Here is a 72089-nt window from a genome sequence, read left to right as displayed (position 1 = left end):
CTCCTCTCTCGGATACTCTGCCCTCCCAAATCTCTACTCCTACCCTTCATTACTCTTTGAAATTTCTATTCTCCTGCTGCCGTCCCAGGCTTGACTCCATCCTGGATAAGCCTGCAGCTTTCCTTTGTGCCTCTCTTGGCATCCTACGAGGGACCCATCGAGGCACTCATCACTGCCTCCTCACGAGCAGCGACCCTGACTGTCCCGTCCTACTCTCTCGCTGACCTTCCATCCAGTGCATCCACTGGGGGCTAACCTTACCAATCTCCTCCCTGTCCAACTCACCCCCCCCGCCCCCAGTGCTGACCCAGTTGACACTGGCAATGGGGCAGCCAGCACCGACCCTCTCCGCATCTCCCTCCGGAATGTCCGTTCACTTGCGACCAAGGCCCTTTCCATTCATGAGCTTATCGTGGATGATGGGATCGATATTATGTCCCTGATGGAAACCTGGTTGAGGGGCGATGATACCTTACCCTTAAACGAAGCCGCCCCGCCTGGCTATACCTTCCACCATTTACCCCGTTCAGACCGCCGTGGTGGCGCTGTGGCTCTTGTCAGCAAATAACACCTTGATCTGTCCCCCTACTCCTCCGCCGTCTTCTCCTCCTTTGAGCATCTCACCCTATTCCATCCCTCTCACCTCTCATTTAAAATCCTTGTTCTCTACCACCCACCCAGGCACCATAAAAATGTTATTATCGATATTTCTTCACTACTTTCCTCCCTCTGCCTCTGCACTGAACGATTTCTCATCCTCGTGATTTCAACCTCCATCTCAATTCATCATTCTCTTTCTCCTTTGTCTTCACTACCCTCCTGTCCTCCTTTAATCTCTGGCTCTATGTGAACACCCTAACACATATTTACGGCCAGCCCCTGGACCTTGCCATCTCTCGTAGCCTCGCCATTCCCATCATGTCAATCGCAGATAAGGCCATCTCTGACCACTTCCTCGCATCGCTTTGCACCCACATCCTCCTTCCACCACTGCCCCCCCACCCCCCGCCCCCCCCCCCCGCCAACCCTACCTCCTTCTGTGTCCGCCCCAAGGAAAAAGCTCTCTCCTGACTCTCTTACCACTGCATTTATCAACTCCCAACTCTCCAACCTTTGGCCCTCCATTCACCATGACATTTCTGCAGCTACCGATCTGCTCACCACACCCTCACCACCACCTTTGATGCCCTAGCCCCTGTTAAAACAATTACTCTCTCTCCCCCAGGCCGTTGCCCACGTTACATCCCTGATCTTCGCTCCCTCAAGTCCAAGGGACGCAGAATTGAATGGATATAGTACACAACCGGTTTAACCATTCACCGGCAGATCTGGCTGGACCACATAGAGAATTATCGGGTCCTGCTCTCGTCTGACAAAATCGCTCAGTATTCCAAAAACATTCTGGAATGTAAAGATAAACCTCGGCTTCTGTTCTCCACTGCTAATCCCCTTTTTAAACACCTCTCCCCAGTCTCCACCCTCAGCTCCGACAATAAGTGTGTGGAGCTCATGGACTTCTAAATAAGGGATGATTTTCTAGACCAATATGTCGAGGAACCAACTAGAGGGCTGGCCATCCTAGACTGAGTTTGTGTAATGAGAGAGGATTAATTAGCAATCTTGTTGTGTGAGGCCCCTTGGGGAAGAGTGACGATAATATGGTAGAATATTTCATTAAGATGGAGAGTGAAACAGTTAATTCAGAGACTAGGGACCTGAACTTAAAGAAAGGTAACTTCAATGGTATGAGATGCGAATTGGCTAGGATAGACTAGCGAATGATACTTAAAGGGTTAACGATAGAGAGGCAATGGCAGACATTTAAAGATCACATGAATGAACTACAACAATTGTACATCGATGTCTGGTGTAAAAATATAACGGGAGGGTGGCTTAACCATGGCTAACAAGGAAAATTAGGGATAATGTTAAATCCAAGGAAGAGGCATATAAATTGGCCAGAAAAGGCAGCAAACCTGAGGACTGGGAGAAATTTAGAATTCAACAGAGGAGGACTAAGGGTTTAATTAGGAGGTGGAAAATAGAGTAAGAGAGTAAGCTTGCAGGGAACATAGAAACTGACTGCAAAAGCTTCTGTAGATATGTGAAGAGAAAAAGATTAGTGCAGACAAATGTAGGCCCCTTGTAGTCAGAATCAGGTGAATTCATAATGCGGAACAAGGAAATGGCAGACCAATTGAACAAATATTTTGATTCTGTCTTCACTAAGGAAGTCACAAATAACCTCCCGAAAATACTAGGGGACCGAGAGACTAGTGAGAAGGAGGAACTGAGGGAACTGAGGGAAATCCTTATTAGTCAGGAAATGGTGTTAGGGAAATTGATGGGATTGAAGGCCGATAAATCCCCAGGACCTGAAAGTCTGCAACCCAGAGTACTTAAGGAAGTGGCCCTAGAAATAGTGGATGCATTGGTGGCTATTTTCCAATATTCTATAGCCTCTGGATCAGTTCCTATGGATTGGAGGGTAGCTAATGTAACCCCACTTTTTAAAAAAGAAGGTAGAGAGAAAACAGGGAATTATCGACCGGTTAACCTGACATCAGTAGTGGGGAAAATGTTGGAATCAATTATTAAAGATGCAATAGCAGCGCATTTGGAAAGCAGTGACAGGATCGATCCAAGTCAGCATGGATTTATGAGAGGGAAATCTTGCTTGACAAATCTTCTAGAATTTTTTGAGTATGTAACTAGTAGAGTGGATAAGGGAGAACCAGTGGATGTGGTGTATTTGGACTTTCAAAAGCCTTTTGACAAGGTCCCACACAAGACATTAGTGGGTAAAATTAAGGCACATGGGATTGGGGATAATGTATTGACATGGATAGAGAACTGGTTGGCAGATAGGAAGCAAAGAGTGGGAATAAACGGGTCCTTTTCAGAATGGCAGGCAGTGACTAGTGGGGTGCCGCAGGGTTCAGTGCTGGGACCCCAGCTATTTACAATATATATGAATGAGTTAGATGAAGGAATTGAATGTAATACCTCCAAGTTTGCAGCTGACACTAAGCTAGGTGGCAGTGTAAGCTATGAGGAGGATGCGAAGAGGCTGCAGCATGACTTGGACAGGTTAGGTGAGTGGGCAAATGCATGGCAGATGCAGTATAATCTGGATAAGTGTGAGGTTATCCACTTTGGTGGCAGAAGCAGGAAGGCAGATTATTATCTGAATGGTGACAGGTTAGTAAAAGGGGAGGTTCAACGAGATCTGCGTTTCATGGTACATCAGTCATTGAAAGTAGATATGCAGGTACAGCAGGCAGTAAAGAAAGCAAAAGGCATGTTGGCCTTCATAGCGAGAGGATTTGAGAATAGGAGCAGGGAGGTCTTGCTGCAGTTGTACAGGGCCTTGGTGACACCACACCTTGTGTATTGTGCGCAGTTTTGGTCTCCTAATCTGAGGAAGGACATTCTTGCTATTGAGGGAGTGCAGCGAAGGTTCATCAGGCTGATTCCCGGGATGGCAGGACTGACATATGAAGAAAGACTGGATTGACTAGGCTTATATTCACTGGAATTTAGAAGAATGAGAGGGGATCTCATAGAAAAATATAAAATTCTGACAGGATTAGATGCAGGAAGAATATTCCCGATGTTGGGGAAGTCCAGAACCAGGGGTCACAGTCTGAGGATAAGTGGTAAGCCATCTAGGACCGAGATGAAGAGAAACGTTTTCACCCAGAGAATTGTGAACCTATGGAATTCTCTACCACAGAAAGTTGTTGAGTCAAGTTTGTTGGATACATTCAAAAGGGAGTTAGATGTGGCCCTTACGGCTAAGGGATCAGGGAGCATGGAGAGAAGGCAGGAGTGGGGTCCTGAAGTTACATGGTCAGCCATGATCATATTGAATGGTGGTGCAGCCTTGAAAGGCTGAATGGCCTGCTCCTGCACCTCTTTTCTATGTTTCTTTCTCTCTAAATTGAGACCATCCATTTGGCCGTCTCTGCCTCTTCCCTTCCTTCCCCTAGCCCACTGGGCCAAACTTACTCTAAGGGTCCCCCCTGCCCTAGCTTTGACCTCACATCTTCCTGCAGTTTCTCTCCGATCTCCCCTCATGATATTTCCGAGCTCATCGTGTTCAGGAGACCCACTTCCTGCTCCCTTGACTCTATTCCCACCAAACTGCTGACCACCCAATTTTCTTTTCTTGCCCCCATGTTAGCTGACATTGTTCGGGGTTCTCTCTCTCAGGTACTGTCCCCCTCTCCCTCAAATGTTATGTCAATATCCCTCTCCTCCAAAAAAACCAACCCTCGACACCTCCATCCTTGCAAACTACCGCCCCATCTCCAACCTCCCTTTCCTCTCCAAAGTCCTTGAATGTGTTTTCACCTCCCAAATCCGTGCCCATCTTTCCCTGCAATTCCATGTTTGAATCTGTCCAATCCAGTTTCCAATCCTGCCACAGTACCGAAACGTCTCTCATCAAAGTCACAAATGATATCCTTTGTGACTGTGACAAAAGAAAACTATGTCTCCTCATCCTTCTTGACTTGTCTGTAGCTTTTAATATGGTTGAGAATTCCTTCCTTCTCCAACGCCTCTCCACCAACATCCAGCTGGGTGGGACTGCACTCATCTGGTTCCATTCTTATCTATCTAATCGTAGCCAGAGAATCAACTGCAACAGCTTCTCTTCCCGCCCCCGCATCGTTACCTCTGGTATCCCCCAAGGATCTGTCCTTGGCCCCCTCCTATTTCTCATCTACATGTTGCCCCTTGCCGATATCATCCGAAAACACAGCGTCAGTTTCCACATGTACGCTGATGACACCCAGCTCTACCTCACTACCACTTCTCTTGACCCCTCCACAATCTCTAAATTGTCAGACTACTTGTTTGACATCCAGTATGCAGAAACTTTCTTCAATTAAATATTGGGAAGACCGAAGCCATTGTTTTCGGTCCCAGCCACAAGCTCTGTTCCCGAGCCACTGACTCCATCCCTCTCCCCAACGTCTGAATGAGGCTGAACCAGACTGTTCGCAACCTGGTGTCATATTTGACCCTGAAATAAGCTGTCGACCACATATCCACAGCATAACTAAGACCGCCTATTTCCACCTCCATAACATCGCCTGTCTCCATCCTTGCCTCAGCTCATCCGCTGCTGAAACCCTTATCTATGCCTTTGATACCTCTAGACTTGACTATTCCAACGCAGTCCTACCTGGTCTCCCACATTCTACCCTACGTAAACTCGAGGTAATTCTAAACTCGGCTGCCCATGTCCTAGCTTGCACCAAGTCCCGCTCACCCATCACCCCTGTGCTCGCTGACCTACATTGCCTCCCGGTTAAGCAACGCCTCGATTTCAAAATTCTCTTCCTTATTTTCAAATCCCTCCACGGCCTCGCTATCCCTATTTCTGTAATCTCCTCCAGCCCCACAAACGCCTGAGATGTCTGCGCTCCCCGAATTCTGCCCTTCTGAGCATCCCTAATTATAATCGCTCAATCTTTGGTGGCTGTGCGTTTTATTGCCTGTGCCCCAAGCTTTGGAACTCCCTGCCTAAAGCTCTCTACCTCTCTACCTGTCTTTCCTCCTTCAAGACACTGCTTAAAACCAATTCTTTAACCAAGCTTTTGCTCACTGCCCTAATTTCTACTTATGCGGCTCGGTGTCAAAGTTTTAATCTCATAATACTCCTGTGAAGCGCCTTGGGATGTGTCACTACCTTGAAAGCGCTATATAAATACAAGTTGTTGTTGTCATTGTTGTCACTGGCCGATGCTCTGAGGGTGCTCAGTGAGGCATGAGCGCGGTGCTGGTATATCACGCTGATGCATCACGCTGACGCGTCACAATGTCCCTCCCTGTCTCTTAAAGCGTAGGGATGCTGCCAGCCTAGGGTGGGCTCCATGGCGCCCACTGGGCCCCCAGGGTGTGTTTCGGCCGAACCAACAGCCCAGCATTGTTGGGCCGATTTCAGAGTCGGCTGACAATTAACACAAGATGCCGGCAACGGCGCTCGGCCCTCCGCCTGTACATGTGGCCGCTGCCTTTCGCAGCTTTGCAACCCTAAAATGAAGTGACTGGAAGAGGAATTAAAATAAGGGGCCGCCCATTTAAACCTGAGATGAGGATTTCTTCTCTCAGAGGGTTGTAAATCTGTGGAATTCGCTGCCTCAGAGAGCTGTGGAAGCTGGGTCATTGAATATATTTAAGACAGAGTTAGTTTTTTGAACGATAAGGGAATAAAGGGGTCATGGGGAGCGGGCGGGGAAGTGGACCTGAGTCCATGATCAGATCAGCGATGATCATATTAAATGGCGGAGCAGGCTCGAGGGGCTGCATGGCCTACTCCCGCTCCTATTTCTTATGTTCTTATGAGTGTCTCGGGGTGGGTTTTCTACATTTAATGTGCTATGTAAAGGCAATCTGTTGTCAGAGCACCGATTAAAATATTTAAATCGATATCAAAAAGGAGTTAGATGAGGTCCTTACTACTAGGGGGATCAAGGGGTATGGCGAGAAAGCAGGAATGGGGTACTGAAGTTGAATGTTCAGCCATGAACTCATTGAATGGCGGTGCAGGCTAGAAGGGCCGAATGGCCTACTCCTGCACCTATTTTCTATGTTTCTATGTTTCTATGTTAACATGACAGACACTGTGTGCTCCCCGATAATGGTGGTGGAGGTTCTTATATTCCAGTGGATTGGCCGTTAAGTTCAATAATCTGTTGACCATGTTGAGTGCTGCTGCACGTTATATAAGGCCGGTTTCAGTGACAAAATGCTGGCCCCCCTCACTTCTGACCATTTGCGGGGTGGAACGCAGCAGCTGCCATTTTGGGCAGTTCGGCAGCGCTGGTATTGCCCGCGCTCGCTGAAAATATGGTAATTCGTTAGATTGTGGCGCCAATCAGCGTGCCACACTGAATTGACCCACGACCTGCTAATTTGGACGTTGCTGCTCCTTTTAACGTCCTTTGCTAATCGGGCGTTCAGCAGCACGACGGGCCTCTCACCAGCGCTTCTTAAAGGGATACACGCAACTTTCAGGTGAGTTTAGAATTTGGCTTTGTACTGTCTCCTGTACATTTTATTGGAGTAATGGCTCGGTGTAACACGTTTAAATAGTTGTTAGAGTGCATGGAGTGCTGCTGGACATTTGCAAGGTGTTGGATGTCAAAGGAAGGCCTCTGAGAAGATCACTTGCTCCCAGTCCTGGGGGCTCCAGTTCCAGTCCCCCCTTGGGCTGCGGCATCACATGGAGATGGAGCAGAGGCAGCAAAGGGGACAAGCTGCTCACAGAGGGAGGGGGAGGAGGAAGAGAAGGAAGCAAATGGAAGGGTGCAACCCAGGCAGTCCCTTTCTGGCCTGGATATCTGGGATCAAATCATCCGCCTGCAGTCCCAGTGACCACAACCCCAATTCCCCATCCAACATTAATCCCACACCTTACCTACCTTCCCGCTGTTACTGACCATCACAGCGTCCTCTTGGCCACAATACTGAAATAAAAGTCACCACAGAGCAAATTTTCCAATCCAACTTTATCCATACCCTTGTGCATTCCCTTAATGAGTGTCATGTATGTATCTTTGTCTATCCTCCTGATGTCACGTAATGCTAGCCCAGTGGCTGCAGCATGGCTGGTGGGAAGCTGCTGAGTTTCAGTGGGGGACACTGCAGATGGCCTTGCTGGTCAACCTCGAGGAGCCAGTGGCTGGGAGAGTGAAATTGAGTGACAGTGTTCTTTCCTCCTCCTTCCCCTCCTCTCAGCTCCTCCTCCCCCACCTCCTCACTCCTCCCTCCTTCCTTCCTCTCCTTCCTCCCCTCTTCCCTTCCTCCTTGGGCAGGCTGCATTTCCTGGGTATCTGAAAGGAGGAAGGGACAAGGATAGGGTCACGGTGACGGGAAGAGGGTACAGCAACAGTCTAAGGATAAGGGGTAAGCCATTTAGGACTGAGATGAGGAGAAACTTCTTCACTCAGAGAATTGTGAACCTGTTGAATTCTCTAACACAGAAAGTTGTTGAGGCCAATTCATTGGATATATTCAAAAGGGAGTTAGTTGTGACCCTTACAGCTAAAGGGACCAAGGGGTATGGAGAGAAAGCAGGAATGGGGTACTGAGGTGAATGATCAGCCATGAGCATATTGAATGTTGGTGCAGGCTCGAAGGGCCGAATTGGCCTACTCCTGCACCTACTTTCTATGTCTCTCTGTTTCTATGTAAAATGTGCATACGTGCACCATGTGCACCTGTAAATCAGAAGACATTGTGGGATGAGGGATGAGTGGGATGTGAGAAGGAGGATAACGTATGAGGATACCAGTATCTTGTATCCTTTCAGCCCTGCTGCTGGCCAAGGGCTCAGCCATGCCCCTGCTAAGAATGGCCAGCACTGTCTCCTCCAAGGAGGTAAGGTGAAGCTAGGAATGGGAGATGTTCCTTGTGTTTGGTACAGATTGTTGGTAGGTGAGTGATTGAGTGGGGGTCGTGCAATGAGCAGTGTGTGACGCTAGTGGTGCTGTTGGTAGGAGACAGCTTTTGAAGATGCATTCACTGACCTTGACCATTGGTCTGAGGTCATGATGCTTCTTTGGACACTGGAGCCAGGTGATGGGGGGTGACACTGCTGCCAGTGACGGCCTCGGTAATCTGGTCCCACATCTTTTTTTCTGGAGGGTCTTCTGGCCTCCTGTGGGTAGAGGGCCTCTCTTCCAGTGTTGACCCCCTGCACAAAGCTGGAGTGCTGCCTCCGAGACCCTGGGTGCCCTTTCCCTGACCTGCTGCACCATTTGGGTTAGTGCTGAAGCACTTTTAACATTTTTGATCAGCAGAAGGCAACTCGCCTTTAAGAGGTGCAGACTGCCTTTAAGAGGCATAGGCTAGCTTTAAGTAAACCTAACCTCATGCGAACATCGGGAACTTGGGCCCCCTGCGGAGTGCACAGCCAGTCAGCGGGGTGTTCAGCGCTGGGCTGTGTGCTGCACACATTATAATTAGCAGTCAGCACGAATTTAAGGTGCAGCTTGAGCTCCTTTAAACGGTCGTGGGATATAGCGCATCACGGTGTCCGAGCCCGTTTTTCAGCGCTATCTAATTTCACACCCCAAGTTTACTAAGACTCTTAAGTCTTTTTCAACTTTATCTTCAGCTATTTCAACAATATTTGTGGAATGCACGTGTTGATCTCGTCTCCTTCCTATGTGCAATACTTTATACATATCTGCACTAAATTTCATCTGCCGTTAAGAAAGAAAGAAAGAAAGAAAGAAAGAAAGATTTATATAGCACCTTTCACGATCACCGGACGTCTCAAAGAACTTTACAACCAATAAAGTAATAATTGAATATCAGTCACCATTGTAATGTGGGAAATGCAGCAGCCAATTTGCGCACAAGCAAGCTCCCAATGACCAGATAATCTGTTTTTGTTATGTTGATTGAGGGATAAATATTGGCCAGAACATCGGAGGGAACTCTGGGGAGAATTCCTCTGCTTTTCTTCCAAATATTGCCATAGGATCTTTTACATCCACCTGAGAGGGCAGACGGGGCCTCGGTTTATCATCTCATCAGAAACATGACACTCCCGACAGTGCAGCACTCCCTCAGCACTGCACTGGAGTGTCAGCCAAGATTTGTGTGCTCAAGTTCCTGGAGTGGGACTTGAACCCACAACCTTCCCACATACATACTTCGTCCAATTTATTCTGTAATTTCTGAAGTACTTCCTCCAATTCTACAACACTTTCTCTTCTGAGTCCAACGAAAGCTCCTCTTTCCTCACACCACCCACCCTTTGTTTCTCTAGTTGCGAATATTAGTTGTGATGTGAAACTTTTACCTGATAAACCTTTTTAAAATTAAATGGCAGCTCATTTTTCAAATAATTTGGAAAAGCAAAGAAATGCAGAAAGCAGTCACATAATGAGAAAAGACCATGAAAAAGAATTCTGCAAACAATGATTACTTCCGCATTCGAACTTTTAACAAAATGAAGCCGAGTTAGGGCAATCACCCCGTTCTCTGTTAGTTGGTCGGGTTTTTCGTCTCTCTCTCTGAAGCAGCCTCTCTACCTGCAATTAAACAACATTCAATATTAATTTTCACGTGAAACTTACACCTGATTTTCTAAAATCACACCCAGCTTTTCTTCAAACCAATTGGAATAACAAACAGTTAAAAGCATTGCAGCCCGAGGAGAGATGGGCTGGGAGTGGCACTAAGAGTATTGGCGTGTGCAAGGTGGCGTTTAGTCCACAGTGCAGGCGCAGTTGGAGACTCCCATCAGCTGACAGAATAATGGCTGTGGGAAGAAAATTGAGTCTAAACTGAGCTTTGCAAAGAGGGTGTGAAGAAAGAAAAAAGAAGGAATGAAGGGAGGAAAGAAGGGAGGAAGGGCAGGCAGGGAGGCCATACCTGGAATACTGCGTGCAGTTTTGGTTTCCATATTTACGAAAGGATATACTTGCATTGGAGACTGTTCAGAGAAGGTTCACAAGGTTGATTCCTGAGATGAGGAGATGAGGGGGTTGACGTATGAGGAAAGGTTGAGTAGGTTGGGTCTCTACTCATTGGAGTTCAGAAAAATGAGAGGTGATCTCATCGAAACATATAAGATAATGAGGGGGCTCGACAAGGTGGAAGCAGAGAGGATGTTTCCACTGATGGGGGAGACTAGAACTCGGGGGCAAGATCTTAGAATAAAGGGCCACCCATTTAAAACTGAGATGAGGAGAAATTTCTTGTCTCGAGAGTTGTGGATCTGTGGAATTCGCTACCTCAGAGAGCTGTGGAAGCTGGGACATTGAATAAATTTAAGACAGAAATAGACAGTTTCTTAACGATAAGGGGATAAGGGGTTATGGGGAGCGGGCAGGGAAGTGGAGCTGAGTCAATGATTGGATCAGCCATGATCTTATTGAATGGTAGAGCAGGCTCAAAGGGCCATATGGTCTACTCCTGCTCCTATTTCTTATGTTCTTATGTTAAGTGTAATTGAGATCCAACTACTGATGTATAACAATAAAGGGGCATATGATAAAGTTGTGTGATGACAGTTGGAGCCATCTTGCTGTCATAAGAAAATATCACAGGAATGAAGGAAGGAAGGAAGACTTGCATTTATATAGCATCTATCACAACCTCAGGACGTCCCAAAGTGAATGAAGGTGCTCAAAAAGAATACAATTTTGCAGGTGAGTTGAATCATGTTATCGTGAAATCAATAATTTTATACATTAGAGACGTCATTTTGTTTTCAGCTTGCTGAGGGAAAAATGGTAGCCAAAAATTTTTGAAGAAATATTTCGATTGGCTTTCTGGGCTTTTATTGGTTTATTTGAAGTGTCAGAGTTTGTTGTTTCTTTTACTTCAGCCAATCAAGACATGTGATGTTGGAGAGTGACACAGGAAATGGTATTATAGCTATGAATAGATGCAAAAGTTCACAAACTAAAAGCTCATAAATTTAAGATTTTTCAAATTTTTTTCAACAGGATATACTTTTACAATCAGAAAATATTTATCTAAAAGAATGAGTGAATACTAAAAAAAGAAAATGATTTGTATTTGAAATTATTGAAGATTAAGCTGTTAAGTAATCCTCAGTGAGGACGTCAGGTGTGTGACAATAACAGAGGATTTAGGAATTTACACTCTGAACTGCATCAGCTAATGGCACTTGCTAATTGGAAATCTTCTCAAACATATTAGCATAGGTCACTTGTTTGGATAGTAGGAGGCTTGACAGGGTTGATGCTGAAAGGCTGTTTCCCCTGGCTGAGGAGTCTAGAACTCGGGATCACAGTCTCAGGATAAGGGGTCGGCCAGTTAAGACTGAGATGAAAAAAGAAAGACTTGAATTTATATAGCGCCTTTCATGAACATCGGACGTCCCAAAGCGCGTTACAGCCAAATAGGTCTTTTTGGAGTGTGGTCACTATTGTAATGTGGGAAACGTGGCAGCCAATTTGCGCACAGCAAGCTCCCACAAACAGCAATGTGATAATGACCAGATCATCTGTTTTTTTTATTGTTGATTGAGGGATAAATATTTATCCGGCTTTGGGAATAACTCCCCTGCTCTTCTTCAAAATGGGATCTTTTACATCCACCTGAGAGAGCAGACAGGGCCTTGGTTTAACATCTCATCCAAAAGACAGCACCTCCGACAGTGTAGTGCTCCCTCAGTACTGCACTGGAGTGTCAGTCTGGATTATGTGCTCAAGTCTCTGGAGTGGGACTTGAACCCATAATCTTCTAACTCAGAGGCAAGGATGCTGCCCACTGAGCCACGGCTGATACTGACATGAGGGAAATTTCTTCACTCAGAGGATTGTGAACCTTTGGAATTCTTTACCTCAGAGGCCTGTGGACGCTGAGTTGTTGAGTATATTCAAGGCTGAGATCCGTAGATTTTTGGAGTCCAAGGGAATCAAAGGATATGGGGATTGGGCAGGAAAGTGGAGTTGAGGTCGAAGGTCAGCTGTGATCTCATTGAATGGCGGAGCTGGCTGGAGACACTGTATGGCCTACGCCTGTCCTATTTCTGATATTCTTACAATTACAGTTCAGGTTGAAGTGAATTCAGTCAAAAGGCATGGCTAACAAGCACTATAAAATTAAACTGGTGCAAGATGAACAAGGTAAATTGTTTCTATATTGGTAAGGCACTCGCACAAGAGTATCATCTGTCATAGTAAGAGCCTGAGGTGAACAAGCACGGATACATACCTACAAGAGACTGATCAATCTGAAATTTATGTAAACTCGGGCTACAGAGGGGCTTGAAATTTCACTTCAATAGAAATAAACGCTCATTTTCTCACCACAATGGAGGACCATTCTGTGTCAGCCATGGTTCAGTGGGTAGCACTCTTGCCTTGGTGTCCAGAAGGTTGTGGGTTCAAGTCCCACTCCAGAACCTTGAGTATGTAAAATCTAGGCTGACACTCCCAGTGCAGTGCTGAGGGAGTGCTGCACTGTCGGAGGTGCTGTCTTTTGGATGAGACTTTAAACCGATGTCCCATCTGCTCTCTCAGGAGGATTTTTAAAGATCCCAGGGCACTATTTCGAAGAAGAGCAGGGGAGTTCTCCCAGGTATCTTGGCCAATATTTATCCCCAGCCAACATCACTAAAACAGATGATCTGGTCATTATCACATTGCTGTTTGTTGGAGCTTGCTGTGCGCAAATCGGCTGCTGTGTTTCCCACATTACAACAGTGACCACACTCCAAAAATTATTTCATGCTTTGGGACGTCCTGTGGCCATGAAAGGCGCTATAGAAATGCAAGTCTTTCTTATGATATCTTCACATTGGAGGTGCCAATTTGGGCCTATTTTCCGCCTCCCTGTACTCTTTAAACATAAATAGTTTCGGCTCACATTTGAAATGGGGACTTTTTCATGTGAGGTAAACAAAATAACCGATGCACCTTGCAAACCTGTCTCTTGTTACTAATCGCCATTTGTGCTTCAACCTTCAACAGTGATTATTTGTGTTTTATAAATAGCCATAAGCAAATTGGCTGGGGCATGAATAACTGTCCTTTTGTTGCAGAGTGAGTGAATGTCTGGTTTGAAACATATGTACTGAACATTCTGTCATCTACATGTAGAGGAGCCCGAAGATAGAAACTAATTGATGCAGCACATTGATGCATCTCAGAAAAGCAGCTCATAAACATTAAATTACTTTATATGTTAAGTGTGGAAGAACTCCATAAGACTGAGTACTGTGAGATAATACTGATGGGACCTTAGTCTCTTTAACACAACTCCAGAGTGCCTCAGCAGCATGGCAGACAACCTTTTATACTCCCTTGCACGAGGTGTGCAGGTGACCCTTGGGCCTCCAACAGTTGCGCCCTCTGGTGGAAAATCTTACACAGTTACAATGTTTACATACATAACAGTATCAATCGCTGTTCTCAAAGAGCAAATACAGCAGTCACTTTACACAGGACAAGGACCACAGACACCAGTGAAACGAATGGCCAGTAAATCTGTTTTCTGGTGCTGTTGATTGAAGGGTGAATATTGGCCCAGGACATCTGGGAGAAGTCCCCCTGCCCTTCTTTGAAAAGTGCTGGCAGAGGTGGTGGTGGGGGGGGGCGGGGGGCGATGGCGGGGCATTGTTTAACATCTCTACCGAAAGGCGGCATCTCCAACAGTGCAGCGCTCTCTCAGTCGTGGTGCTGGGACTGGCGGCCCAGAGTGGGATTTGAACCCCTGATCTTCTGACTCAGAGGTGAGAGTGTTCCCCACTGAGGAAAGGGTTGTTGACAGAAAATACATTATACAAGACCTAGGTTAGATGTCAGGAGGCGGTTCTTTTACCAAAGAACATAAGAAATAGGAACAGGAGTAGGCCATTTGGCCCCTCGAGCCTGCTCCGTCATTCAATAAGATCATGGCTGATCTGATCCTGGACTCAGCTCCGCTTTCCCGCCCGCTCCCCATAATCCTTTATTCCCTTATCGCTCAAAAATATGTCTATCTCCGCCTTAAATATATTCAATGACCCAGCCTCCACAGCTCTCTGTGGCAGAGAATTCCACAGAGTTACAACCCTCTGAGAGAAGAAATTCCTCCTCATCTCAGTTTTAAATGAGCGGCCCCTTATTCTGAGACTATGTCCCCTAGTTTTAGTTTCCCCTTTGAGTGAAAATATCCTCTCTGCATCCACCTTGTCGAGCCCCCTCATTATCTTATATGTTTTGATAAGATCACCTCTCATTCTTCTGAACTCCAATGAGTAGAGGCCCAACCTACTCAACCTTTCCTCATACGTCAACCCCCTCATCTCAGGAATCAACCTTGTGAACCTTCTCTGAACAGTCTCCAATGCAAGTATATCCTTTCGTAAATACGGAGACCGAATAGAGAAACAGAGAACAGTAGGCTTCTGGAACAAGCTGCCCTCTCATGCGGAGGATGCAGGCTCACTGAACTCTTTCAAGCGAAAGTGGGATTGTTTCTGGCTGCGGCGAAGATCACCTCTTACAGGAGATAGGTACTGCAGCGAATCCATGGCCAGAGTGATCTTTTGGTCTAGTTTTGATCGACTAGATGGGTCGGAGAGGAATTTCTCAGATTTTGTTGATCCCAGATTGGCCTGAGTTTTGTATCTGTTTTTTTGTCTCTCCCAGGAGATCACATGGTTTGGGGTGGGGTGGGAATGTAAATGTTGTGATGCACAAGGTTTCACAATTGTGTAGGACAGACACAATGGACCAGATGGTATTTACCTGTCTGTCATTGTTCATATGCTCGTATGTTCATTATATGAACAAATAAGGATACATTAGTATAGTTAGTAAGGAACGCCAGCATTGTATTCTTGTCTACTGCAATTTGAGCCTGGAAATTATTATTGCGATATTAGTGGATGAACATTTAATGGGTTGGATTTTGGGCTTTTTGGATTTCGGGGCGTTAATCGCGGCACGACGTTAAGTTAGCACCTGAAAATAGTTTATGCCTTCAACTACAAGTTTCAGTGAAAATGTAAGTTGGAGGAGCATTGGCGTTAAGTCAGGCATTACACATCATATTTTGTATGCCCGAGCTGAAACTTGCGGCGGTAAATATGCTTCATTGTTGTTCAGGGCCCTACAACATAACGTTGTATATTGTATGGTTTTATTTTGGTGGGGGTGTTTTTGTGACTTTGTTGCAGTAAAATTTATGACTCGTCGTTTGCCAGTAGTGTCTTGTGCATCATTCCAACGTTCACCGGAGTTGTGCCTTTATGGGGCACATAGCTTGTCCAGTATTAGCTCCATCCCTCAGTTTCTCCATTTAGGAGCCAGTCCATTATGAGCTGGTGACGTGCGAGTGTTGGTCTGGCTGCATCTCCATGCTGCCTCCCCCGTGGATAGAAACATAGAAACATAGAAAATAGGTGCAGGAGTAGGCCATTCAGCCCTTCTAGCCTGCACCGCCATTCAATGAGTTCATGGCTGAACATGAAACTTCAGTACCCACTTCCTGCTTTCACGCCATACCCCTTGATCCCCCGAGTAGTAAGGACTTCATCTAACTCCCTTTTGAATATATTTAGTGAATTGGCCTCAACTACTTCCTGTGGTAGAGAATTCCACAGGTTCACCACTCTCTGGGTGAAGAAGTTTCTCCTTATCTCGGTCCTAAATGGCTTACCCCTTATCCTTAGACTGTGACCCCTGGTTCTGGACTTCCCCAACATTGGGAACATTCTTCCTGCATCCAACCTGTCCAAACCCGTCAGAATTTTAAACGTTTCTATGAGGTCCCCTCTCACTCTTCTGAACTCCAGTGAATACAAGCCCAGTTGATCCAATCTTTCTTGATAGGTCAGTCCCACCATCCCGGGAATCAGTCTGGTGAATCTTCGCTGCACTCCCTCAATAGCAAGAATGTCCTTCCTCAAGTTAGGAGACCAAAACTGTACACAATATACCAGGTGTGGCCTCACCAAGGCCCTGTACAACTGTAGCAACACCTCCCTGCCCCTGTACTCAAATCCCCTCGCTATGAAGGCCAACATGCCATTTGCTTTCTTAACCGCCTGCTGTACCTGCATGCCAACCTTCAATGACTGATGTACCATGACACCCAGGTCTCGTTGCACCTTCCCTTTTCCTAATCTGTCACCATTCAGATAATAGTCTGTCTCTCTGTTTTTACCACCAAAGTGGATAACCTCACATTTATCCACATTATACTTCATCTGCCACGCATTTGCCCACTCACCTAACCTATCCAAGTCACTCTGTAGCCTCATAGCATCCTCCTCGCAGCTCACACTGCCACCCAACTTAGTGTCATCCGCAAATTTGGAGATACTACATTTAATCCCCTCGTCTAAATCATTAATGTACAATGTAAACAGCTGGGGCCCCAGCACAGAACCCTGCGGTACCCCACTAGTCACTGCCTGCCATTCCGAAAAGTACCCATTTACTCCTACTCTTTGCTTCCTGTCTGACAACCAGTTCTCAATCCACGTCAGCACACTACCCCCAATCCCATGTGCTTTAACTTTGCACATTAATCTCCTGTGTGGGACCTTGTCGAATGCCTTCTGAAAGTCCAAATATACCACATCAACTGGTACTCCTTTGTCCACTTTATTGGAAACATCCTCAAAAAATTCCAGAAGATTTGTCAAGCATGATCTCCCTTTCACAAATCCATGCTGACTTGGACCTATCATGTCACCATTTTCCAAATGCGCTGCGATGACATCCTTAATAATTGATTCCATCATTTTACCCACTACTGAGGTCAGGCTGACCGGTCTATAATTCCCTGCTTTCTCTCTCCCTCCTTTTTTAAAAAGTGGGGTTACATTGGCTACCCTCCACTCGATAGGAACTGATCCAGAGTCAATGGAATGTTGGAAAATGACTGTCAATGCATCCGCTATTTCCAAGGCCACCTCCTTAAGTACTCTGGGATGCAGTCCATCAGGCCCTGGGGATTTATCGGCCTTCAATCCCATCAATTTCCCCAACACAATTTCCCGACTAATAAAGATTTCCCTCAGTTCCTCCTCCTTAATAGACCCTCTGACCACTTTTATATCCGGAAGGTTGTTTGTGTCCTCCTTCGTGAATACTGAACCAAAGTACTTGTTCAATTGGTCCACCATTTCTTTGTTCCCCGTTATGACTTCCCCTGATTCTGACTGCAGGGGACCTACGTTTGTCTTTACTAACCTTTTTCTCTTTACATACCTATAGAAACTTTTGCAATCCGCCTTAATGTTCCCTGCAAGCTTCTTCTCGTACTCCATTTTCCCTGCCCTAATCAAACCCTTTGTCCTCCTCTGCTGAGTTCTAAATTTCTCCCAGTCCCTGGGTTCACTGCTATTTCTGGCCGATTTGTATGCCACTTCCTTGGCTTTAATACTATCCCTGATTTCCCTTGATAGCCACGGTTGAGCCATCTTCCCTTTTTTATTTTTACGCCAGACAGGAATGTACAATTGTTGTAATTCATCCATGCGGTCTCTAAATGTCTGCCATTGCCCATCCACAGTCAACCCCTTAAGTATCATTAGCCAATCTATCTTAGCCAATTCATGCCTCATACCTTCAAAGTTACCCTTCTTTAAGTTCTGGACCATGGTCTCTGAATTAACTGTTTCATTCTCCATCCTAATGCAGAATTCCACCATATTATGGTCACTCTTCCCCAAGGGGCCTCGCACAATGAGATTGCTAATTAATCCTCTCTCATTACACAACACCCAGTCTAAGATGGCCTCCCCCCTAGTTGGTTCCTCGACATATTGGTCAAGAAAACCATCCCTTATGCATTCCAGGAAATCCTCCTCCACCGTATTGCTTCCAGTTTGGCTAGCCCAATCTATGTGTATATTAAAGTCACCCATTATAACTGCTGCACCTTTATTGCATGCACTCCTAATTTCCTGTTTGATGCCCTCCCCAACATCACTACTACTGTTTGGAGGTCTGTACACAACTCCCACTAACGATTTTTGCCCTTTAGTGTTCTGCAGCTCTACCCATATAGATTCCACATCATCCAAGCTAATGTCTTTCCTAACTATTGCATTAATCTCCTCTTTAACCAGCAATGCTACCCCACCTCCTTTTCCTTTTATTCTATCCTTCCTGAATGTTGAATACCCCTGGATGTTGAGTTCCCAGCCCTGATCATCCTGGAGCCACGTCTCCGTAATCCCAATCACATCATATTTGTTAACATCTATTTGCACAGTTAATTCATCCACCTTATTGCGGATACTCCTTGCATTAAGACACAAAGCCTTCAGGCTTGCTTTTTTAACACCCTTTGTCCTTTTAGAATTTTGCTGTACAGTGGCCCTTTTTGTTCTTTGCCTTGGGTTTCTCTGCCCTCCACTTTTCCTCATCTCCTTTCTGTCTTTTGCTATTGCCTCATTTTTGTCTCCCTCTGTCTCCCTGTATAGGTTCCCATCCCCCTGCAATATTAGTTTAACTCCTCCCCAACAGCACTAGCAAACACTCCCCCTAGGACATTGTTTCCGGACCTGCCCAGATGCAGACCGTCCGGTTTGTACTGGTCCCACCTCCCCCAGAACCGGTTCCAATGCCCCAAGAATTTGAGTCCCTCCCTGCTGCACCACTGCTCAAGCCATGTATTCATCTGCGCTATCCTGCGATTCCTACTCTGACTAGCACGTGGCACTGGTAGCAATCCCGAGATTACTACTTTTGAGGTCCTACTTTTTAATTTAGCTCCTAGCTCCTTAAATTCTTTTCGTAGGACCTCATCCCTTTTTTTACCTATGTCGTTGGTACCAATGTGCACCACGACAACTGGCTGTTCTCCCTCCCATTTCAGAATGTCCTGCACCCGCTCCGAGACATCCTTGACCCTTGCACCAGGGAGGCAACATACCATCCTGGAGTCTCGGTTGCGTCCGCAGAAACGCCTATCTATTCCCCTCACCATCGAATCCCCTATCACTATCGCGCTCCCACTCTTTTTCCTGCCCTCCTTTGCAGCAGAGCCACCTACGGTGCCATGAACTTGGCTGCTGCTGCCCTCCCCTGATGAGTCATCCTCCCCAACAGTACTCAAAGCAGTGTATCTGTTTTGCAGGGGGATGACCACAGGGGACCCTTGCACTATCTTTCTTGCACTGCTCTTCCTGCTGGTCTTCCATTCCCTATCTGGCTGTGGACCCTTCTCCTGCGGTAAGACCAACTCACTACACGTGATACTCACGTCATTCTCAGCATCGTGGATGCTCCAGAGTGAATCCACCCTCAGCTCCAATTCCGCAACGCGGACCGTCAAGAGCTCGAGGCGGATACACTTCCTACACACGTAGCGCCCAGGGACACCGGAAGTGTCCCCGAGTTCCCACATGGTACAGGAGGAGCATATCACATGGCCGAGCTCTCCTGCCATGTCTTAACCTTAGATACCCTTAAATTGGTAATAACAATGTTGCAGTTCACTTACTGATATAAAAAAGAAAAGAAAAGCTACTCACCAATCACCAGCCAATCACTTACCCCATTGGCTGTGACGTCACTTTTTGATTACTTTCTACTTCTATTTTGCTTTCTCTCCCGCTGTAGCTGCACCGGTACACCTTTTATAGGCCGCTCCCCTCTCACCAACTGCCGCTGGCTCTCGATCTCCCGCTGGGCTTTTGATAGGTCGCTCCCCTCTCACCAACTGCCGCTGGCTCTCGATCTCCCGCTGGGCTTTTGATAGGTCGCTCCCCTCTCACCAACTGCCGCTGGCTCTCGATCTCCCGCTGGGCTTTTGATAGGTCGCTCCCCTCTCACCAACTTCCGCTGGCTCTCGATCTCCCGCTGGGCTTTTGACAGGTCGCTCCCCTCTCACCAACTGCCGCTAGATGGGGTGGCTATCCAATGGGGGCCTCACCAGGCTCCTCTTCGTCGTCCTCCTCCTCCTGAGGTGGGCCTGCAATCCCCACTGGCAAGGCCTGGCCCCTCATGATCACCAGGTTGTGCAGCATGCAGCACACCACAGTGAATTCTGAAACCTGTTGAGGGAGTATTGAAGGCTGCCTCGAGAGCTGTCCAGGCATCGGTGTGCCTGTAGGAGATGGCATATCTCTGTCAGCACTTCCTTTCGACAACACAGCCTTCTCATGCACTGCTCCTCAGAGAGCGTTGGTGCCTGTAAACCCATGGGGGGGTAAGCCCTCCTCCTGGGATGTCTTCAGCCTCTCATTATCCGTGGGCCGACATGGCCAAGAGTCCTCCCTCCAGCTTGACACCGCCTGGCAATAGCTTGGAGCATGATACATTGTCGAAGATCCAGGATGGCGCTGAGCACCTCGAGTCTCGTCGCCGAGAGCATGCAGAAGTCAAGTGCAGGCAGCGGAAGGAGCGTGCAGCAAACCTGTCCCACCCACCCCTTCCCTCAACGACTATCTGTCCCACCTGTGACAGAGACTGTGGTTCTCGTATTGGACTGTTCAGCCACCTAAGAACTCATGTTAAGAGTGGAAGCAAGTCTGCCTATCATGATGATGATAATGAGTAATGCCCCCATTAAATTCTCTCACGGTATTTGAAAGGCCACTGTAATGGTAGATAAAAGTGAAGTTTGCAAGTTGGAGCTTCATGCAGCGTTATGTGCGCGCCCGCTGTAGTCAGCATGACCTGCGATGTAGGATCCTCATCCCCACATTTAAAAATGCTGCCAATACCGCCTGCCACACTCTGTGACCATCTGTTTTATCAAGCGTTTCCTGGGGCGGGCGTTAAATGAGGCGTTAAGGCCGAATGTTCCATCAAGGGTGCTAGCGCAGCATTGCACGGCGATTTACGTCACCATCACGCTAAAAACAAAGGGCGGGGCGGTAAGTTTTTGCGCTGGCGCAAACCAATAGCCGAATCTTCCGCCCAGGCAGTAAATCCTGGACGCTCGGCATAACGCCCAAAAACAGCATTTAATGCCCCGCCGGGACACTAACCAAGGCACAACTGAGCCGAAAATACAGCCCATTAATAAGTTTGCAGGACATTCCTCGGTCAGCAGGATTAACTTGTTGAACCAATATTCCAGCAAATACAAGTTTGAGTATTTGAATTAATTAATATCTGGGAAATAAAAAGCTGGTGTCAGTAAAAGTGACCATGAAGCTGTCGAATTGTCGGAAAAACCCAACGGGTTGACTGATGTTCCATTGGGGAAGGAAATCTGCTGTCCTTACCCGGTCTGGGCCTGTATGTGACTTCAGTCCCACACCACCGTGGTTGACTCTTAACTGCCCCTCTGAAGTGTCCTAACGAACCCCTCAGAGTTGTATCTCTAGGGGATGGACAATAAATGCTGGCCTTGCCAGCGATGTCCACACCCTGAGATTGAATGAGCGTTAAAATATCAGACGGAGGATAACCTTGCGAATGCGTTACGTGTTTCTCCGCGAATATCATGCAGCAGGATGTTCCAGCCTTTAACTATATCCGTCTGCTGAAAAAAGCTGAGGTAATATTGCATTTTTTACAAAGCAGAGTTGGCGAGATTCCGCTCCCAATGGGGGTTCTCCCTCAACGGCGACTCAGGTTGGAGAATCGGGCCGGAAGTCATTTGGCAGGTTCGGGTTTACATCCCAAGATGTGCATCGGGCACCGTGACCCTTGCTCCAATCAGCAGGCCTGTCAAGCGAGGCCTCCGGCTGGGGAAGCGCACTCACATAACTGACTCCACCTCATCTGGAGCAAAGTCGAGGGCAAAGATTTTAGAGGGAGGCTGTTCCAGCAATTAAGACAGACCACATCTCTCTCCTTTACACAGAATTACAGAGAATGTACAGCACAGAAACAGGCCATTTGGCCCAATGGGTCCGTGCCGGGGTTTATGCTCCACCCGAGACTCCTCCCACCCCTCTTTATCTCACCCTATCACCATATTCCTCTACTTCTTTCTCCCTCATGTGTTTATCCAGCTTCCCCTTAAATACATCAATACTATTCACCTCAACCACTCCCTGTGGTAGCGAGTTCCACATTCTCACCACTCTCTGGGTAAAGAAGTTTCCTCTGGATTTATTAGTGACTGTTTTATATTTATGATCCCTAGTTTTGGACTTCCCCACAAGTGGACATTTTCTGGTCACCATAAAATAAAAAGTATATGGAGACATTGGAGAGGGTGCAGAGAAGATTTACAAGGATGATACCAGAAATGCAAGGGTATACATATCAGGAAAGGATGAACAGGCTGCGTCTCTTTTCTTTTGAAAAAGGAAGGCTGAGGGGTGACCTAATAGAGGTCTTTAAAATTATGAAAGGTTTTGATAGAGTGGATACAGAGAGAATGTTTCCACTTGTGGGGAAGAGCATAACTAGAGGCCATCAATATAAGATAGTCACCAAGAAATGCAATCGGGAATTCAGGAGAATCGTCTTTACCCAGAGAGTGGTGAGAATGTGGAACTCGCTGCCACAGGGAGTGGTTGAAGTGAATAGTATTGATACATTTAAGGGGAGGTTGGACAAACATATGAGGGAGAAGGGAATAGAGGGTTATGCCGATAGATTTAGATGCGGAAAGACGGGAGGAGGCTCGAGTGGAGCATAAATGCCGGCATGGACTGGTTGGGCCGAATGGCCTGTTTCTGTGCCGTATATCCTGTGTAATCCAATGTAATCTTCTTCATGACTAACCTATCAAACCTCATAGAAACATATAAAATTTGACAGGACTGGACAGGTTAGATGCAGGAAGAATGTTCCCGATGTTTGGGAAGTCCAGAACCAGGGGTCACAGTTTAAGGATAAGGGGGAAGTCATTTAGGACTGAGATGAGGAGAAACTTTTTCACTCAGAGAGTTGTTAACCTGTGGAATTCCCTATTGCAGAGAGTTGTTGATGCCAGTTCATTGGATATATTCAAGAGGGAGTTAGATATGGCCCTTACGGCTAAAGGGATCAAGAGGTATGGAGAGAAAGCAGGAAAGGGGTACTGAGGGAGTGATCAGCCATGATCTTATTGAATGGTGGTGCAGGCTCGAAGGGCCGAATGGCTTACTCCTGCACCTATTTTCTTTGTTTCTATGTTTCTATAACTTTAAAGACCCTATCAGGCGATCAGCCTTCTCTTTTCTAGAAAAAAGAGCCCTCGCCTGAACATTTTTTCCTGATCATTGTACCCTCTCAGTTCTGGTATCACCCTCTCAGTAATTCTTTTTGCGTGGGTCGTGCACGGCGGGGAAGGTGTTGTGCGTGGGGTTGAGGGGTCTTGTGCGTGGCTCGTGCATGGATTGTATAGGTGGGGGAGGGTTGGATGTGGTGTGGATTGTTGTGGGGGTGCGTGGGGTAGTGGTTTGTGCGTGAATTGTGTTTGGGGAAGAGGGGCCATGTGTGGGGGGAATTGTGTGTGTGGGGAGGTTGTGTGTGGGGGAGTTGTGTGTGTGTAGGTGTGTGTCTGTGTGTGTGTGGGTGTGTGTGTATGGGGGGGGGTTGTTTGTGCCGGGGTTGTGTGTGCGTGGGTGTGTGTGTGTGGGTGTGTGTGTGTGGGGGAGGAGTTGTGTGTGGGGGGGGGTTCTGTGTAGGGGGTGTTAGGTCTGGAAGGTTGTGTGTGGGGGGGTGTTTGTGTGGGGAAGGGTTGTGTATGTGGGGAGGTTGTGTGTGTGGGGTGGGGAGTTGTCCATGGGGGTATGTGTGTGTATGGGGGCGATTGTGTGTGTGGGATGTGCATGGGGTGGGTGTGTGTGCGGGGGTGTATGTGGGGTGTTTGTGTGGGGAAGTTGTGTGTGTGTGGGGGTTGTGTATATGGGGGTGGGGTTGTGGGTGTGTGTGTGTGGGGGGGAGTGTTGTGTGTGGGGGGGGGGTGTGTGGTGTGTGTGTGTGGAAGGAGGGTTGTGTGTGTGGGGGTATGTGTGCATGTGGGGTGGTTGTGTGTGTGGGGGTGTGTGTGTGGAGGGGCTGTGTGTGGGGGGGATTGTGTGTGGGGGGGTTTGTGTGTGTGGGGTGGAGTTGTGTGGGGGGGGGGATGTGGGGGGGATTGTGTGTGTGGGGAGGGTGTGGGAGGGTGTTGTGTGTGAGGGGTTGTGTGTGGAGGGGTTGTGATTGGGGGGGTTGTGTGTGCGCGGGGGTTGTGTGTCGGGGGGTTGTGTGTGTGGGGAGGGTGTGGAGGGGTTTGTTTGGGGGTGTATGGGGGTTTTGTGTGTGGGGGTTTTGTGTGTGGGGGGGATTGTGTGTGGGGGGGGAGTTGGGGGGGGTTGTGTGTGGGGGGTTGTGTGTGGATGGGTTGTGTTTGGGGGGGGGTTGTGTGTGTGCGGGAGTTGTGTGTGTGTGGGGGATGTGTGTGGAGGGGTTTTGTGTGGGGGGGGTTGTGTATGTGGGGGGCTTGTGTGTATGCAGGGGTTGTGTGTAGGTGGGTTGTGTGTGGGGAGGGTGTGGGAGGGTTGTGTTTGGGGGGGGTGTGGGGAGGGGTGTGTGTGGGGGGAGTTGTCTGTGGGTGTGTGAGTGGGCGATTGTGTGTGTGGGATGTGCATGGGGGGGTTGTGTGTGGGGGGTTTGTGTGTGGAGGGTTGTGTGTGTGTGGGGGGGGTTGTGTGTGAGGGGGGTTCTGTGTGTGTGGGGGTGTGTGTGGGGGGGTTGTGTGTGGGGGTGGTTTTGTGTGAGGGGGGTTCTGTGTGTGGGGGGGTTGTGTGTGGGGGTGTGGATGTGTGTGGGGGGGTTGTGTGTGTGAGGGGGTTGCATTCGTGGGGGGTTGAGCGTGTGGGGTGGTTGTCCATGGGGGGGGGTGTGTGGGTGTGTGTGTGTGGAGGGGGGGGTTGTGTGTGTGGGGGGGGTTGCGTTTGTGGGGGGTTGTGCGTGTGGGGTGGTTGTGCGTGGGAGGGGTTATGTGTGGGAGGGGCATTGTGTGTGGGGGGGTTGTGTATGCGGAGGGGCGTTGTGTGTGGGGGGGGTTGTGTGTGGGAGGGGCGTTGTGTGTGGGGGGGGTTGTGTGTGCGGAGGGGGAAAGGTTGGTGTGGTGGGGGATTATCATGGGTCGGTGAGGATGGGGGCAGTAAGAAGAAGTGCAACAAGAGGGGCCGCAATGTTCTCGGTGCACAGACCCCAAAAGTTCCTAACCCGACTCTAATCTCCGGCGTGTAAATGTATCAGCTAACCGAATAATCAGGCAATAATCAGGTGATTGTAGAGTCAGAGTGAAGCTGGTCGCCGAAGTGGGGAGCGCTGCTGGTTTAACAGTGTGTTGGCTCTAATCTCCCCCGACATGACAAAAGATTCATAACCGATTCTCTCCCGTTCCCTGGGGAACAATTTGTCTCAGCCTGCGGCAATCAGGAAATAGATTTAGCCGGCTTTAACATCTCCGCACTCTCCTGCCCCCCAGGGACAACTGGCTGTGAGAAGCTGCTGTGTTGTTGCTTCTTCATTTGTGTAATTAAATAAGCTGTGACAAATTTAACAGGCCGCATTTCCCAAGTTGCCCAGGATCCAGAACAAAGGCTGTGCCCCATCAGTGTGTAATTATAGCACGGGCCCACCTCCAGGTGAGAGACGCTTTAATAGTTTCCCTTATCGGAAAAAAAAGGAAGTGCTACTAACTCTGGAATGTTGCCTGCTCTCTACTTACATCAGGTTACATCAAGTGTACAGCACAGAAACAGGCCCTTCAACCCACCGCTCCATGCCGGGGTTTATGCCCCACACCAGCCTCCTCCCACACCTCTTCCTCTCACCCCATCACCATATCCCTCTATTCCTTTCTCCCTCATGTGTTTATCCAGCTTCCCTTAAATGCATCGATACTATTCTCCTCAACCCCTCCCTGGTCAGCGAGTTTCACATTCTCACCACTCTCTGGGTAAAGAAGTTTCTCCTGAATTCCCTCTTGGATTTATTAGTGACCCTTATTCATGACCCCTTAATTTTGGACTCCCCCACAAGTGGAAGCATCTTTTCTACGACTACCCTCTCGAACATGTCATAAATTTGAAGACCTTGATCAGCTCACCCCTCAGCCTGTTTGTTTCTACAGAAAAAAGGCCCAGCCTGTTCAGTCTCCCCTGGTAGCTATACCTTCTCAGTTCTGATATTATTCTTGTGAATCATTTTTGCACCTTCCCCAGTACCTCCATATCCTTTTTGTAATACGGTGACCAGAACTGTTCACTGTGCTCCCAGTGCAGTCTAACCCAGGTCCGATACAAGTTTAACATAACTACTCTGCTTTATGTTATGACAGAAGGTACGATGGTGCGAGGCAAAAGGGGTTGGTAACGGGACAAGTAAAGAAACAAAAGATGGGTCTAGAGGAGGTGTAAATAGTGTGAAGCCACACTGTGGGACTTGAGGCAGGTACAATGTAAGGTAAGTGAGTACAAGAGATACCTATAGACCACTGCAGCCTGCATCTTTCTCCCAAGTGGGACTTCCTCACTCCCCTGGTTGCATCCTCTGTACACGACCGCACCGTGAAGATCTGGAATCGTGACACAGCATCTTTAACTCGATTCAATCCAATATTAAGCTTCTTGTGTGTAAAGAAAGAAAGACTTGCATTTATATAGCGCCTTTCATGACCACCGGACATCCCAAAACACTTTGCAGCCAATGAAGTACTTTTTGGAGTGTAGTCACTGTTGTAATGTGGGAAACACAGCAGCCAATTTGCGCACAGCAAGCTCCCACAAACAACAATGTGATAATGACCAGATAATCTGTTTTTAGTGATGTTGATTGAGGGATAAATTGAGGGAGAACTCCCCTGCTCTTCTTCGAAATAGTGCCATGGGATCTTTTACATCCACCTGAGAGAGCAGACGGGGCCTCGGTTTAACGTCTCATCTGAAAGACGGCCTCTCCAACAGTGCGGCGCTCCCTCAGCACTGCACTGGGAGTGCCAGCCGAGATTATATGCTCAAGTAGTGTCAATGTTGGATGACGCTCTGCAGGGGAAAGTTGAACAGTGTCAGGTCCGTCCCTAGCCGAGCGGACTCCTGGGCTACACAACCATCAAAGCCCCTGCCCGCCTAACCTACAAATTAAAAAAATTCATTCATGCAAGGCCAGCATTTATTGCCCATCCCTAATTACCCCTTGAGAAGGTGGTAGTGATGGGCCTTCTTCATGAACGGTGGCCCCGTGTGGTGAAGGTGCTCCCACAGTGCTGTTAGGGAGGGAGTTCAGGATTTTGAGCCAGCGAAGATGATGGCTAGCTTGCGAATGGGACAAACAGAAAGGGCATAAGATTAAACAAGAAGGCAACAGATAAATCCCCTACGCTGTGGGGAGGAACCGAACAGCCAGCGTTTGAATTTTTCTGTTCGCGATGAAGCATTGTAGAGAAAGGCCACGTGCCTTTCATTCCACGGGACAGACCAGAAACCCCAAATTTGCGTGCAATCATGGATTTAGCCATTTAAATGAACAAAAGTCTCCCTCGCTTGATTTTTTTTGTGTATAGATTTTAAGTTTGAAATCTACACATGGTCAGGTTTAGTGTAGAAGAGGAAGGAAAGTGAAGGCATTTATGTGTGAAGATATACCACCCGTAGCTTCCACTTTATCTTGCAAATGCAGCGAGGCTGACAGATTGGAGAGCACGGTTGGGGCCTGCTATTCAGGATGATTAGCGGTGATTTCATCAGTTCATGCCATCACTGGGTCAATGGAATCTGCTTCAGGTGCTGCAGGAACATTAGAGCAAATGGAATCGGGAACTGCGATTGCTTGTTTGAATAATTCAGCACGAACCACTGTCACTGGCGTGTGCAGATATTTCTTCCTTTATGAACTTTTTTTTGAAACTCTTGTAAAAGAAATGTATTTAAAAAGAATTTACAAATCCACCGCAGGACACATCCGATCGGCAATGTTCACGCTCGTTGCGATCGGACGACAGTCTCGGGTTCTAGTGTTGTCAATAAGGTAATTTTGACTTTGTGCGATGGTGCGAATCGGGTGACAGTGAATCGGCCGGCTGATTTACAGGGATAAATGTTGGCCGGGACACTGGGGAGAACACCCCTGCTCTTTGACACAAAGCCCAGGGATCTTTTATAACCACCCGAGAGTGCAGACAAGGTCTCGGTTTAACGGCGTATCCATAAGATGGCAGCTCAAGCAGTGCAGCGCTCCCTCAGTACTGCCCCTCCAACAGTGCAACGCTCCCTCAGTATTGCCCCTCCAACAGTACAGCGATCCCTCCATACTGCCCCTCTGACAGTGCGGCGCTCCCTCAGTACTGCACCTCTGACAGTGCGGCGCTCCCTCAGTACTGCACTTCAGGCAGTGCAGCGCTCCCTTAGTACTGCCCCTCTAATAGTATGGCAGTCCCTCAGTACTGCCCCTCCTACAATGCAGCGCTCCCTCAGTACTGCCCCTCCGGCAGTGCAGCATTCGCTCAGTACTGCCCCTCCAACAGTGCGGCGTTTCCTCAGTACTGCCCCTCCGACAGTGCAGTGTTCCCTCAGTACTGCCCCTCTGACAGTGCAACATTCCCTCAGTACTGCCCCTCCGACAGTGCAGCACTCCCTCAGTACTGTCCCTCCGACAGTGCAGTGCTCGCTCAGTACTGCCCCTCCGACAGTGCGGCGCTCCCTCAATATTGCCCCTCTGATAGTGCGGCTCTTCCTCAGTTCCGCCTCTCCGACAGTGCAGCACTCCCTCAGTACTACCCTTCCGACAGTGCGACTCTCCCTCAGTACTGCCCCTCCGACAGTGTGGCACTCCCTCAGTACTGCCCCTCCAACAGTGCAGCACTCTCTCAGTACCGCCCCTCCAACAGTGTGGCACTCCCTCAGTTCCGCCCCTCCAACAGTACAGCGTTCCCTCAGTGCTGCCCCTCCAACAGTGCGGCTCTCCCTTAGTACGGCACACGATCCCCAGTCTGGATTATATGTTCAGGTCTCTGGCATGGGACTTGAACCCACGACTTTTTGACTCAGAAGTGAGGGTGCTGCCCACTGAGTCATGGCTGACAGCTAATTATGCAAGCTACAATATGATACTAAAGGTGAAGTTTCATTAATATGCAGCTGTTACACAACAGCATAACTACTCATTGCACTTTGCAGTAATTCATTGCAAGGGAACCTCGTTGGGATGTTCCTGAGATACCCGACCAGAAGCTATATAAATGCAGCTCCTTGCTTTCTCGTGTTGAGACTCAGTTTTCTGGGGGGTTTCACTGTAGCATTGCACACTCTCAACGTTACACTCTCACCAGCGAAACACATCACAGCATTCCAAACGTTTGAGAAACTCTTCTTGAAGACGGTTGCTATACCAATGGCGTAAAATGAGTTAAAAACATTTGAGATGTTTTCTACACAAATTAATGATCTCATTTGGTTGCTATCTGATAATCCTTAATTTGTCGGGAAACAAAAGTCAGCTTTCACACCGATAGTTGATAAGCATCAATAGAGCAACTCAATCTGAAGTTGGTGTTCACGCACACCCCATAATTAGCTGCTCAGCTTGCAGTGAGAGAGAGAGAGCGACAGAGAGAAAACAGGTTACATGTGCTGGCTTAAACCAGCCTTACTAGTTTCCTCAGCACAGGGGAAAGGTAAGAGAAAAGGCCGAGGTTCATTCACCTGTGCAAATACAAGGCAGTGTACTGCGGGCGGGGGCGGAGGGGTTGGGAACGCACAAGGGGTAATGTGCGAGACGTTCAAACGACTCCACTGTGCCTTGGCAAGGTGTGGTATAAAGCATTGCAGCTGAGCAAACCCTGGGAACGTGCTGCGGCCGTCGCTGGCTGACTGGGATCTTTCATCGGCAAAGGTCACACATGCACGAACAGCCCAGCCCAGCCCTGCCCGATGCCCAACCCAGGTTCAAGCACAGTGCCAGCAGGCAGCAGGTGGCAGCCAAGCAGCCGTGTTAAAAATATCCCCAGCTTTGCGCAGCTTTTAAGGGGGCATGTCGCGACTTGTGTGGGAGATGGAGCTCAGAAACGAGGCAGATCAATGTCAAATCCGTCCTTGGCCTCAGCCCAACTGGGAGCTGGAATCCTGAATGATGCGTCAATACGGGGAGAGCTGTCGAGAAACAATTTGGACATATTACATAAAAACATAAGAAATAGAAGCAGGAGTAAGCTCTGCTGCACGGACCTAGTGCACACATATCGCAGTGTGGGCTGGCCCGTGCTGCCCCCCGGCCCTCGGCTCTTCCGGGCCCCGAACTCGCGCCTCTCCTGGGCCCCAATCACGTTCCTCGACAATCTCTCGCCGTTCCTTCGCCCCGACCTCGCCACTCCTGCTGTACCTGCCCACGCGCCAATCACCGAACTGGATCTTGATGACGTCACTCTTCACTGCCGTTGCTCTCCTGCTCCAGCACGTGCTGCTCCCTGGAGTGGTATGCTGCCACGCTGCTCCTTGCGCTCCCAGGCCTGCTCCGATGGTGCTTGCAGGCACAAGAGAAGCTTCAGTTGACCCCGATATCCACAAACTTCTGCGGGGAAGAGATAGCAGATTTCCATCACCCTTTTTGTGAAGAAGTGCTCTCTGATTTCACTCCTAAATGGCCTAGCTCTGATTTCAAAATTGTGTCCCTATTACCAATGTATTTGTTTTTCAGCATTTAGACAAAGGCAGCAGTCCCTAACCTCATAATGAGTTCAAACATGAAGTGAAAAATGCTTGCAGATTCATTCAAGGTTAGCTGTTGCATGGGCTTACGGCGCAGGCAACACCTGAGGTTTCATAGGATGCCGCTGCACAGGTATAGTCAGTTCCAGCCAGTTGAGATCAATCACCTCCTTCCATCCGGGCTGGTGCTCCAGTGCAATACTGAGGGAGTGCTGCACTGTCAGAGGTGCCATCATTCTGAATTCCCTTCCTAAACCTCTCTGCCTCTCTACCTCTCTCTCTTCCTTTAAGACACTCACTTTAAGAATTAGTTCTTGGTCATCTCCTTATTTCGAAGAAGAACAGGGGAGTTATCCCTAGTGTCCTGGGGCCAATATTTATCCCTCAACCAACATAACAAAAACAGATTATCCGGTCATTTAATTCATTGCTGCTTGTGGGAGCTTGCTGTGCACAAATTGTCTGCTGCGTTTCCTACATTACAACAGTGACTACACTTCAAAAGTATGTAATTGGCTGTAAGACACCTTGGGATATTTAGAAGTCATGAAAGGCGCTATAGAAATGCAAGTCTTTCTTTCTTTTTTTTTCTTTCTTTTCTTTCTTCCCCCCCCTTCCCCTCTCTCCAGCTGCGATTTTACCCCATTTATACTGTTTCTAAGCTGCTCTACTCCTTAGGCCATATATTTACCCACCTTCGGTAGTAGTCTCTAACAAAGATATCCCTTGGCCCGTTAAATCGTAAGCTCCCCAAAGTTTCCCAGAGAACATGTTTGGGTTATCAAGGCGTAAACAGAGAACTGAGTCTCCATGAGTTAATAAAGCGTCCAGGTGGAGTAGGTGTTGGAAAATCGAACAAGGCGTATCATACACCTGTAGCATGCCCTGCCTGACTTGCCTCTTCTCAGGCAATCCGCAGTATGAGAAGCACCTCCCCTCATAACTAGCCCCTTCTACAAGGGTCTGTGGTATGCAATTAATTGGCCCACAGTCACGACGCTTGGAGACTCCTGTTTTAGATGCTGAAGCATTGAGCGCCTGGTCTAGAGTTTCTTCATCAAAAAATACAGTGTCATTGTTTTAATAAAGAAAATGACAAAAAAGTCACCTGAAAATTTTGAATGAAGAACGGCTGATTGTTTTTTCTGCCATCGGTTTGACAATCAAAATTGCTTGGATTTGCAGTTGAGATTATTGGCTTGCAAACCATATATTTCTGGCAGTGCAGCGCAGAGTCAACTGTTTTTCCTGTGCTCTTCACCATCATGATACCAGAGCTAAAAGGGTTAAATTATGAGGACAGGTTGTGTCATGTATGTACTTTTGGGATCATTAGCCACTAGATGGTGTCACTGTTGGAGGCCATTGGACTGCACGCACATGTGTGCAGCCCAAGTATAAAAGGCCAGCCATTTTGTATATCAGTCACGTTGGGCCTTAATAAAGCAGAGCCAAGGTTATACCTCTTGGAGTTAAACAGTACTCAGTCTAACAGTTATTGCATACACAACATTTGGCGACGAGGCAACAAGAACCTTTGCATGCAAAAATGAGCACAATTGGATTGTTGGAGCGATTTGTGGAAGGAGAAGATTGGGCAGTCGTTGTGAGCCATTTGGGCAACTTCCTCGTGGCCAACAAAATGGAGGAGGTCGACGACGCAGATCGGCGCCGGGTGCTGTTCCTCACGGTTTGCGGTCCAAAGATTTATGGTCTGATAAAGAATCTACACCTGCCTGTGAGTCCAACAGAGAAGATGTATGAAGAATTGTGTACACTGGTACAGGACCACCTTAAGCCAGACAAAGGCATCATCATCTCGAGATACAGATTTTATACACACGTTCGCTCAATAGACTAGAATGCGGTGGAATTCGTTGCCGACCTGAGACATCTAGCTGGACCATGTAAGTTCGGGGCTGTGTTGGCAGACATGCTGCGGGACTTCTTTGCAATCGGCATCAACCACAAGGTGATCCTACGTAAACTACTGGCGGTGGAGACGTTGGACTTGAACAGGGTCATCACGATCACTCAGTCATGCATGACAATGGATAGAAGTCTAAAGCAAATATCAGTGAAAAATCAAAACTCGGCAAGTAATGTAAATATGATTGGTTTGGCAGAGCGGCACATGGCAGAGCCTACCCGACTGTGTACACAAAACCTGTGGCTGCCCAAAGTCCGCCAGCGGGAATGCATCCGATTTCTCCATTTTTTTGGACATTGTGGGGGAAATCACCGGCACCAACAGTGCCAATTTAAGCAATATAGTTGCAAAGGCTGTCTGAGAGTGGGGCATCTCCAGCGCAAATATCTGTAGATGAGCAAGCGTGCTGCGACACACCACGTGGAGGATGATGGTCAGACTAGCACGGATCCGGATACGCAATCTCAGATACCAGAGGAGGAAGTTTATGGTCTGTACTCGTTCCTAACTTAGAGCAAACTGATAATGATCAACATGAAATTTAATGGGGTGCCGGTACCGATGGAACTGGACACAGGGCGAGTCAATCAATAATGAGCCAGAGAGCATTCGACAAGCTGTGGGATACTAAGGCTGTGAGGCCCAGGCTGAGTCCAGTCAATGCCAAGTTGCGCACGTACACCAAAGAACTCATAACGGTGATTGGCAGTGCCATAATTAACGTGTCGTATGACGGTGCGATTCACAAGTTACTGCTGTGGATTGTCCCAGGCAATGGCCCAATGCTGTTCGGCAGGAACTGGCTTAAAAAAATCAGATGTGATTGAAACGACATCAAGGCGTTGTCGTCGGAGAAAGATACATGTGCCCAAGTACTGAGCAAGTTCCCCTCGTTGTTCGAACCAGGCATCGGCAACTTCACGAGAGCCAAGGTGCAGATCCACGTGGACTCGGATGCAAGACCCGTCCATCATAAAACTCAGGCAATTCCGTATATGATGAGGGAGAACGTCAAAATCGAACTGGACAGACTCCAGCGTGAAGGAATCATATCATCGGTTGAATTTCATGAATGGGCCAGCCCCATTGTTCCTGTGCTGAAAAGTGATGGCACAGTCAGAATCTGCAGAGACTACAAAGTTACGATCAACAGGGTTTCGAAACAGGACCAGTATCCGTTACCGAAGGCTGATGACTTGTTTTCAATGCTAGCCGGGGGGGGGGGGAAAGTCGTTCACCAAACTGGAATTGATGTCGGCCTACATGACACAGGAGCTGGTCGAGATGTCGAAGAGACTTACGTGCATTAACACGCATAAAGGACTGTTTATTTATCACAGGTGCCCTTTTGGAATTCGCTCGGCTGCAGCCATATTTCAGAGGAACATGGAGAGTCTACTGAAGTCCGTTCCCAGAACCGTCGTGTTCCAAGATCACATCCTGATCACAGATCGTGACTCTGAGGAACATCTGAACAACCTGGAAGAGGTTCTATATCGTCTGGAGAAAGTAGGACTCAGATTGAAACGCTCAAAGTGCGTCTTCATGGTACCAGAGGTCGAATTTCTGGGGAGGAAAATTGCTGCTGATGGCATCAGGCTCACGGATGCAAAAACCAAGGCAGTCAAGAATGCACCCAAGCCGCAGAACGTGACGGAGCTGCGTTCATTCCTGGGTCTACTCAACTACTTCGGTAACTTCCATCTAAATTGAGCACCTTATTAGAACCACTGCACATGCTGCTAAGAAAAGGCAACAACTGGGTATGGGGTGCTTCTCAAGAAGAGCTTTTGAGAAAGCCACTAATCTGCTTTGCTCAAACAAGATGCTGGTACATTATGACCCATGTGAACATTTAGTATTAGCCTGTGATGCTTCGTCATATGGTATTGGTTGCGTACTCCAACAAGCTAATGAGTCAGGTAAACTTCAACCTGTCGCGTATGCTTCCAAAAGTTTGTCTAAAGCAGAAAGAGCCTGTAGCATGGTAGCGAAAGAAGCACTAGCCTGTGTGTATGGGGTTAAAAAGATGCAGCAGTACCTGTTTGGCCTTCGGTTTGAACTGGAGACAGATCACAAGCCGCTCATTTCACTGTTCTCTGAAAACAAAGGTATCAAAACCAATGCTTTATCCCGCATCCAGAGGTGGGCGCTGACATTTATCCGCTTATGATTATGTCATTCGCCATAGACCTGGCTCTGAGAATTGTGCTGATGCTTTGAGCCGTCTGCCGTTGCCCACACCGGAAGTGGAAACGCCACAACCGGCGGACCTATTGTTAGTTATGGATGCTTTTAAGAGTGAAGGAACCCCTGTCACAGCTCAACAAGTTAAGACCTGGACCAACCAGGACCCGATTTTATCGGCAGTGAAGAGTTGGATCCTCAAAGGTGATTGGTCTGCCATACCCAAGCAAATGTGCGAGGAGACCAAACCTTACATTCGTTGCAAAGACGAACTGTCTATTCAGTCGGATTTTATACTGTGGGGCAATCGTTTATTATGCCCAAGAAAGGGAGAGAGAAATTTGTACATGAGCTGCACAGCACACATCCCGGCAATGTAATAATGAACGCCATCGCCAGGTCTCATGTATGGTGGCTGGGAATTGACTCTGAGCTGGAATCATGTGTGCATCAGTGCAACACTTGCATGCAGCTCAGCAAAGCACCAGCGGAATCGCCGCTGAGTCTGTGGTCGTGGCCATCAAAACCATGGTCCAGGATCCACATAGACTTTGCAGGTCCCTTCCTAGGGAAGATGTTTTTAGTTGTGGTGGATGCATATTTGAAGTGGATAGAGTGTATAATCATGTCATCCAGCACATCCACAGCTAGCATTGAAAATCTCAGTGTCATGTTCACGACACATGGTCTGCCTGACATCGTTGTTAGTGACAACGGATCGTGCTTCACCAGTCAGAAGTTTCAAGAGTTCATGAAACTCAATGGTATCAAACATGTAAGGTCAGCACCATTCAAACCTCCATCCAATGGGCAAGCAGAACGTGTTTACCAAATCATAAAGCAGAGTATGAAGCGAGTAACCCAAGGGTCACTGCAGACCCGCCTGTCATGCATACTGCTGAGTTACAGGACAAGACCACACACACTTACCGGGGTCTCGCCTGCTGAACTAATGATGAAAAGAGGTCTTAAGACCAAGCTATCTCTTGTACACCCTGACTTGAATAATCATGTTGAATATAGAAGACAAAGTCAGCAATGTATCACGACCGCGCAGCTGTGTTACGCAATATTTCTGTAAATGTTCCTGTGTATGTTCTAAATTATGGTCAGGGTCCTAAGTGGATCGCTGGTACTGTCATGGCAAAGGAGGGCACCAGAGTATTAATTTCAAGCTCAAAACTGGGCAAACATGCAGGAAGCATAGGGATCAGACAAAGCTGCGACAGACATACGAACCGGAACAGTCGGAGGAAGAGACAATCGACGACCAACCAACCTACCCCAAATCATCAGAGGACTCAGTGGTCATCAGTGAATCGGGACTTTCAATCACTGACATGTTCAATGAAAATGGACTTTCAATCCCTGACATGGCCATTGCCACTCCCACCAGGTCAGCCACCCAGCCACCAGTCACAACAGACTCTGAACACTCACCCAAGGCTGGAGTTGAACTGAGATGGTCAACCCGGGAGCGTAAAACACCGGACCGTCTCAATTTGTAAAAGATTGTGTTACTATCTCAGAGCGGGGTAGTGTCATGTATGTACTTTTGGGATCACTAGCCACTAGATGGCGTCACTGTTGGAGGCCATTCGGCTGCACGCACGTGTGTGCAGCCCAAGTATAAAAGGCCTGCCATTTTGTATATTAGTCACTTTGGGCCTTAATAAAGCAGAGCCAAGGTCATACCTCTTGGAGTTAAACAGTACTCAGTCTAACAGCTATTTCATACACAATAGGTTGCACAGATGAGGCTTGCATTCCCTTACATATGGAAGATTAAGGGGTAATCTAATTGAGGAGTTTAAGACAATTAAAGAATTTGAGAGGGTAGATAGAGAGTAACTGTTTCCTCTGGTGGGGGGAGTCCAGAATAAGAGGGATTATCCTTAAAATTAGAATTATGGTTGTTCAAGGGTGATGTCAGGAAGCACTTCTTCACACAAAGGACAGTGGGAATCTGGAACTCTCTCCCCCTAAAAGGCTGGGGATCAATTGAAAATTTTAAAACTGAGATTGATAGATTTTTGTTGGGTAAAGGTATTAAGGGTTATGGAGCCAAGGTGGATAGGTAGAGTGAAGATACAGACCAGCTGTGATTTCATTGAATGGCAGAACAGGCTCGAGGGGCTGAATGGCCTCCTCCTGTTCCTGTGTTCCTTCCAAAAATATTCTTGGGTTTGGGTTACTGCAGAATGTGTGTACAGCTACAAAGAGCCGGAGACAATGTGCAGCATCCTGGGCAGGTGCAGGCTTACAGACACACCAGCGTAAGACGGGGCCCAGAATCCCCGCATAGGATCTGAAGCACCTGCCTGTTCCTCGTTACTCCAGGTGGCCATTTTAGTGTCAGCAGAAATGGAGCTAATGAGGACAGCATTGTTTGTCACTCTATCTGAGCTGCACTTACTGTACCGCAAAAAAAGGATAAAAGCTTTTGGGAGTGGATCAGCTGCTGGGAGCAAACATTGGCTGATTTAAAGGCACTGCGTTGCCAAGAATCTCTGGTTTGCCAGACAATAATCTCGGTGCAGAAACTGGCCAATGTAGATTGTCAAACTAGCAGCCTTCACCTAGTCCAGTTGAACGTTTTTATGGAATCTACAAAGGTATTTATTCCATTTATTTTTTTTTAAAAAGCTTCACCTCTGTTATCCCTCACTAATATTAATTTGAATTAAACCACACAGCTACTGTAACAACAACAGCCTGCATTCATACAGCATCTTTAACGTAGTAAAAATGTCCCTGGGTGCTTCTCAGAAGCGATTTACAGACAAAACATTGACACCGAGCCAAAGAAGGAGCTTTAGGACAGTTGGCAAACAGTTTTGTCAAAGAGGTAGGTTTTAAGGTGTATCTTAAGGGAGGAGGGAGAGGTGGAGAGGCGGAGAGGTTTGGGGAGGGAATTCCAGAGCTTGGGGCCCTGGCAGCTGAAGACACGGAGCGATGGAAGTGGGGGGATGTAAGAGGCCAGCCTTGGAGAGCACAGAGATCTTGGGGTGTTGTAGGGCTGGAGGAGGTTACAGAGACAGGTAGGGGCGAGGCCACTGAGAGAAGCATTTGTGGACTGTGAGCCAATGTAGGTCAGCAAGCAGATAACATAACTGTGCCACAAAATAACATGGCAGGGTTAATTCTGAGATGTGGAGAGGCACAAAACTGAACCAATGCTTTCAGAACATATAAGAACATAAGAAATAGGAGCAGGAGTCGGCCATTTGTCCCCTCGAGCCGGCTCCGCCATTCAATGAGATCATGGCTGATCTGATCATGAACTCAGCTCCACCTCCCTGCCCACTCCCCATAACCCTTTACTCCCTTGTCGTTCAAAAATCTATTTATATTTGCCTTAAATATATTAGATGACCCAGCCTCCACAGCTCTCTGGGGCAGAGAATTCCACAGATTTACAACCCTTTGAGAGAAGAAATTCCTTCTCATCTCAGTTTTAAATGGGCGGCCCCTTATTCTTGGACTATGTCCCATGGTTTTAGTTTCCCCTTTGTTACGTATGAATAAAGAGTCTGACTGGATATTGTGAGCTCAAAGTAAAGTGTGACCTTAGTCTTTTATTGCAGGTCTCCAGAGTGCCTCTCCAGCCTATGAGGCCTCCTTAGTGCCTGTGCTCCCAAGGAATTTTGGAATCCCTTGGGACTCCAGGGGATGAGCCCTCTGGTGGCTATACCAGGTATATATAGGGTTACATGTACTTAAGTTCTTATCATTGAATGTATTCAAATCAGAGATAGATAGATTTTTAACCAATAAGGGAATTAAGGGTTACGGGGAGCGGGCGGGTAAGTGGAGCTGAGTCCACGGCCAGATCAGCCATGATCTTGTTGAATGGCGGAGCAGGCTTGAGGGGCTAGATGGCCTACTCCTGTTCCTAATTCTTATGTTGTTATGTTTTTATAACAACGTTCCCCCCGACCCCCCCGAAAGTCAACAGTGTAACTATTTACAAGGTGAGTCGATCTGGGGCCTTTCTTACCCTGGTTGATCGTCTCGTGCAAATGCTGGTTTTGGTGAATCATTTGTTGGGCCCTCGCTGGGCTGCTGTGCAACTGGCCTTGTTGGGCTGTCTGGTGTGGTGAGTCCTGCTTGGCTGCTGCAGGTGATGGGTTCTGCTTCGTGGCCAACCGCGGTTTCGGTTGCCACTGGTGTGCATGTTGCGGGGTCAGAGAAGCTATGGTCCAAAGTGGGTTGCTCAGGATAGTCCGTGAATCTGAGTTTGATTTGGTCCAAGTGCTTCTGGTGAATGAGTCCATTTGAAAGTTTGATCCGAAACACCCTGTTCCCCTCTTTGGCCACAATAATGCCGGGAAGCCACTTGGAACCTTGTCCATAGTTCAACACAAATGCAGGATAATTGACTTCAATTTCGTGTGACACATTTGCGCTATCATGATATGTACTTTGTTGAAGCCGCCTACTCTCTACCTGTTCATGTAGATGAGTGAACTAACGAGAGCCTTGTCTTAAGTGCCCTTTTCATGAGCAGTTCAGCAGGTGGAATCCCAGTGAGCGAGTGGGGTCTTGTGCGGTAGTGAAGCAGAACTCGGGATAGGCGAGTCTGCAGTGAGCCTTCAGTTACTCTCTTCAAGCCCACCTTGATAGTTTGCACTGCTCTCTCTGCCTGACCATTGGATGTTGGTTTGAACAGGGCAGATGTAGCATGTTTGATCTCATTACGGGTCATAAACTCTTTAAACTCGGCACTGGTGAATCATGGCCGGTTGTCGCTCACAAGGACATCAGGCAGTCCGTGCGTGGCAAACATGGCCCGCAGGCTTTCAGTGGTGGCAGTGGATGTGCTTGCCGACATTATCTCACGTTCAATCCATTTGGAGTATGCATCTACAACCACAAGAAAAATTTTACCCAAAAACGGGCTTGCATAGTCGACATGGACCCTGGACCACGGTTTGGAGGGCCAAGACTTAGTGGCGCCTCCCTGGGTGCATTGCTTAACTGCGAACATGTGTTACAATTGTGCACACAGGACTCTAAGTCCGCATCGATACCGGGCCACCACACCTGGGATTTGGCTATCGCTTTCATCATTGCTATTGTGTTCTTAACACAGATGAGGCTGCATACAGAGAGGTTAAAGTAACAGTGACCTCAGTCTTTATTAATACACTCCAGAGTGAGGAACAGGGCTTAGGGGCCGGCTTATATACAGTGCTCCCAAGGGATGCTGGGATCCCTTGGGACTTCAGGGGATGCACTCCCTGGTGGCGGAACATGGGAGTGCATCACCCTCTAAGAGGGTGCTTAACCCCAGTAGCAAGTTACCAAAATAGTTGAGGAGTCCCAGGAACGACCGCAGCTCCATGACGTTCTGTGGCTGGGCGCATTTCTGATGGCCTCTGTCTTGGCATCTGTGGGCCGAATGCCATCCGCCGCGATCTTTCTCCCCAAAAACTCTACTTCTGTTACCATAAAGACGCATTTCGACCTCTTCAGCCGCAGCCCTACGCGATCCAGTCGCTGGAGGACCTCCTACAGGTTTTGCAGGTGCTCGACGGTGTCCCGACCCGTGACCAATATGTCATCCTGAAAAACCACCGTGCGTGGTACCGACTTGAGTAGGGTCTCCATGTTTCTCTGGAAGATCGCTACAGCCGACCGAATTCCAAACGGGCATCTGTTGTAGATGAACAGTCCCTTGTGCGTGTTGATGCAGGTGAGGCCCTTCCAAGAGTCCTCCAGCTCCTGCATCATGTAGGCTGAAGTGAAGTCGAGCTTGGTGAACGTCTTGCCTCCTGCCAGCATCGCAAATAGGTTGCCTGCCTTAGGTAGCGGATATTGGTCCTGTAGCGATAAATGATTAATAGTTACTTTATAATTGCCGCAAATCCTGACCGTGCCATCACTTTTGAGTACTGGAACAATCGGGCTGGCCCACTTGCTGAATTCCACTGGGGAGATGATGCTCTCATTTTGCAGCCTGTCCAGCTCGATTTCCACTCTCTCCCTCATCATGTGAGGTACCGCTCGCGCCTTGTGGTGAATGGGATCATGCCTCTGGGACCAAATGGATCTGCACCTTCGCCTCAGAAAAGTTTCCAATGCCTGGCTCAAAAAGGGAAGGAAATTTGTTAAGAACCTGGGTACATGAGGCCTCATCGACATGTGATAGCGCTCGGATGTCATCCCAGTTTCAGCGGATTTTGCCCAGCCAGCTCCTTCCAAACAGCGTGGGGCCATTGCCCGGTACAATCCAGAGTGGCAGTTCGTGCACCGTGTCCTCGTAAGTGACCTTGACCATGGCACTGCCCAGGACAGTGATAAGCTCTTTGGTGAACATTCTCAGTTTCGTGTGGATGGGGCTCAGGGCTGGTCTGAGTGCCTCGTTGCACCACAGTCTCTCAAACATCTTTTTACTCATGATGGATTGGCTAGTGCCAGTGTCCAGTTTCATGGCTATGGGTAAGCTATTCAATTTTATATTTAGCATGATAGGTGGACATTTCATCGAAAATGTGTGCACCTCGTGTACTTCAGCATCTGCCTCCTCTCTCTGAGGCTCGAAATTGCTTTGATCCACCATGGACTGATCTTCCTCTGCCACGTGGTGGTTAGCAGGTTTTGCAGAGCTTGCAGCTCGTCTGCAAGCTCATTGGAGCTGCCCCATTGTTCCACAGCTCTTGCAAACATACCCTTTGAAGCAGCATGAATAGGCTCAATGGAAGCCTCCACAACACCAACAAGATGTGAATTGCCTTGCATTCATCCTTTGTTGAGGACTCTGAATCATCTGGGTCACCTGAGGCCTGCTGGCTGTTGCAGACTTGTGGTTTCTGCCCTGTACATTTCTGCTCACAAACACAATTCCAGTTAATTTATGAACATTTCTAGCACTTGTGTGCTGAGAGATTGGTTTGGTATTATCACTGGTGGACATAAATGCCTATGCTATCGCAATGGTCTTACTGAGGGTCGGTGTCTGCAGTCAAAGTTTTTGTAGGATGGTCTCGTGGCCAATGCCCAGTACAAAAAAGTCTCTGAGCATTTGCTCCAGGTAGCCATCAAACTCACATTGTCCTGCAAGTCGCCTTAGCTCAGCGACGTAGCTCGCCACTTCCTGACCTTCAGATCGCTAGCACGTGTAGAACCGATACCTCGCCGTCAGCACGCTCTCCCTCGGGTTAAGTTGCTCCCGAACCAGTGTTCACAGCTCCTCATACGACTTATCTGTGGGATTCACCGGAGCCAGAAGATTCTTCCTGAGGCTGTAGGTCAGTGCCTCGCAGACCGTGAGGAGGACCGCACTCATTTTTGCAGTGCTTCCTTCTCCGTCCAGCTCGTTGGCTACAAAGTACTGGTCTAGCCATTTGACATAGGCTTCCCAGTCCTCACCTTCCGAGAACTTCTCCAGGATGCCCACAGTTTGCTGCATCTTTGCGTTGGATTCGTATACTCGTCGCGAGTTATTGTGTTCCTAACGCTGATGAGACTGCACACAGTGAGGTTAAAGTAACAGTGACCTCAGTCTTTATTAAGACACTCCAGAGTGAGGAACAGGCCTTCGGGGCCGGCTTATATACAGTGCTCCCAAGGGATGCTGGGATTTCTTGGGACTTCAGGGGATGCACTCCCTGGTGGCGGAACATGGGAGTGCATGCTTTACAAATACACAATAATTACGATGCCTGGGTGAGTACTGTGGAGGTCACTGATGAAAGTTTCCCTGCCATTCTTGAGGACCACTACCCGATTACCCCACAAAAGGCTGTCTGCCTGTATAGACATTTCATCTTTGCGCCGCTGGTACGGCTTTATCTCTTCCTGCATTTCCACTGGGACACTGGACCAGCTCCCGTGAAGCATGCAATTTTTTACTCGGGACAGTAAGGGTTCCTGGTTCGTCCAGGTTCTAATCTGTCGGGCTGTGACAGGTGATTGCTCACTCGAATATTCCATTACCATGACTAAATCTGTGGGCTATGCCATTTCCACCCCCGTGGGCAATGGCAGCCTACTGAGAGCATCGGCACAGTTTTCTGTGCCTGGCCTGTGGCGGATGGCGTAGTTGTATGCGGACAATGTGAGCGCCCATCTCTGGATGCGGGCCGATACATTCATATTTAACCCTTTACCTTCGGAAAAAAGGGATATCAGTTGCTTATGGTCAGTTTCCAATTCAAATTTGAGCCCAAACAGATATTGGTGCATTTTCTTTACCCCATAAACACACGCTAACGCTTCTTTTTCAATCATGCTGTCGGCTCTCTCAGCCTTAGACAGACTTCTGGATTTATAAGCAACTGGTTGCAATTTCCAGATTCATTAGCTTGTTGCAATACACACCCGACGCCGTATGACGATGCATCACATGCTCGTACCAAACGTTTACATGGATCATACAACACAAGGAATTTATTTGAGCATAACAATTTTCTAGCTTTTACAAAGGCATTTTCTTGGCTTTTGCCCCATACCTATTCGTCTCCTTTACTCAGTAAGGCATACAGTGATTCTAACCCGGTAGGAAGTTACCAAAGTAGTTCAGGAGACCCTAGAAATAACGACAGCTCCATCACGTTCTGTGGCCTCGGTGCATTCTCGATTGCCTCCGTCTACGAATCGTTGGGCCTGATGCCATCTGCCGCGATTCTTCTCCCCAGGAACTCGACTTCAGGCGCCAGGAAAACGCACTTCGAGCATTTTAACCTGAGCCCCACGTGGGTGAGTCGACTAAGAACCTCCTCCAGGTTCTGCAGATGCTCGACTGTGTCCCGATCTGTAACAAAGATGTCATCCTGGAAGACCACCGTGCACGGGACCAACTTCAGTAAACTTTCCATGTTTCTCTGGAATATCGCCGCGGCTGATCAAATTCCAAACGGGCTACTTGTTGTAAATGAAGAGAGGTTTTTGCGTGTTGATGCAGGTAAGGCCCTTCGATGATTCCTCCAGCTCCTGCATCATTTAGGCCGAGGTCAAGTCCAGCTTTGTGAACGTCTTTCCTCCCGCCAGTGTAGCAAAAAGGTCATCAGCCTTTGGTAGAATTTATTGATCTTGCAGGGAGAAACGATTGATAGTTACTTTGTAATCAGCACAGATTCTGACAGTGCCGTCTCCCTTGAGGACTGGAACAATCGGACTGGCCCACTCGTTGAATTCGATCGCCGAAATGATGCCCTCTCGTTGCAGCTGGTCTAGCTCGATCTCTACCCTTTCTCTCATCATGTACGGTACTGCTCTCGCCTTGTGATGGATGAGTCGTGCCCCCGGAATTAGGTGGATCTGCACTTTTGCTCCTTGGAACTTCCTGATGCCTGGTTCGAACAGCGAAGGGAACTTGTTTAAGACCTGGGCACACGAAGTGTCGTTAGCGGACGAGAGCGCTCGGAAGTTGTCCCAGTTCCAGCGTATCTTTCCCAGCCAGCTCCTGCTGAGCAGTGTGGGACCATCGTCCGGTACCACCCAGAATGGTAGCTTGTGCACCGCTCCATCATAGGAGACCTTTACAGTAGCACTGCCTATTATGGGAATAATTTCCTTTGTGTACGTTCTCAGTTTCGTGCGAATGGAAGTCAAAGCTGGCCTTGAGGCCTTGCTGCACCACAATTTATCGAAAGTCTTTTTGCTCATAATGGACTGGCTCACGCCTGTGGCCACCTCCATTGACACCGGGAGTCCATTTAATTCAACCTTCAGCATTATCGGGGGACACTTTGTAGTAAATGTGTGCACCCCATATGCCTCTGACTCTTCGGTCTGAGGCTCTAGTTCGTCGTGATCCGCCGTGGATCTGTCCTTCTCTGCAACATGGTGGTTTGCAGGAATAACAGGATTTTCAGCTCACCTGCACATATGTTGGAGGTGTCCCATTGTTCCACAGCCCTTGCAAACGTACCCTTTGAAGTGGCACGAATGGAAACGATGATCATCCCCGCAGCGCCAACAGGGTGTTAATGGCCTTGAATTCATCACCCTTGATGGTGGTCTCTGAGACATCTGCGGACGTGCAGCTGCAGGTATGTGTGACCTGCCCTGTACGTCGCGATTTGAAAACAACATCACTTTGTTCACAGTATTTGTAGCAGCACTCGTGTGCTGAGAAATTTGCTTAGTATTGTCACTGCTGGCAATGAACGCCTGGGCTATCGCTATGGCTTTACTCAAGGTTGGGGTCTCTACAGTCAAAAGTTTGCGAAGTATGGTTTCGTGGCCAATGCCAAGAATGAAAAGATTTCTGAGCATGTGCTCCAAATGTCCTTCAAATTCGCAATGTCTTGCAAGGTGTCTTAGCTCGGCGACATAACTCACCACTTCCTGGCCTTCAGACATTTTGTTGGTGTAGAACTGGTACCTCGACATCAGAACACTTTCCTTCGGGTTCAGATGCTCCCGGACCAGTGTGCACAATTCATTGTACGACTTCTCTGTGGGGTTCGCTGGTGCAAGCAGATTTTTCATGAGGCCATAGGTTGGTGCCCTGCAGACGGTGAGGAGAATCGCCCTTCGTTTGGCAGCGTTCGCTTTTCCTTCCAGCTCATTGGCCATGAAGTATTGGTCGAGTCGCTCCACGAAGATTTCCCAATCATCTCCCTCCGAGAATTTCTCCAGGATGCCCACTGTTCTTTGCATCGTTGGGTTCGCCATCTGTATCTCGTCGCCAGTTGTTATGTATGACTATAGAGTCTGACTGGATACTGTGAGTTCAAAGAAAAGTGTGACCTTAGTCTTTTATTGCAGGTCTCCAGAGCGCCTCTCCATCCTGTGAGGCCTCCTTAAGTGCCTGTGCTCCAAAGGGATTGTGGGATCCCTTTGGACTCCAGATGATGAGCCCTCTGGTGGTTATACCAGGTATATACAGGTTTACATATCTAACACCCTATGAGTGGAAATATCCTCTCTGCACCCACCTTGTCAAGCCCCCTCATTATCTTATAAGTTGCAATGAGATCACCTCTCATTCTTCAGAACTCCAATGTGTACAGGCCCAATCTACACAACCTATCTTCATAAGTCAACCCCCTCATCTCCGGAATCAAGCTAGTGAACCTTCTCTGAACAGCCTCCAATGCAAGTATATCCTTCCTTAAATACGGAGACCAAACTGTACACAGTACTCCAGGTGTGGCCTTACCAATACCCTGTACAGTTGTAGCAGGACTGCTCTGCTTTTATACTCTATCCCCCTTGCAAAAAAGGTCAACATTCCACTTGACTTCCTGATTTCTTGCTGTACCTGCATACTAACTTTTTGTGTTTCATATCGTCCAATGGTTTGCAAGAAAGTGCTCGTTAATACTCATCTTCATCATAGGCAGTCCCTTGGAATCGAGGAAGACTTCCTTCCACTCCTGAAGTGAGTTCTTTGGTGGCTGTACAGTCCAATACGAGAGCCACAGACTCTGTCACAGGTGGGACAGATAGTTGTTGAGGGAAGGGGTGGGTGGGACTGGTTTGCCGCACGCTCTTTCCGCTCAGCGCCCTCTCAGCTGCATTTCCTCACTTAGGACGGTCTTGGGCCAGGGACTCCCAGGTGTCAGTGGGAATGTTGCACTTTATCAAGGAGGCATTGAGGGTGTCCTTGTCGTGTTTCCACTACCCACCTTTGTCTCGTTTGCCAAGATGGAGCTCCGAGTATAGCGCTTGCTTTGGGAGTCTCGTGTCTGGCATGCAAACTAATACTACTGACATAGTGTTGACATGTAATACTTTTTGTAAGTTGACAGTAATTGGAGAATTCTATAATTCATAATTCCAGTGGGGAAGGGTACTCACAGGGTGCTCACCCTTGGGAACTTCTGGGTACCCAACCCAAGATTTTATGTGTGAATTTCCATGGGGGTTTCTGCCCCTCGTCCATCGTAACTTTGGTGGAAAATTGGTGGAAATCCCCTGAAAGGTGGCTCAAGTGGTATTTACATTATCTAAGCCGAGGTTCTCTGCCTCTTCCTCTGAAGTATCGGTGAACTAGCAGACAAAGCTAGATGGAAATTCACCCATTTCTGTCCTTTAGTTTGAATTAAATGGCGTCACCAGTACCCTGTACAGTTGTAGCAGGACTTCTCTGCTTTTATACTCTACCCCCCTTGCAATAAAGACTAATATTCCATTTGCTTTCCTGATTACTTGCTGTACCCGCATACTAACCTTTTGTGTTTCATGCATAAGGACCTCCAGGTCCCTCTGTACTGCAGCACTTTGCAATTTTTCTCCATTTAAATTATAATTTGATGTTCTATATTTTCTGCCAAAGTGGATAACCTCACATTTTCCCACATTATATTCCATCTGCCAATTTTTTGCCCACTCACTTAGCCTGTCTATATCCCTTTGCAGATTTTTTGTGTCCTCCTCACAATTTGCTTTCCCACCCATCTTTGTATCATCAGAAAACTTGGCTACATTACACTCGGTCCCTTCATCCAAGTCATTAATATAGATTGTAAATAGTTGAGGCCCCAGCACCGATCCCTGCGGCACCCCACTAGTCACTGTTTGCTAACCGGGAAATGATCCATTCATCCCCACTCTCTGTTTTCTGTTAGTTAGCCAATCATCTATCCATGTTAATATATTACCCCAACCCCGTGAACTTTTATCTTGTGCAGTAACCTTTTATATGGCACCTTGTGAAATGCCTTCTGGAAATCCAAATATACAACATCCACTGGTTCCCTCTTATCCACCCTGCTCGTTACATTCTCAAAGAACTCCAGCAAATTTGTTAAACATGATTTCCCTTTCATAAAGCCATGCTGACTCTGCTTGATTGAATTATGATTTTCCAAACGTCCTACAACTGCTTCCTTATTAACAGACTTCAGCATTTTCCCAACGATAGATGTTAGGCTAACTGGTCTATAGTTTCCTACTTTTTGTCTGCCTCCTTTTTTAAATAGGGGCATTACATTTGCAGTTTTCCAATCCGCTGGGACCGCCCCAGAAACCAGGGAATTTTGTAGATTACAACCAATGCATCCTCTATCTCTGCAGCCACTTCTTTTAAGATGCTAGGATGTAAGCCATCAGGTCCAAGAGACTTGTCCGCCTTTAGTCCCATTATTTTACCTAGTACTAGTTCATTAGTTATAGTGATTGTTTTAAGTTCCTCCCTCCCTATCGCCCCTTGATTATCCACTACTGGGATGTTTTTAGTGTTTTCTACCCTGAAGATCGATACAAAATATTTGTTCACAAAGTCTCTGCCATTTCCCTGTTCTCCGTTATTAATTCCCCAATCTCATCGTCTAGGGGACCAACATTTACTTTAGCCACTCTTTTCCTTTTTATGTACCTGTAGAAACTCTTACTATCTGTTTTTATATTCCATGCTAGTTTACTTTCATAATCTATCTTCGCTTTCTTAATCATTTTTTTAGTCGTTTTTTGCTGGCTTTTAAAAGTTTCACAATACTCTGACCTCCCACCAGTCTTGGCCACATTGTATGCCCTTGTTTTCAATTTGATACCCTCCCTTATTTCCTTGGTTAGCCACGGATGGTTATCCCTTCTCTTACAGTCTTTCCTTCTCATTGGTATATATTTTTGTTGCAAGTAATGAAATATCTCCTTAAATGTCTGCCACTGCTCATCAACCGTCCCACACTTTGGGCCCAAGTTTCCACAGGATAAAAAATGGGCGCCGCTCCGAGCTGGGCGCCCGTTTTTCGCGCCTAAAACGACGCCAGAAAAAAAACGCGCTATTCTCGAGCGCTTTGCAGCTCCTTGTCTGTTTGGCGCGGCGCCCAGGGGGGCGGAGCCTACACTCACGCCGATTTTGTAAGTGGGAGGGGGCGGGTACTATTTAAATTAGTTTTTTCCCTGCCGGCAACGCTGCGCGTGCGCGTTGGAGCATTCGCGCATGTTCAGTGTGAAAAAACATTGGCACTCGGCCATTTTTGTAGTTCTTTGTAGCTGTTTAATTTTTGAACATTTTTTAATAAAATCACATTGCCATCAGCACTGAGGCTACCCTTCTCACTGTCTCCTTCCCCTCCCTCCCCTCCGCGGCAACAAACGGCTCTCTCCTTCCCCTCCCTCCCCTGCGCGGCAACAAGCCGCTGTCTCCTTCCCCTCCCTCCCCTCTCTCCACGGCAACAAGCCGCTGTCTCCTTCCCCTCCCTCCCCTCCCCTCCACGGCAACAAGCCGCTGTCTCCTTCCCCTCCCTCCCCTCTGTGGCAACAAACCGCTGTCTCCTTCCCCTCCCTCCCCTCAGCGGCAACAAACCGCTGTCTCCTTCCCCTCCCTCCCCTCCACAACAACAAACCGCTTTCTCCTCCCCCCCCCCCCCCGCTCCCGCTCAGCGGCACGAACGGCTGCAGAATTCTCCCTGGCTGAAGCACTTTCACACAGGTAGGAAGATGGTTTATTTAATCTTTTCTTTGCTTATAAATGTTTATTCAGGTTGGATTTATTTGTATAATATTTGTATAAGTATAAATAAGGATTTATTATAGAAATTAATGACTTCCCTTCCCCCCACCTCGTTCTGGACGCCTAATTTGTAACCTGCGCCTGATTTTTTAATGTGTAGAACAGGTTTTTTCAGTTCTACAAAAATCTTCACTGGCTCCATTCTACTTTAGTTTGGAGTACGTTTTCACTGTGGAAACTTTCAAATCAGGCGTCAGTGGTCGGACACGCCCCCTTTTGAAGAAAAAATTCTGTTTCAAAGTAGAACTGTTCTACCTCACTAGAACTGCAGAAAAAAAAATGTGGAGAATTGCGATTTCTAAGATAGTCCGTTCTCCACCAGTTGCTCCTAAAAATCAGGCGCAAATTATGTGGAAACTTGGGCCCTTTAATCTATTTCCCAGTCGACTTTAACCAACTCTGGTCTCATACCTTTGTAGTCTCCTTTATTTAAGCTTAGGACACTGGTTTGAGATTTAACTTTATCACTCTCCAACTGAATTTGAAATTCAACCATGCTATGATAACTCATTCCAGAGGATTATTTACTATGAGATCATTTATTAATCCTGTCTCATTACACAGTACCAGATCTAAGATAGCCTGCTCTCTGGTTGGTTCCGCAATGTACTGTTCAAGGAAACTATCCTGGATAGATGCTTCCTCAAGGCTACCCTGACCAATTTGCCGTATGGCCTACTCCTGTTCTATTTCTTATGTTCTTATGCCCCTCGAGCCTGCTCCGCCATTTAATACAATCATGGCTGATCTGATCATGGACTCAGGTCCACTCCCCCACTCGCTGTCCATAACCCCTTATCCCCTTATCGTTCTGTCTTAAATTTATTCAATGTCCCAGCTTCCACAGCTCTCTGAAGCAGCAAATTCCACAGATCCACAACCCTCTGGAAGAAGAAATTTCTCCTCATCTCAGTTTTAAGTGGGCGGCCCCTAATTCTAAGATTATGCCCTCTAGTTCTAGTCTCCCTATCAGTGGAAACATCCTCACTGCATCCACCTTGTCAAGCCCCCTCATAATCTTAAACATTTTGATAAGATCACCTCTCAGTCTTCTGAACTCCAATGAGTAGAGGCCCAACCTACTCAACCTTTCCTCATAAGTCAAACCCCTCATCTCTGGAATCAATCTTGTGAACCTTCTTTGAACAGCCTCCAATGCAAGTATATCCTTTCATAAATATGGAAACCAAAACTGCGCGCAGTATTCCAGGTGTGGCCTCACCAATACCCTGTGCAACTGTAGCAAGACTTCCCTGCTTTTATACTCCATCCTCTTTGCAATAAAGGCCAATATTCCATTGGCCTTCCTGATCACTTGCTGTACCTGCATACTAACCTTTTGTGTTTCATGCACAAGTACCCCCAGATCCCGCTGTACTGCAGCACTTTGCAATCTTTCTCCATTTAAATAATAATTTGCTCTTTGATTTTTCCTGCCAAAGTGCATGACCTCACACTTTCCAACATTATAGAAACATGGAAACATAGAAAATAGGTGCAGGAGTAGGTCATTCAGCCTTTCAAGCCTGCACCACCATTCAATAAGATCATGGCTGATCATTCACCTCAGTACCCCTGTCCTGCTTTCTCTCCATACCCCTTGATCCCTTTAGCTGTAAGGGCTATATTTAACTATCTCTTGAATATATCCAACAAACTGGCATTAACAACTTTCTGCGGTAGAGAATTCCACAGGTTAACAACTCTCTGAGTGAAGAAGTTTCTCCTCATCTCGGTCCTAAATGGCTTACCCCTTATCCTTAGACTGTGTCCACTGGTTCTGGACTTCCCCAACATCAGGAACATTCTTCCTGCATCTAACCTGTTCACTTCTGTCAGAATGTTATATGTTTCTATGAGATCCCCTCTCATCCTTCTGAACTCCAATGAATACAGGCCCAGTCGATCCAGTCTCTCCTCCTATGTTAGTCTTGCCATCCCGGGAATCATTCTCGTAAACCTTCGCTGCACTCTCTCAATAGCGAGAACATCCTTCCTCAGATTAGGAGACCAAAACTAAACACAATATTCCAGGTAAGGCCTCACCAAGACCCTGTACAACTGCAGTAAGACCTCTCTGCTCCTATACTCAAATCCCCTAGCTATGAAGGCCAACTGGTGAACCATAACACCCAGATCTCGTTGCCTCTCATCTTTTCCTAATCTGCCACCATTTAGATAATATTCTGCCTTCGTGTTTTTGCCACCAAAGTGGATAACCTCACATTTATCCACATTATACTGCATCTGTCATGCATTTGCCGACTCACCTAACCTGTCCAAGTCACCCTGCAGCCTCTTAGCATCCTCCTCACAGCTCACACTGCCACCCAGCTTAGTGTCATCTGCAAACTTGGAGATATTATACTCAATTCCTTCATCTAAATCATTGGTGTATATGGTAAACAGCTGGGGTCCCAGCACTGAGCCCTGCGGCACCCCAGTAGTCACTGCCTGCCATTCTGAAAAGGACCGTTTATCCTGACTCTCTGCTTCCTGTCTGCCAACCAGTTCTCTATCCACGTCAATACATTACCCCCAATACCATGTGCTTTAATTTTGCACACCAATCTCTTGTGTGGGACCTTGTCAAAAGTCTTTTGAAAGTCCAAATACACCACATCCACTGGTTCTCCCTTGTCCACTCTACAAGTTACTCCATCTGCCAAATTTTTGCCCACTCACGTAGCCTGTCTATGTCCTTTTGCAGATTTTTTGTGTTCTCCTCACACATTGCTTTTCCTCCCATCTTTGTATCGTCGGCAAATTTGGCTGCATTACACTCAGTCCCTTCTTCTAAGTTGTTAATATAGATTGTAAATAGCACTGCCCTCCTTCGCTCCACTTCCTTGACCAACGCCTCCAATGCCACCACCTTGAAATGACGAGCTCTCTCCCTGTGAGTGGGATCAGCATTGCGATCAGTGGATTGAGTTGATTGCAGGTTGCCTTCACAGCCAGCAATGTTGATAATGAGGATCCGCACAATGGTGCAACCTCCCCTTTAAGAACTGGAAGGAGTCAGTGTGAAGGATCATTCCCGATTGCCTTTCACCTGAAATTCATTATCGCTCTGCTGGCAGCACCCCTGTAGCATCCTACTGAGGGCATTAATGCTTGATTTAGAGCATCAGTTCTTTTCGGGAGCATCAGCTGCCAATTTACTTGAAGCTGAGAATCATTAGCGCCTGCCGCTAATTTTTCAAGATTTCAAATGCTGGCTCATTACCAGCCCATTTTGTTTTTTTTTATGCCAAAAGAATGTTAAACATGACAGGGAATGATTTGCATGCATGTAGGCTCATAACAGCATTCCAAGTTGATATCTATTTCATTTCCCATTCGATTACAAGACAAGCAAATTTACATTGATTTATGCTATGGGTTGGGTTTAGAGATCAAGTTGAGTCTAATCGACTCCGCCAAAACCTATTATGTTCAAGACTGCCTTCAATTCAACTTCACCTCCCCATCTCCATTCCCTTTCAGCTCCACCCCGCCTCCCCCTCGCCCCCACCACTTTCCAATGGTCTATAGAATTGGGAAGATGGGTTCCTCAATTCTGCGGACCATCCAGTGGGAATCAATATTTGTGTACATTTTTTGGGTGTGAGGAAAACAAAAGAAGCATTGGGGGGCTTGCCAAAGCGTTTCTGGCTGTGCCAGAGGCAGAATCTATTCACTGTCAGCATCCTCGTACTCGCACGGATAAAAAAACACTTCTGAGTATAGTAACACTGGGCAATTGCCAGCCAGAACTGGCTGAGCAGGCTAGGCAGATGTTTCTGCTTCCCCAGGAACAATTTTGACTGAATAGGTAGTGATGTTAGAGCTTGAGGTGGTCGAGCCATATTTAGAGGTGGGCAATCCAGATTTCACTCTGTATTTCACATGTATTTCAGGCTATGGCAGTGGTTGTTGCACTAGGGCGATGCGGGGGGCGGTGGGAGAAATAGGTGGGAGGGAAGAGTGCAGGAAAACGAGGAATCCTGAAAGCCTGTTGAAATGGAGCAATACTCGGACTATCCAGGGTGAGCATCAGATAATGCAGCTCTAACGGCTCAACGGTATCACTCTCGCCTCTGAGTCAGAAGGTTATGGGGTCAAATCCCATTGTAGGGAGTTGAGCCCAGAATTCAGGATGAGACGCTCAGTACAGTACTGAGGGAAGTGCCGCCTTTCAGATGAGACATTAAAGCGAGGCCCCGCCTGCTCTCTCAGGTGGAGGTTAAAAGATCCCATGGCACTATTTCGAAGAAGAGCAGGGGAGTTCTCCCCCGTGTCCTGATCAATATTTATCCCTCAACTAACATCACTAAAACAGCTAATCAGGTTATTAACTCATTTCTGTTTGCTGTGTGAAAATTGGCTGCAGCATTTCCTACATTACAACAGTGACTACACTTCAAAAGTACTTCCTTGGCTGCAAAGTCTTTTGGGATGTCCTGAGGTTGTGAAAGTCGCGATCGAAATGCAATTTCTATCTTCTCTCTTTGTTTAACTGAGAGCGAATACTACTACAGCAGTTGGCAGGTAATAGTTCTGTTCTCTTTGTTGTAAGGTGTGTACAAGAAAATCTTGATAATTATAGAGGTATCCCCACCTCACTCAACACAAAGTATACATTGACTCAGTGATAACAGAAATGACATCAAGTAGGAAGTCAATATCACTCTCTGAGATAACAAATATTCAGTTTTTGCGTGAGTTACATGAATAGACTCGGGTAAATAGTTCTAATTGACTGGCACAGAGAAGCTATGACAAATATGATCACACATTGACAAACATGTCATTAAATTAAGTAGAACAGGACATACATGGAGGCACAGCTGCTCACCACAAATGGAGCATGTGTCTTCATTGCCGGGGAGCAACTGTCAAGACTAGAAATATGACAAAGTGTAAGAGCATAAGAATTAGGAGCAGGAGTCGGCGATTTGGCCTCTCGAGCCTGCTCCACCATTCAATTAGATCATGGCTGATCTTCGACCTCAACTCCACTTTCCTGCACTATCCCCACATCCCTTGATTCCCTTAATATCCCAAAATCTATTGATCTCTGCCTTGAATATACTCAACGACTGAGCCGCCACAGCCCTCTGGGGTAGACAATTCCAAAGATTTACCACCCTCTGACTGAAGAAATTCCTCCTCATCTCAGTCCTAAATGGCCGACCCCTTATTCTGAGACTGTGACCCCTGGTTCTCGACTCCCCAGCCCGGGGGAAACATCCTCCCTGCATCTACTCTGTCAAGCCCTGTAAGCATTTTGTTTGTTTCAATGAGATCACCTCTCATTCTTCTAAACTCTAGAGAATATAGGTCTCGTCTACTCAATCTCTCCTCATAGGACAATCCCCCCATCCCAGGAATCAGTGTGGTGAACCTTCGTTGCACTCCCTCTATGGAAAGTATATCCTTCCTTAGGTAAGGAGACCAAAACTCTACACAATACTCCAGGTGCGGTCTCACCAGGGCCCGATATAAAGCACTGCTCAGACCGCTCATCGATTACTGTGCAAAAGAAGGAAAACTTTCTTTATCGTGGCTTTTAATCATCTCGTTCAGAAACATTCCCAAGCAACGTACAATGCAACGACCTTTCCTGACGTGCAGTGTCAGTTGTTATGTGAGCAAATGCAGCTGCCAGTTTGTACACAGTCTGATTGCATGAACAGCCAATTAACCTGCGGTGTTTTTTTTGGCATTGTGTATTGGGTGAGGGAAGAATATTGGCAAGCGATCAAACACATTGACCTTTTACAAAAGATCATCATCATAGGCAGTCCCTTGGAATTGAGGAAGACCTGCTTCCACTCTAAAAATGCGTTCTTAGGTGACTGAACAGTCCAATATGAGAACCACAGTCCCTGTCATAGGTGGGACAGGCAGGAGTCGGCAATACGGCCCCTCAAGCCTGCTCCGCCATTCAAAAAGATCATGGCTGATCATCAACCTCAACTCCACTTTCCTGCCTGATCTCCATATCCCTTAATTCCCCGAGACTCCAAAAATCTATCGATCTCCGCCTTGAATATATTCAGAGACTCAGCATCCACAGCCCTCTGGGGTAGAGAATTCCAAAGATGCAAAACCTTCCAAGTGAAGCAATTCCTCCTCATCTCTGTCTTAAATGGCCGACCCCTTATCCTGAGTCTGTGACCCCTGGTTCTAGACTCTCCAGCCCGGGGGAAACAGCATCTACCCTGTCAATCGCCCTCAGAATATTGTATGTTTCAATGAGATCACCTCTCATTCTTCTAAACTCCAGAGAATACAGGTCCATTCAGTCCATCCAACTGCGTCATGGGAATACAAGGCCTGATTTTTTTTTTGAAAGCAACACTAATTTATTTGTCTATATATCTAGTCCACAGGATAACACCTGCAGCAATGCAGTGCCCCTTCACTGCAGGGGTATTGCATTGATGAGTCTGCCTAAACTATCTGCTCACGTCATGCAATCGGCTTTGAACCCAAACCTCACACTAATTGGCACAACCTAAATCTCACAGAATTGGATGGCTTCCAAGAGGATTCGAAAGATGGCGCATATATCGAATTAGTAACATTTAAAAACAGGTTGGGGGAGTTAAAACTTTATCAATTAAAAAAAACTGAGCACGAAGGGCGTGGGACGAGATCCGTGTTTGTTTTCACAGAGCGAATCGGTGCAGTGGATGTGAAGGAGAGCTTTGTGTGAGTCATAGTAAAAGAATTAGGCAATGCGATTGAGAGCAAAGGAAAGGCAATTTCATTTGATGGGCAGTTCACAGGGACAAAGCTCCTTTGACGACAACTTCAGAAAGAAAGAACAAAATTGCATTTCTGTAGCGCCTTTCCCAGCCTCAGGATATTGCAAAGTGCTTAACAAGCAATGAATTACCTTTGAAGTGTAGTCGTTGTTGTAATGTAGAGAAACGAGGCAACCAATAGCTGCACAGCAAGATTCCACAAAGATACAATCTGATAATGAGCAGATAATCTGTTTTTTAATGATGTTCGTTAAGGGATAAATATTGGCCAGGACACCCAGAGAACTAGTACTTCATCTTCAAAATAGTGACCGTGGGATCTTTTACACCCGCCTGAGAGGGCAGACAGGGCCTCGGTTTCAACATCACTTCAGAAAGACGGTACCTCTGACAATGCAGCGCTCCCTCACGTTGCCAACCAAGATTATGTGCTTAAGTCTTCGACACAGGGTCTGACCTGTTGACATTTTGAGAGCAGCAAACTCTTCCTCCCCTTGGAGAGGGTAAGGCAGTCATCTCCACATCTGCCGGCCAGACTGAAACCGGCCAGAGCAGATCGCCCGCTCTTTGAAGAGCATCGTCCGATTTTCGATCCATTGATTTCAAAGGGATGGCAATCGAGTGGGTTCCACAATGGGCTGGCGATGCGCTTCCCCTGCTAATAGTCAAGGCGTCAAATTTGGAATTGACCTTCGGGCCCCTCCGTTACTGTGAAGGACTCTCACTAGTGCAACAGCACTCTAAACGCTTTGTTTCCCTAGCCAACATAGAGCAACATAGAGTCTCGGGAACGACAGGCAAAGATTAAATCCCTCCTCCCATCCATCTGCAGGTATCAAGTTGCTGATACTAACGGGTCTTGAGAGGGGGGGGGGGGTTGATTCAGACGTTATCCAACAATGAGACAACAGTGCAAAAAACACCCATTTCCAAACCCCCAGGCTAACAAATTTACATAGGAAAAACCAGCAAGTAATAAAGATACAGAGTTAGCATTTCAGGTCGATGACCCTTCGTCAGATCTGGCCAAGGGCCATCGACCCGAAACGTTAACTCTGTTTCTCTCTCCACAGATGCTGCCTTCCCTGCTGAGATTTTCAGCATGTTCTGCTTTTATTTCAGATTCCAGCATCCGCAGTATTAATGCAAATAGGGCTGATTTGTCACGGTTTGTCAGCCTTGTGACCACCATCAGGTCTTAGTTTGGACACCATTGTTTTATTTGAATTCATTTTCAGGACGTGGGTGTCGCTGGCAGATACCCCAGAAAGTTCAAATGCAGCAGCAAACAAAGTTATTATTCTGGTGTTTTATTGCTCATTTTGGAGCAATTAAAGAAAAATATTATCCTCACTATGACCTGCTTTATATTGGAAAATTGGAAAACATTGTACGGTTGCAGGATCCTAAAGTTGGGAGGGCAGTGTGGTCATTTTAATTTGGGTGATGGGGTAAAGTGGGCGTGATCGAATGTACGCCTCACCATCAAAGGTGAGAAGGTGAGTGTACCGTGGGCGGCTAAACCGAGCCGGTCCGTTTTACACCAACACCCAACATTGCAATTACCCCTCCTGTGCCGAATGATCACAAAATATAGTTTGAAAAAGAAAGAAAGGCGTGCACTCATACAGAGTTTTTCATGAACACCAGACATCCCAAAGTGCTTTACAGCCAATGAAGTACTTTTAAATTGTAGTCACTGTTATCTGTAGGAATCACAGCAGTGAACTCCCCGGCTCTTCTTCGAAATAGTGCTATAGGATCTTTTACATCCACCGGAGAGGGCAGATGGGGCCTCGATTTAACATCTCATCCAAAAGACAGCAACTCTGACAGTGCAGCCCTCCCTCAGTACTGCCCCTCTAACAGTGCGGCGCTCCCTCAGTACTGCCCCTCCGACAGTGCGGCGCTCCCTCAGTACTGCCCCTCCGACAGTGCTGCACTCCCTCAGTACTGCCCCTCCGACAGTGCTGCGCTCCCTCAGTACAGTCCCTCCTACAGTGCCGCGCGCTCTCAGTACTACCCCTGCGACAGTGCAGCGCTCCTTCAGTATTGCCCCTCCGACAGTGTGGTGCTCCCTCAGTACTGCCCCTCCGACAGTGCGACATTCCCTCAGTATTGCCCCTCCGACAGTGCAGCGCTCCTTCAGTACTGTCCCTCCGACAGTGCAGTGCTCCCTCAGTACTGCCCCTCTAACAGTGCGGCGCTCCCTCAGTACTGCCCCTCCGACAGTGCTGCGCTCCCTCAGTACTGCCCCTCCGACAGTGCTGCGCTCCCTCAGTACAGTCCCTCCTACAGTGCCGCGCGCTCTCAGTACTACCCCTGCGACAGTGCAGCGCTCCTTCAGTATTGCCCCTCCGACAGTGTGGTGCTCCCTCAGTACTGCCCCTCCGACAGTGCGACATTCCCTCAGTATTGCCCCTCCGACAGTGCAGCGCTCCTTCAGTACTGTCCCTCCGACAGTGCAGTGCTCCCTCAGTACTGCCCCTCTAACAGTGCGGCGCTCCCTCAGTACTGCCCCTCCGACAGTGCGGCGCTCCCTCAGTACTGCCCCTCCGACAGTGCTGCGCTCCCTCAGTACTGCCCCTCCGACAGTGCTGCGCTCCCTCAGTACAGTCCCTCCTACAGTGCCGCGCGCTCTCAGTACTACCCCTGCGACAGTGCAGCGCTCCTTCAGTATTGCCCCTCCGACAGTGTGGTGCTCCCTCAGTACTGCCCCTCCGACAGTGCGACATTCCCTCAGTATTGCCCCTCCGACAGTGCAGCGCTCCTTCAGTACTGTCCCTCTGACAGTGCAGTGCTCCCTCAGTACTGCCCCCCGACAGTGACGTGCCCCCCGACAGTGCAGTGCTCCCTCAGTACTGCCCCCCAACAGTGCAGTGCTCCCTCAGTACAGCCCCTCTGACAGTGCCGCGCTCTCTCAGTACTGCCCCTCTGACAGTGCAGCACTCCCTCAGCACTGCACTGCGAGTGTCAGTCTAGATTTTTGTGCTCAAACTTCTAGTAATGGGATTAAACCTACAACCTTCTGACTTACAAGCTAGGGCACTTGTGTTATTTTCTTTCAACCATCATAAACACACAGACTACAAGATGGCTGTACAGAAAACTTGTCATCATGTGACTTGTTGCATGCCCTTTATTGTATTTACATCAGCAGTTGCATTACCACAGTAGTCCACTAGGTGGTGCTCTATTACAATGCTACCAACTTAAAGCAAATCATTTTTTGAAAATTGAAAACTTTTCAAACATTTACAACATCGTGATCATTCCATTGTATCGTACAAATCCATTCTTCCCTTTTGGACAGCCATTCTTTCAACATATATTAACATCAAAATCTGAAGTTTAATTTGTCTCCCATAGCATATATGAATCTGTTGTACTTTCAAAATTGATCATAAAATACTATCTTTAAATTATTTTCTGAATAAAACATGCTCAGAGCCTTTGAATGATCTTATAGCTTATATTTAAAATACTCTTTTAGGTTTAATTCGACCAACTGAGCCATAGTTGACATACAATGGCTTAGGATGGTACATCAGTCATTGAAAGTTGGCATGCAGGTACAGCTGGCGGTGAAGAAGGCAAATGGCATGTTGGCCTTCATAGCGAGAGGATTTGAGTATAGGAGCTGGGAGGTCTTACTGCAGTTGTACAGGGCCTTGGTGAGGCCACACCTTGAATATTGTGTACAGTTTTGGTCTCCTAATCTGAGGAAGGACATTCTTGCTATTGAGGGAGTGCAGCGAAGGTTCACCAGACTGATTCACGGAATGGCAGGACTAACATATGAAGAAAGACTGGATCGACTAAGCTTATATTCACTGGAATTTAGAAGAATGAGAGGGGATCTCATAGAAACATATAAAATTCTGATGGGATTGGACAGGTTAGATGCAGGAAGAATGTTCCTGATGTTGGGGAAGTCCAAAACCAGGGGACACAGTCGAAGGATAAGGGGTAAGCCATTTAGGACCGAGCTGAGGAGAAACTTCTTCACTCAGAGAATTGTGAACCTGTGGAATTCTTTACCACAGAAAGTTGTTGAGGCCAGTTCTTTAGTTATATTCAAAAGGGAGTTAGATGTGGCCCTTATGGCTAAAGGGATCAAGGGGTATGGAGAAAAAGCAGGAATGGGGTACTGAAGTTGCATGATCCGCCATGATCATATTGAATGGTGGTGCAGGCTTGAAGGGCCGAATGGCCTACTCCTGCACCTATTTTCTATGTTTCTATTTTTCTATGATAGAGCACAGAAAGGGGCCATTTGGACTATCGTGCCTACGCTGACTCTTTGGGAGAGCTTGAAACTTAAATTTTTACAGGAAATTGACGGTGTGAGTTCCGTGCTTGTCTTGGGGCTCCAATTATTTTACAGCCGTTTTTACATTCCGGCGAGTGCTAATGACATTTTGGGTGCAAGTACATATCGGCAAAGAGGGGGGCTTTTTAACTCTCGCTTGTCTTTAAAATGAGAAGCTGCGGAATAAACAGGGGTGAAATTCGAGCTCGATGTGCGGTCTGCTCTTGTGTTAATTACAGGGTCCATTCACATTTAAAGGCAGGAGAGTTTTCAATGTTGGTCTGTCACGCGCAGGTGATAGGGAGTTCAGTGATGTCATTGTGCTGCAGATTGGGGCCTCAGATCACCTTTCCTGAGCTAGGCACCAAACCAAAGGCAGTGACTATTGCTTTAGCTCAACGCCGTGTCATTTTAATAGTCATTAATGTCAACAAAATAACACATGCCGCTTAAAATACCAAAAATATCCATGACAAGCTGCGTGGAGCAACCAATAGCAACATGTCTCAGCTCAATAAAATGTTGGCAGCCATGTCATTTTCTGCTTGTTTACCAGGATTTTCTCTATTCGTTCCTGGGGTGTGGGCATCACCGGTAAGGCCAGCATTTATTGCCCATCCCTAATTGCCCTTGAGAAGGTGGTGGTGAGCTGCCTTCTTGAACCGCTGCAGTCCGTTTGGTGAAGGTGCTCCCACAGTGCTGTTAGGGAGGGAGTTCCAGGAATCTGACCCAGCGACGATGAAGGAATGGCCGATATATTTTCAAGTCAGGATGGTGTGTGACTTGGAGGGGAATGTGGAGGTGATGGTGTTCCAATGCGCCTGCTGCCCTTGTCCTTCTAGGTGGCAGATGTCGCGGGTTTGGGAGGTGCTGCCAAAGAAGCCTTGGTGAGTTGCTGCAGTGCATCTTGTAGACGTTACACACTGTGGGTTAAAAAGGTGCTGTACCTTTTTAATTAATGAAAGAGGAGAGTGTTATGTATGCAATACCTTGTAACCAGCATTCTACCGCCACCGGAGGGTGCATCTGTTGGAGTCCCAAGCGATCCTAGCATCCCTTGGGAGCACTGCATATAAGCAGGCCTCCCATGCTGTGCAAGCACTCTGGAGTCAGAATAAAGAGACTAAGGTCACACTTACTCAAGTCTACAGTACTCAGTCACATTGCTTTATTTGAGACATAACAGAGAGTTATTATTAATTTAGACTTGAAGGAAAACTTGCCTCAATTTGCCAACAGTCACGGTGAAACATAGAAACATAGAAATTTACAGCGCAGAAGGAGGCCTATCATGTCCGCACGGCCCTTGATCAGCAGCCTAAAGGTTACATATAAATCTATGAACAATGACGGAAAGGCAAAGAGCACCCAGCCCAACCAGTCTGCCCCACACAACTACGACACCCCTTATACTAAAACATTCTACACTCCAGCCCAACTGGAGCCATGTGATCTCCTGGGAGAGGCAAAAACCAGATAAAAACCCAGACCAATTTAGGGAGAAAAGAAATCTGGGAAAATTCTTCTCCGACCTCATCCAGGCAATCGAAACTAGTCCAGGAGATCACCCTGGCCGTATTCTATTCCCTGCAGTACTTACCATTATATATGTGCCGGCCTACAAATGGTCATCCAATCTAATCCCAATTATCAGCTCTAGGTCCATAACCCTGCGGGTTACGGCACTTTACGGCATCCAACCATCTCTTAAAAGTGCATCCACCACTCTTCCAGGCAGCGAGTGAAGTGACAGCCTCAAATGTAACGTACCGCAGATCTGTCTGTAACTGGGGTTGGGGTACAGAAAGAAAGAACTTGCAATTTTACAGCACTTCTCATGACCTCAGGAAGTCCTAAAGCATTTTACAGCCAATGAAGCACTTTTGAAGTGTAGTCGCTGTTGTAATGTAGGAAATATGGCAGCCAATTTGCGCACAGCAAGCTCCCAAAACAGTCATGAGGTAAATAATCAGATAATTTGATTTTTTTAGTGTTGTTCTTTGAGGGTTAAATATGGGCCCCAGGACATCGGGGAGAACTCCCCTGTTCTTCTTCAAATAGTGCCCCGGGTGGCATCTTTAACATTCACCTGAAAGAGCAGACAGGGCCTTGGTTTTGATTCTCATCTGAAAGGTGGCACCACCGACAGTGCAGCGCTCCCTCAGTACGGCACTGAAGAGCGTCACCTAGATTTTATGCTCAAGTCTCTGAAGTGGGACTTGAACCTACAATCTTCAAGACCGACACTGTGGTACCCTTCATCCGTGATTTAATAGAATGGCTGAAACAGGCTCGAGGGGCTGAATGACCGATTCCTGTTTCTACATTCTTCTATCCGGCACATGCTGCCTGCTTGGGACCAGAGGATGGTCGAAGGACCACAGCATGACCTCAGGATGATTATATCAGAACATAAGAAATAAGAGCAGGAGTAGGCCATAATCGAGCTTGTTCTGCCATTCAATAAGATCATGGCAGATTTTTGATCTCCACTTTCCTGTCTCATTCCCATATCCCTTGTTTCACAGTGTCCAAAACTCTATCCATCTAAGTCTAGATTCAACTCAATGACTGAGTCCTCTGGGGTAGAGAATTCCACAGATTCACCACCCTCTGAGCGAAGAACGTTCTCCTCATCACAGTCCTAAATGGCCGACTCCTTATCCTGAGAAGGTGACTCCATACCGAGCCCAATACTGACCCCATACCAACCCCCATTACTGACCCCGATACCGATCCCCATACTGACCCCGATACCGACCCCCATACCGACCCCCATTACTGAACCTGATACCGACCCCATACCGACCCCAATACCGACCCCATAACGACCACAAGACCGACCCCAAGACCGATCCCATTACCAACCCCATTACCAACCCCGATACCGACCTCATTATCGACTCCCATACCGACCCCATAATGACCTCCATACCGACCCCAAGACCGACCCCATTACCGACCCCATTACCAACCCCATTACCAACCCCATTACCGACCCTGATACCGATCCCAATACCGACCCCATTACCGACCCCAACACCCACCCCAATACCGACCCCGATACCAACCGCGATACTGACCCCATTCTGAGGATATCACCATCCCTTTAACGCCCGGCGAAGAGAGTCAAAATCGACCCACAGTGAGATTTAAGCGAGAGTATTAGGAGGAGCTCCTGCCTCCCTCACACTGTAACGCTATGAAAAGGCCGCAATATGTCTCCGATATTCTCCACTCCCTCTGGAACGCGCCCTACCTCTAGTCCCACAGCTGAAATAAAGCATTCACCACACAACAAGGCAACAGCTTATGACTAATGTCGAGCCACCCTATGACACAGCTTGTCCAGGTACTATTCTAACTTTCCAATGTTTTCTGACAAATGAAAACAAATAATGTGTAGCTCCTTTTTTGACCACAATGAAACCATGCACGCCAAAATTCCGGTATGTGCTCCCGATGGGGGTAAGGGTTCCCACCAGCAGCTCGAGGGAAGGACGTTATCTCCACAGAGCTAGCTTCAGAAAGCAGGGCAGATGGTCCACTTGAGAAGGTGCTTCGGTCTGTATACAATGCATACAATGAACATTGCATAATAGGGAATTTGAAACATATTCACCTGATGTAATCATTAGTTGATGTAATCATTAGTTTGTTTGAGGTGAGCTCCGCACTGTGGGATAGTGATGGGGAACTGAATACAGCAGATCTAATTATAACATCTACAGCATGGTAAACCAGGGGAAGTGAAACTCGCCGGAGCTTGAATAGGGGAAATAAAACTGATTACCTGTGCTGTACCCCATCATAAAACAATGCTGCAGGGTGAGAGTGATACAATCGTCTCAAATCGATAACAATCTTACAAACCCAATCAGTGCTTAGCGAGTTGTCATCTGGAACCCGCTGCCTGAAAGGGCGGTGGAAGCAGATTCAATAGTAACTTTCAAAAGGGAATTGGATAAATATTTGAAAAGGAAAGGAAAATGCCGAGCTATGGGGAAAGAACAGGGGGGGAAGTGAGAGTAATTGCCCATCCATAAGTGCCCTTGAGAAGATGGTGGTGAGTCGCCTTCTCGAATTGCTGCAGTCCGTGTGGTGAAGGTGCTCCCACAGTGCTGTTGGGAAGAGAGTTCCAGGATTTTGACCGAGCGATGACAAAGGAACGGCGGCAATATGTTTTCAAGTCGGGATGGTGTGTGACTTGGAGGGGTATTTGGAGTTGATGTTGTTCCCATGCATCTGCAGCCCTTTTTCCTTCTAGAGGGTGGAGGTCATGGCGAATAGGTCATGAAGGCAGATGTGTGGCCTGTGACCTTGATTCTCAGCTTGCTATATCTTGCAGTGAGCAAGTTAGGGGTTTTGGCTACAAGAATGAGTAAGCCTCATTACATAAGAACAGAAGAATTAGGATCAGGAGTAGGCCATATGGCCCCTCAACCCTGCACCGCCATTCAATAAGACCATGGCTGATCTTCAACCTCAACAAACATACATTCCTTTAAGGCACAAAAACCCCACAGGAAAAGTGATCCACCATGGCAAGCAAGAGAAGTTAAAGATGGAATTAGATCAAAGCAAGAGGCTTATAATGTTGCAAAAAGAGCAGTAAGCCTGAGGATTGGGGGGATTTTAGAATTCAGCAAAAGAGGACCAAGAAATTGACAAAGAAGGGGAAAATGGAACATGAGAGTAAACTAGTAAAAGACATAAAAACAGACTGTAAAAGCTTCTATAGGTATGCAACAAGGAAAAGATTACGAAAGTAAATGTGGGTCCTTTACAGGCTGAGACAGGAGAAATTATAATGGGAAATAAGGAAATGGCAGAGACATTAAACAAATACTTTGGGGGTGAAATCGCCCCGTACCCCGTTTGGAGGCGGTGACTTTCCGGGGCCGGGATATTTATCGCCCGGCCCGCAGGTTCCGCCCCCGCCCAGGATTCGGCCCTTTTGCCCATCAACGGAGGCGGAACAATATCGGAGGTGCTCCACATCCATAGAGGGGCGGTCCCGGGGCGGTGGGGTGGCACTAAATCCAGCGGCGTGCTACAGAGCCCAACACCGTGTCGCGTTGATGTGGCAGAATTCCCCTCCCCTTCAATTAAAGGAGAGGGACACTGCGCGCTCTGCAATCGCTTTGGCGGCCGCCACTGGGCCACCAGGGACACTCTCGACCTTACCAGCAGCCCGGCATCCAAAACGCAGTGCTGGGCTGCAGGATGGCACCCGGTCGAGGCGAGGGACGCCATTGTCGGACTGACAGTAGAGCCGGCAGACAGTAAAATATGGTGGGACTCGGCGCAAATGACCTCCTCTTTAACTGGGCGCCCCGGCAGCGGTGAAATCGGCCGGCGCCATCCTCGCCACGTGGAGAGAAATTTTCCCCATGGGGTCCAAAGGGGTCAGCGTAGGCGGTGAGGGGTCGGCGCGCAAATCACGGGGCATGGAGCTACCGGCACAACGCCCCCCCCCAATCCTCTGGGGCATTAGCCCCCCTGGAGGAGCTAATGGGGCCATAAAAAGGGGCAATTTCGTCCCCTTTGTGTCTGTCTTCACAGAAGAAGACACAAAAAATCTCCTGGAAATAGTGGAGAACCAAGGGTCTGGCGAGAATGAGGATCTGAAAGAAATTAGTATTCGTAAAAAAAAAGTACTGGAGAAATTAATGGGCTGAAAGCCAATAAATCCCCTGTGCTCGCTGACCTACATTGGCTCCCGATAAAGCAACGCCTCGATTTCAAAATTCTCATCCTTGTTTTCAAATCCCTCCATGGCCTCGCCCCTCCCTGTCTCTGTAATCTCCTCCAGCCTCACAACCCCCGAGATATCTGCGCTCCTCTAATTCTGGCCTCTTGAGCATCCCTGATTATAATCGCTCCACCATCGGTGGCCGTGCCTTCTGTTGCCTGGGCCCCAAGCTCTGGAACTCCCTCCCTAAACCTCTCCGCCTCTCTACCTCTTTTCCCTCCTTTAAGACGCTCCTTAAAACCTACCTTTTTGAACAAGCTTTTGGTCACTTGCGCTAATTTCTCCTTAGGTGGCTCGATCTCAAATTTTTTAGCTCATAACACTCCTGTGAAGCGCCTTGGGACATCTCACTACATTAAAGCTGCTATACAAATACGAGTTATTGTTGTTGGCGTTGAATATAGTCAACGACGCGGCATCCACAGCCCTCTGGGGCAGAGAATTCCAAAGATTCACCGCCCTCTGAGTGAAGAAATTCCTCCTCATCTCAGTCCTAAATGACCGACCCCTTATCCTGAGACTGTGACCCCTGGTTCTAGACTCCCCAGCCAGGGGGAAACAACCTCTCAGCATCTACCCTGTCAAGCCCTCTCAGAATATGTTCCAATGAGATTACCTCTCATTCTTCTATACTCGAGAGAGTATAGGCCCAATCTACTCAATCTCTCCTCGTAGGACAACCCTCTCATCCCAGGGATCAGACGAGTGAGAGAAGGATTGTAATCTGAAGAGACTGTTCAAGGTAAGTTGTTTTAAGTTGCTTTGTGAGGCCAAGACCATCACGAACCCCACTTCCCCTGGAACCCCGGTCCCCACACGTTCCTGTGAGCCCCTCTCTCATGTATGTCCTTTCTCGGATAAGGAGACCATTTGTGCACAGTATTGGGGTGGTGGGGGTCTGGAACGCACTGTCTGAAAGGGTGGTAGAGACAGAAACCCTCACCATATTTAAAACATACTTGGATGTGCACCTGAAATGCCATAACCTACAGGGCTACGGACCTAGAGCTGGAAAGTGGGATTAGACTGGATAGCTCTTGGTCGGCCGGCACAATGATGAGCCGAATGGCCTCCTTCTGTGCTGTAAATTTCTATGATTTTATGATTCTACTCCAGATGTGGTCTCATCAAGGCCCTGTACAATTGTAGTAAGACTTCCTTACTCTTGTATTCCAGCCCCCATGCAATAAAGGCTAATATGTTATTAAAATAAATAAATTATTCATATCAGGTCCTATGCTCTGGCCACAGCAGACATCTTGTTCATATAAAATGGCCCCATTGGGAATCCAGGGACTGAAATTATTCCATCTGCTATTTTTATCTCGCTATATTGGCAAAGCATTCTTACACTGGCACCCCCGAACATGATTTCAGTGTCTTTGGGGTCAATATTAACACTACCCACCTGACAGAAACTAGGTGGGCAGTTGTAATTGACCAGGATACATACCTGCTGATGTCCTACCATCTTTAATTTAAACCTGCTCACCTGAACAGGCAGCAAATGAGGCACCTGCCTGAAGCAAGAGGGGTCCTTCTTATATGAGGCAGGCCGGTGTCCGAAGATGTCATTGTGCTCCGACCGTGAGTTTAACTCCGACCCAAGTGGGAAATCCGATGCGACGTTCCCGCCAGGAGAAGTTAAGTGAGAGGAGGATCATAATCAGAAGAGAGCTATTCAAGGTAGGTTGTTTTACATCTCTTTGTGGGGCCAGAAGGAGCAAGAACCCCACTTCCCCCACAACCTCGGTCCCCACATGTACCCCATGAGCCAATGGGTGGGAAAGGCCTTGCCGAATTTCTTCCCCACCATTCCGGTGAAAGCGGAATCATTTACCCTCTTGTTCCAATCATCAGTCTAATCTTTCTTTGTCAGCTGTGGCTCAGTGGCTCGCACTCTCGCCTCTGACTCAGTTCAAGACCCCACTCCAGGGACTTGAACACAAAATCTAAGCTGACACTCCCAGTTTGGTGCTGAGGATGACAAGGTCCAACACCACCTCCAGTGCGTTAGCGCAGCCTTCGGTCGCCTGAGGAAGAAAGTGTTTGAAGGCTAGGATCTCAAATCCGGTACCAAGCTCATGGTCTACAGAGCAGTGGTAATATCCACTCTCTTATATGCTTCAAAGACATGGACTATGTACAGCAGGCAGCTCAAAGCACTGGAGAAGTACCACCAATGACTTGCTTCCATATTAAAAATGAGTTCTCAGGTGACTGATGAGTCCAATGCAGGACCTACAATCTCTGTCAGAGGTGGGGCAGATAGTGGTTGAAGGGATGGGTGGGTTTGGTGCTTGGGTTATCATGCGCTCCTTCCGTTGTTTGCGCTTGACCTCCGTTTGCTCCCGGCGAAAAGACTCGAGGAAGCAAGTATGGACGCCGAGGGACTAAGAAGAGAAGTAGGCACTGAGGGAGTGCAGCACTGTCGTAGGTGCTGGCTTTCAGATGAGACATGAAAACGAGGCCCCATCTGCTCTCTCAGATGGTAGTAAAAGATCCTATGGCACTATTTCGAAGAAGAGCAGGGGAGTTCTCTCCGGTGTCCTGGCCAATATTTATCCTTCAATCAACATCACTAAAACAGATTGTCCGCTCATTATCACACTGCTGTTTGTGGGACCTTCCTGTGCACAAATTGGTTGTCACGTTTCCTACATTATGACAGTGTCTACACTTCAAAAGTACTTCATTGACTGAAAAGCATTTTGGGACAACCTGAGGTTATGAAAGATGCTATATAAATGCAAGTTTTTTCTTTCTTTTGTTACTCCTTTTGTGCCAATATTTAGCACAAAGAGCAGCTCTTGTATTTTGTTTTAATTTACTTTACGCATTTTACTCCTGGCTGACTTCCCATCTTGCACCCTCTGCAAACTTGCGGTGATCCAACACTCTGCGGCCCATAGACTATCTCTCACCAAGTCCTGTTCACCCCTCACCCCTATGCTCGTTGACCTACATTTTCTCCCAGTCCAGCTACACCTCAAATTTAAAATTATCATCATCATGTTCAAATCCCTCCAGGGCCTCGCCCTTCCCTATTTCTGTAATCTGAGCCCTATAATCTACCGAGATCTCGGAGCTCCTCTAATTCTGGTCTCTTGCGCAATCCCAATTTCCATCGCTCCACCATTGGCGGCCGTACTTTCAGCTGTGGAATTCATTCTCTAAACCTCGCCACCTTTGTCTCCTTCTTTAAAACGCTCCTTAAACCCTAAATCTTTGGTCACCTGCCCTAATATCTCCTTTGGTGGCTCAGTGTCAAATTTTGTTTGATAATTGCTCCTGTGAAGCAACTTGGAACATTTTACTGCATTAAAGGTGCTGTATAAATGCAAGTTGTTGTAGTGTCAGTTTGGTTATCTGGTAGCATGCTTACCTCTGAGTCATCAGTTGTGGGTTTAATCCTAGAATCATAGAAATTTACAGCATGGAAGGAGGCCATCATGTTCGCGCCGGCCTTCCAAGAGCTATCCAGCCTAATCCCACTTTCCAGCTCTTGGTCCGTAGCCCTATAGGTTACGGCATTTCAAGTGCACATCCAGGTACTTTTTAAATGTGGTGAGTGTTTCTGCCTCTACCACCCTTTCAGGCAGTGAGTTCCAGACTCTGGGTGAAGCAATTTCCCTTCAAATCCCCTCGAATGCTTCTACCGATTACTTTAAATCTATGTCCCCTGATTGTTGACCCCTCTGCTAAAGGAAATAGGTCCTATCCACTCTATCTAGGCCCTTCATAATTTTGTGCAACTCAATCAGGTCTCCCCTTAGCCTCCTCAGTTCCAAAGAAAACAAACCCAGCCTATCCAATCTTTCCTCATAACTAAACTTCTCCAGTCCAAGCAACATCATCGTAAATCTCCTCTGTACTCGCTCTAGTGCAATCACATCTTTCCTGTAATATGGTGACCAGAACATGTCGTTGTGACCAAACTAATGTTTTATACAGTTCAAGCATAACCTCCTTACTCTTGCATTCTAATAAAGGCAAGTATCCCATTTGTCTTCTTAACCACCTTACCACCCTGGCCTGCCACCTTCAGGGATCTGTGGATATGCACTCCAAGGTCCCTTTGTTCCTCTACATTTTTCAGTGTCCTAGCATTTAATATATATTCCCTTAACTTGTTAGCCCTCCCTCACACTTCTCTGGATTGAACTCCATTTGCCACTGTTCTTCCCACCTGACCAGTTCATTGATATCTTCCTGCAGTCCGCAGCTTTCTGCTTTATTAGTAACAACACAACCAATTTTTGTACCATCTACAAACTTCTTAATGATAACCTCTACATTCAAGTCTAAATTATTGATACATACCACAAAAAGCAAGGGACCTAGTACTGAGCCCTGCAGAACTCCATAGGCTTCCAGTCACAAAAACACAAATCAACCATTACCCTTTGCTGCCTCTGAGTCAATTTTGGATCCAACTTGCCACTTTGCCCTGGATACCATCGGCTTTTACTTTCGTGACCAGTCTGCCACGTGGGCCCTTACCAAAAGCTTTGCTAAAATCCATATACGATACATCAAATGTTCTACCCTCATCGACCCTCCTTGTTATCTCCTCAAAAAATTCAAACATGTTAGTCAGACACGACATTCCCTTAACAAATCCATGCTCTGACTGTCCTTGATTAATCCGTGTCTTTCCAAATGAAGATTTATCCTGTCCCTCAGAATTTTATCCAATAATTTTCCCACCTCTGAGGTTAGGCTGACTGGCTTGTAATTACTCAGTCTATATTCAATGGAATTTAGAAGAATGAGAGGGGATCTCATAGGAACATATAAAATTCTGATGGGATTGGACAGGTTAGATGCAGGAGAATGTTCCCGATGTTGGGGAAGTCCAGAACCAGGGGTCACAGTCTATGGATAAGGGGTAAGCCATTTAGGACCGAGATGAGGAGAAACTTCATCACTCAGAGAGTTGTGAGCATGTGGAATTCTCTACCACAGAAAGTTGTTGAGGCCAGTTCATTAGATATATTCAAATGGGAGTTAGATATGGCCCTTACAGCTAAAGGGATCAAGAGGTATGGAGAGAAAGCAGGAATGGGGTACTGAAGTCTATGATCAGCCATGATCATATTGAATGGTGGTACAGGCTCGAAGGGCCGAATGGCCTACTCCTGCACTTATTTTCTATGTTTCTATGTTTCTCCTTTTTAAAACAAAGGTACAATGTTAGCTGTCCTCCAGTCCTCTGGCACAACACCTGTAGCCAGAGAGGATTGGAAAATGATGGTAAGAGCCTCTGCTATTTCATATTTTGCTTCTCTTAACAGCCTGGGATACATTTCATCCAGGCCTGGGGATTTATCCACGCTCAAAGTTTTAATATTTCCTCTCTCACTATGTTTATTTCATTTAATATTTCACACTCCTCCTCCCTGATTGCAATGTCTGCATCGCCCCTCTCTTTTGTGAAAACAGACACAAAGTATTCATGAAGAACCATACCCACATCTTTCGCCTCCACACAGATTAACTTTATGGTCTCTCTTTCTTTTGTTATCCTCCTGCTCTTAATTATTAATAAAACATCTTTGGATCTTCCTTGATTTTACTTGCCAAAATTTGTTCATGCTCTCTCTTTGCTTTCCTAATTTGCTTTTTAATTTCACCCCTGCACTTTCTATACTGCTCTAGGTTTTCTGCAGTATTGAGCCCTCGGTATCTGTCATAAGCC

Source organism: Pristiophorus japonicus, chromosome 6 (assembly GCF_044704955.1).
Source record: "Pristiophorus japonicus isolate sPriJap1 chromosome 6, sPriJap1.hap1, whole genome shotgun sequence".
Lineage (NCBI taxonomy): Eukaryota > Metazoa > Chordata > Chondrichthyes > Pristiophoridae > Pristiophorus > Pristiophorus japonicus.
This window is presented reverse-complemented; position numbering follows the sequence as displayed.